Source organism: Papaver somniferum, unplaced genomic scaffold (assembly GCF_003573695.1).
Source record: "Papaver somniferum cultivar HN1 unplaced genomic scaffold, ASM357369v1 unplaced-scaffold_15, whole genome shotgun sequence".
Taxonomy (NCBI): domain Eukaryota; kingdom Viridiplantae; phylum Streptophyta; class Magnoliopsida; order Ranunculales; family Papaveraceae; genus Papaver; species Papaver somniferum.
In genome coordinates, this window is record NW_020624376.1 from 1,980,905 (window position 1) to 2,052,993 (window position 72,089).

The 72,089-nt window shown below is 35.9% G+C and overlaps 3 protein-coding genes, 1 long non-coding RNA gene and 1 pseudogene across 5 annotated transcripts; 1 reads left to right on the forward strand and 4 right to left on the reverse strand.

The window, feature by feature from the left end:
• Positions 1-3,728: 3,728 nt before the first annotated feature.
• Positions 3,729-11,732, forward strand: LOC113335751 (short-chain dehydrogenase TIC 32, chloroplastic-like). Its single transcript, XM_026581762.1, has 14 exons — positions 3,729-3,875; positions 4,317-4,548; positions 4,697-4,773; positions 4,934-5,087; positions 5,297-5,375; positions 5,531-5,615; positions 6,266-6,327; positions 6,444-6,868; positions 7,106-7,750; positions 8,184-8,231; positions 8,683-9,111; positions 10,412-10,717; positions 10,791-10,846; positions 10,967-11,732. Exons 1-8 carry the CDS (start codon positions 3,767-3,769, stop codon positions 6,696-6,698), a joined length of 1,053 nt encoding a protein of 350 aa, XP_026437547.1. The 5' UTR covers positions 3,729-3,766; the 3' UTR covers positions 6,699-6,868; positions 7,106-7,750; positions 8,184-8,231; positions 8,683-9,111; positions 10,412-10,717; positions 10,791-10,846; positions 10,967-11,732.
• Positions 9,164-11,401, reverse strand: LOC113335593 (annotated as a pseudogene).
• A 13,504-nt stretch (positions 11,733-25,236) lies between the features above and the next one.
• Positions 25,237-27,192, reverse strand: LOC113335590 (auxin-responsive protein SAUR40-like). The gene is made up of 3 exons (XM_026581616.1): positions 26,981-27,192; positions 25,618-26,206; positions 25,237-25,517 (listed from the first exon to the last, which is right to left on the reverse strand). The coding sequence occupies exons 2-3, from the start codon at positions 26,114-26,116 to the stop codon at positions 25,489-25,491; spliced, it is 528 nt and encodes a 175-aa protein (XP_026437401.1). The 5' UTR covers positions 26,117-26,206; positions 26,981-27,192; the 3' UTR covers positions 25,237-25,488.
• A 15,310-nt stretch (positions 27,193-42,502) lies between these two features.
• Positions 42,503-42,994, reverse strand: LOC113335594. Its single transcript, XM_026581618.1, has one exon. It carries the CDS (start codon positions 42,992-42,994, stop codon positions 42,503-42,505), a length of 492 nt encoding a protein of 163 aa, XP_026437403.1.
• Positions 42,995-64,159: 21,165 nt separating this feature from the next.
• On the reverse strand, positions 64,160-66,534 carry LOC113335808. 2 transcript variants are annotated; one of them, XR_003353512.1, is made up of 6 exons: positions 66,237-66,534; positions 65,797-65,872; positions 65,478-65,707; positions 65,104-65,180; positions 64,688-64,799; positions 64,160-64,558 (listed from the first exon to the last, which is right to left on the reverse strand). It is a non-coding gene; the product is annotated as an uncharacterized LOC113335808 (long non-coding RNA). The 2 variants fall into 2 exon arrangements; XR_003353511.1 differs by having other exon boundaries at positions 65,104-65,707.
• Positions 66,535-72,089: the final 5,555 nt, after the last annotated feature.

The window sequence follows — 72,089 nt, forward strand, 5'->3', positions numbered from 1 at the left end:
TTCCTCCTGGCTTTTCACTACTTTTCTGCTCTTTTTGCTCCGCAACTCATCCAATCTTTATTTATTACCTAAAAATGCAAAATTAAGTAAGAAAAATATTTATTCTTGAAAACAATGAAAATACAGAATATGGGGTAAAATGTAGAATTAATGCACAAAAGATGAGTTAAATGCCAAGAAAAATATATAGAAATATGCACTTTTTAGCACTCATCACTTATGCATTACTTTTTTCACTTTTCTGATTTATGGATTTTTATGCACGTGCATAATGTCTTCTGCATCATTTTGTTTAGTGCATAAGACATTATGCCATTATTATTTTTGCATAAAACATTATGCATTATTTTTGTTTTCGCTGCATAATGTCTTATGCATTATTTTTTTCATTTTTCTGGTTATGCATCAGTTTTGTTTAGATGCATAAGACATTATGCATTATTTCGTTTTAGCTGCATAATGTCTTATGCATTACTTTTTTTCACTTTTCTGGTTATGCATCAGTTTTTTTTAGATGCATAAGACATTATGCATTATTTTGTTTTAGCTGCATAATGTCTTATGCATTACTTTTCTCACTTTTTCTGGTTATGCATCAGTTTTTTTAGATGCATAAGACATTATGCATTATTTTGTTTTAGCTGCATATTGTCTTATGCATTACTTTTTTCACTTTTCTAATTTATGGATTTTTATGCACGTGCATAATGTCTTCTGCATCATTTTGTTTAGTGCATAAGACAATATAAGGGAAAATTTAGCTGCATAACTTTTTTTCTGTTTCTTCTACTTGATTTTTTCTTCTTCGTCTGTTTCATCCATTTTTGTTGAAATGTATTCTAGGGTTTAGTCAAAAATGATTTACTTCTTTGAATCATCGATTTTAAATGATTTATTTCTTTAAATGATGGAGAAAAAATCTTTGCAGATCCGTTACAGAGATTAATGGAGGAATAGGGAAAGAAACCGGCGGAGAAGAAAAAAAATTATGCCCAAAAACGATGAAGGGTAATAGAGTCTTTCAGTACGTTTTAAATATTTTTAAATAATTATGGGTGCAACTGTATCAGAAATTAATTGTGGGCCTGGCGGTAAGAATTTTTTTTTGGGCCTGCGCCTAAGTTCTCCTTATAAATAATACTCGATAATATAATATTCTCTTTAGAATAATAAAATTTCATGGTCCCGACTCGGGCTCTTAGTGCTAAAATAATAAATTCGATAAAATCATAAAATAATAAATTTCAAAAGTTTCCCTTAAACATTAATAGGTCCCAAATAATATATAAAATAATAATGCTACTATGAAAATTAAAAAAATATATTTCATACATGTTAAATTTTCTCCAAATATGATTCATTATTGATTTGATTTTCTTAAAAATTCAAATCAATCGTTATGCACTCAAAAGATCCGGAGTCACATTGTTATAATGCAAGAAGAAGTGTTGAAGTGTGATTCATACTAGGAGTAGTTGTATTCTTATTCCAATTAGTTAATAATATAATATCTCAACAAAGTTAATCGAAATTATGTTTACGATCTACAATTATTATTCAACATCTAAGCTAGTAATTATCCTATATAATAATAATATATTATTTAAATATAAAATAATATATTTTAGAAAGGTGTGGGAGCTCAACTGGTTGCTAGACTCCCAACCAAATCCGTGTAAACTTTGACTATGGAATAAGTACTATAGTTATTACAATATAATAATATAAAATAATAATTTATTATATTATCGATAATATAATATCTCTTTAAAATAATAATTTTTTTTGGTCCCAAGGCTATTATTTTATAGAAGTTATATTGTACGTTTTCGCACAATCTTTTCAAAACTTTCAACAAAATACAGGTCTAGACTATGTAAAAAATTTACGTACTTAGATTTTATATTTTGTCCTGAAAAAACATTTGTAATGCGTTGTGAATAATGTTAGACTCTTTACGGGTACCAAAATTTCGTGGGGATAGTATAAAATTAAGTAGAGAAATTTACTCTTATGATCTTGGAAATTATGGGTCTTATTCTTTTGGCCACAAGGTTATTTAATAAAAGTTACAAATTATTCCGGTGGTCCTGGAATATTATAACCGGTATGCATATTTCCTGCACATAAAATCAGTGTGCGTATTACCTGCACACTATAAAATATGAAGAAAATTTAAAAAATTATGTACAGAAATCAGTGTGTATATTTCCTGCACATAAAATTAGTGTGCATATTGTTTGCACACTACAAAATATGAAGAAAATTTAAAAAATTATTTAGAGAATAAAAAATTTCATGAAAGGAAAATTTGATAGTTGTATTTTCGCTCGTTTTGTAGCTCTTTCAAAAAGCTTTCCAAATATATAAAATTTGTCGAATTTTTACGTATGATTTGTGAGACATGTGATGTTTACGTTGATATGACGATTATAACCTTAAAAGATATAGTTTATCATTTGATAACATCATCAAACATCTTTATCCAAATGACCCTCCTTCTTTTTTAAGGGTCATTTCAATAGAATGGGTTAATTTTTTTAAAATTGAGTTTTAAACCAAAGACCATTTGAGTAAGAGAGAACGAGGGGAGTGTCAAACACTTAATTTCCACTTAATTAATTAAGTATTAAGAATTACTCAACCTAATCTCTGATTAACCCATTTACAACTTGCATGTGTTGTATTTCTGTGGCACCTCAAGTACCATAAAACCGCCTTAAAATTTTCATTTGCAGTGTTATGTTTCACTGTATAGATTTGTCCCCTGACTAAACAATTCTGTCTGTGTCAATTGTTGTCCTGGTACATATTAATAAATACACTCGTTTTAGTATTTTGTTTTAACTAGAGGCGTAAAACGGGCCGTCCTAATTTAGCTTAAGCCCACGATGACACATGCTTATGCTTATGCTATGTGTCGTGTTGTGATGTATCAGAGATCAAGATATATTGTGTTGTGGCGACGCATTGTGATGTATCCTGCCAGAAAAATAACCATGTTGTGTCGTGTTGCGCAGTGCAGTGTCGGCACACTATTTTATATGTTTAAATAAAAAATGCTTATGATATTTAGATATTATACATTGTATATATTTTATGGGAATAAGTCAATCCAATGAATAAAATGTCAAAAATTGGTTTGAATAAAGACTCTTTTGTGAAATATAGATAAAATATGATATATTTTACCATGTTGTGTAGTAATTTATGCATGTTATTACGTGCTTTGTTAATGTGATATGTTTTACTTCGTGATTATCCGTACCGCGTGCTGTACCACTGTGCCGATTAGTCTTTGTTTTTAATAGGAAAAAAGATACATTGAGAAACTTAAACTAGATTTACATAAGAGGAACATTTCATGAGATCTCCAAACTCGTGAGCGGAGACTCGATCCGCTGACCTCCTACTTAACAGTCAGGCTCCTGGCCAACTGGGCTAACCCCTGATGGTTTGTGCCGATTAGTCCGATCCATCCCAACACATGAAACTACCTTGCTATGCTGCGTCATATAAATGTCCTGACACGACCCAGTTTACACATGTATTCTTTACATGGGATAGTCAAATGAGAATTTTTTATAGACTTTCATAGACTTTTTATTTGAGTGACTCGTGAAGATCGGTATGGCGAAGTGTATATAACAAAAGGTGTGCCCTTAGTAAAAACCATTACAAAAACAAACTTCTTCTTTTTTTCAACCGAGTCAAGTCACTGTTAGATTTTTGTTTAGCATCTGAAAGAATTTGGAGAGAAAGATTGATGTGGTTTTTTAGCAGAAAGGGAAGTCAATCTGGGTTCTCAGCATATAATACAGCTGAAGAAGTAACACATGGAATTGATGCCTCTGGTCTTACTGCCATTGTTACTGGTAGGTACAGCTCACTGTTTATCTTCTTCTTCTTTACTTTATATTGAATGAAATTGCTTGATAGGGTTTAGATTGTTAATGATTCAATTGCTGAATTCTGTCTTAGTTTGGGTATTAGGGGTAAATGTAAGTAAAATTAATGTGTTTTTGGATGTGGGTTTACAATGGAATTTTGTTTTTCTACTTCCAGTTTTAGTGGGATTGATTCTGTAATCAACGGGATCAAATCAGCTTTAATGGGGGTGGATTTGATTTTGGGTTTAAGTTAGTTCCATGAAAATCAGGAATTTTGATGGTTATTGTGCTGAAATTGAAGGATCAATTTGGGGGATGATCTGTTTAAGAGTTTGGAATGAATCTTTGTGGCAGATAGTATTATTGCTGAACCCAAAGAATGATTTTAGTCAGCTACTTAATTAGCTCTCTTTATTTTAATGGCAGGATCATCAAATGGTATTGGCGCTGAGACTGCGCGTGTACTTGCGATGCGCGGAGTTCAAGTAGTCATTGCAGTGAGGAATACGTCTGCAGGTATGGCTGTAAAAGAAACACTAGTAAAGGAAACACCTTCTGCCAAAGTATATGTATTGGAGTTAGATCTTAGTTCCATGGCATCAGTGAGAAAATTTGTTTCCGAATTCAAGGCCTTGAGTCTTCCACTGAACATACTTATGTGAGAATCTGATATGTTCTGTTCTCACTATTCTTCAACAGCTTCGGTTTTACGTTTGCTAAATCCGAAGGTTATGCGGGCGTGTGTTGATTACCTGTTATAGCTGTCTTAATAAGTGATAGTGTGATCTTTATCGTCTTTCTTGCAGTAATAATGCAGGCGCTATATGTCCCTACAAGCTTTCCCCTGACAACATAGAGCTTCAGTTTGCAACAAATTGTTTAGGTATGCTGTGAATTTCGGGTGTAAATATAGAGATCATTATACTGAAAAGAAATTGTTCACAGAGATTGATACGAGGAAGGCCATATTATGCACTGTTTTTTCTCCGGATCCCTTTGATGCAGAAAACATATAGTAGTATTTATATCTTATTTTCTTGCAGGTCATTTTCTTTTGACTGATCTTTTGTTGGAGACTATGAAATGGACTGCATCTCGAGGTAACATAGAAGGAAAAATTATCAATGTTTCTTCTGAAGGTTACAAGTTGGCATACAGAGAAGGGATCCGCTTCGATAAACTTAACGATGAATCATGGTACATAACTTAACGATGTATTTTAGATCTTGTTGCTGTCTCGCTAACATCAAAAGTAGGTAGATTTTTATTTTTATTTTTGGAATTAATGAAGTTTTAAAAAAAGCTAGTTAATTAGTCTGTTGTTTATTTATTCTGCCTTCTGAGGTTTGTAATCTATACTTGGGAATAGAATTAAAAGTGCAAAGCGTCGGACCTTTGACTTGTAGGTACAATAGGTTTGGGGCATATGGGCAATCAAAACTTGCAAATATATTGCATGCTAATGAGCTCAGTAGACGCCTAAAGGTGCATTTTTCTCAAAGATGCTAACCTTTCTAGATTCTTATCTTATTACGAAATACGAATACTGTTCTTCTTATAAGCATATTCTGATCATAAACATGTGTGGAAGTTGTAAGTAGAAGCTACAATCATTTGGAAGTTTCTTTGTTGAATAACAGGAAGATGGGATGGAAATAACTGCAAATTCACTTCATCCAGGAGCAATTGTGACAAATCTTTGGCATAATAGCAGCACCGTTTCTGGTAAATCACTCTTTAAGTTTTCTTGGGTTAAGAGTCTTTTGACTGGTATGCCTCTATGTTGTGAAAGGCGAGCAAGGGCTTTCCTAGGCGGCCAAGCCGCTCGAGTCGACCAGAGGGCGCCTCGCCAATAAGGCACCCACGGTGCAAAAGGCGTGAGCAACTACCCTTTGTAAAAAAAGATCTGGTTGCCTTGGGCATGCCTAGGCGCAAAAGGTGTGAGGCGAAGGGTTTGGCGCCTCGCCTCGCGCCTCACACAACATTGGTATGGTTTGTGAGAAAAGTATTCTGTATTTGGGAACAATGGAAATTGCCTTCAGCTTATGAATACACTTGAGAAAAAAAGTTCATAGCACTCTTAATAGTAATAATGTTATAATTATAAACTTGATCAAGTACTAATTAAAAACACTTGCCACCAGATCAAGTATGCTGTCTGACCATGCTCATTATGTTGTATGCTGAGTTCGAAATAGGGAGTTTCTGAGTTGCTCTACCCATAAAGAGTTACAATGTGTTCAATTATTACTAAGAGATTATACCCTCTGTATTTTTCTTCTCTGTGATGTTGAGTTCAAACCTTCTACACTGTGTGTCTCTGTTGTCTAGTTTGAGGTTTCACACAAGTGATATTAATTGATAGGCTTTTGTAGGTTGGTTAACTAAAGCTTTCGGGTCTACTGTAGAAAAACTTTTGGTGAAAAATGTTAAGCAGGTTGGTATTGTGCATCTATCATGTTAAGCAGTTCTTTTCTTCATACAAAAACTTGTCTAGTGATCTTACTTACCTTGTAGTTTTTCTTGGTGCTACCATGAATCATGGTTGTGTAGGGAGCATCAACGACATGCTATGCTGCATTACATCCAAACGTCAAAGGTGTAAGTGGAAAGTATTTTGTGGACAACAACATTTCAGTACCAAACGCACAAGCTACAGATACTGAATTAGCCAAGAAACTATGGGATTTCAGCATGACATTGATCCACCAGGGGCGGAAGCACAGGTTGACAAAACCTGGCCGTAGTCCCCCCCTTCTTCTTGTAAAACCTTACCAAGTTAAGATTTTACCCTTATCCAAAATATAAAAGTTCGGTTTAGTCCACCAAGCGCGCATCGATTTAGTCCACCAAGCGCTCCTCGATTTAGTCCACCAAGCATAGCAGTTTAGTCCACAAGAAGAACAGAGAAAAGAAAAGATGGAGGGTTAGCTACTTAATTGAAATTCACTGCGATTATTGTTCACAAGATCAACTAGGTATGGATTTTTCTTCTATACTTCTTATTATCATCCACAAGAGCAATACCTAATTAGTTATTATTTTGTTTCATGATTAGGTTTTACAGAATTTGAAAGAACTTAATGATGTGAACTTTCTTCTATGATTTTGGTTCTTCTCTGGGTTTGATTTATCTTTTTTTATCAATGAATCTAGGGGGTTTTGTTAGCATTGTTGCTATATAGTTGAGATTATCATGATGCAGATGCTTACAGGTATGTCTACTAGTCGTCAAGGGCCTCAGCGAGGAAGAACTACTTTGGAAACATATTTCAGACCTGCAAATCCCGAAGTTTTCCAGGTGATAGAACATATTTCTGAGGCAACAAGCCTGATGACTTGGCTACAATAGATGTTGATTGGTTCCACCTTGCAATCATAGGGGTTTAAAGATTGGCTTGTTGATTTGAGGTTGAATTTAACTGAACTCAGATTTGTGTGCATCTGTATTGTTGTACTAGGAGCTGAAATGATTTTCGGAAGTAGTTTGAGTTTCATGGGTATTTGATAATTTTATGAATGGTTGAAGCTTGTGGTGAACTGGTGAGAGTTTTATGGTTATTCCATGAGGATGAGATATTGTTCCCACTAAATGTATAGCAAATGAGACTATATGAAAGCAGTTTGAATGGTTATTTTAATCTAACTTGTTCCATTGGTATTTATATGGTTATAATCTTTTTCCCAAGTTTTTGAAATTTAGGAAGGTATGGAACACTGTCGAGAAGTACAAGAAAGGAGAAGTACACTTTGCTCATTTATGGTAATATGCTCACGAGGAGATTGTTGCAACTACTCGGGTGCCATGGAGATCTATCTACCAACCGCGATTTCCTCATTTTACCATCACTGTTGTAAGAGTAAGATTCATGATCTTTCTACATTGCAATAGTACTCTATCTTAGAGAACTTTTAAATTTTTTATCTCTTTCTGGCGGTAAAACAGAACATTTGAGTTTTTTTTGGTGTGATCGCTGCACATAGCTATGTCAAATGACTAACTTGCTCTAAAACACAACATTCTAGTTTTTTTTTTTGTTTTTTTTTTAATTTTTGGGTGCCATGGACATCTTAGGCACAGGTATACCAATTGACTTTCATGATTCGTCTAACTTCAATAAATATGCCAAAAGAATTACATTTTCCTTCCCTTGATCACGTTCTTGGTTAGATAGGTTACAATCTAGTTCGAGCAAAAGATCATGATAAGCACACTATCTGTAATTTAGTATGTAAGATTCATGTACTGTTTCTTTATTCTAATGAAACCTAAGTGAGTGATATGTTCTGCAGGAACTTGAGGATGGAACGGTTTTTGTCCGGCTGGCACACCTTTACAAGGTAAAATAAAGCTGCCTCTTTTTTCTTGCTGTTTTATTAATTCTGGGAATAGACGTGCGGCAATTTATTTTTTTAGCCCCTCTTCATTTTGAATTTCCTGGTACCGCCGCTAGATCCACAATTGTTTGAATTGCTTGTGTAATACCTGTGATTGTTAGCGAAGTTGCAAGTAGCAATCAGTTCGATTCCTCGTTGTTTTATTTACATTCAAGTAGAGCAGATAAGTGTTCTTTTGCCTATTGGTTTGGATTCATGTCTTACAGAAGGATTGTGAGATGTAAATGTAAATCAAGAGAGCACAACTGTGTTAAATTTTGGTGAACTTGTTTTACATGGATTCCATGAATAGCATGCATCGTACATCATCAACGTCTGTTTCACAAGTCGTCCAAGCCAAATTGCACAGCAGATTTAAATTTTTATATTGTTTGGGTCAATTCGTAAATTTCAGGTTAAGCAATCTATTCGATGAAAGATGATCTCAGAAGTGTGGACATATTGTTTCATGTGTTTACCTGGCTGCGACAGGATGAATACAGTTATCTAACTGAATCAAATGTGTACAGAGTCCAGGGACGGAGCTAGAAATTACATTCAAGGGGGGCAAACTTATATAAATTTAATTCAAGGGGGGCAAATAACAAATTTTTCTGATAAATACTAAGGAATTTTAAGGACTTTTAAGAGAATATCATTTTTTTTAGGGGGGGCGGGAGCCACCCTTGGTTAAGCTGTAGCTCCGTCCCTGACAGAGTCCAGTAACAGTTCGTGTAATTGCTCTGATTTGGAAATGTTGTGTGGATCCTGATAAATGGAATTGGATTGGTACGTCCCAAACTGATAGGAGTAGCAGCCGTGTTGGCTTGTTCAACTTTCCAAGGTACTACTTCCTGACTTGCTCTTGCAATTTTCTTTTTCCTTCCTCTGAAATTTTTCCAGTCTTTCTCCATATATAGGGTTAGAATTTGCATTACTATCTTTCGAAATTGATGAAGAGATGAACTTTCCAATGTCTTCTACTGAGAATATTACTGCGTTTATCACAAAACTATTATATATTTTCTTTCTACTTTGTTATGTTTGAGAACCCTATAAGCAATGAGCCTCAAATTAATCTAGAATTGGTGATAAAGGCAGTTATTATGTTTAACCATAATAAGATCATAATGCATTAAGTTAAAAGAAATGCCAGTTCCAAGAAGTTTATTAAGCAAATTAAGAGCCATTTACAAACAAAGAAAAGCAGAAACATTCTTTAAGTCTTTGGGTTATCTAGTAAAGTGTGCTGGGAAGACGTGGGTGAAGGTAAACTTCAAGTGGGGTTACTTTGGGCATGGTTAAACCCGGACCTTCAGCCATGTCTATTACTAGTCCAGTTGATGTGTCGAAATTGAATGCATGAAGTAGGCAAGCTAGTGACATATGAAGTGTCTGAATGGCTAAATTGATCCCTGGGCACATCCTTCGTCCTGATCCAAACGGTGTGTACACAAAATGTTGACCTTTAAAGTCCAAATTTGCCGCTTCACCACCAGTACCACCATTGAGCTGTGAAAGAAACCTCTCTGGCTTAAACTCTAGTGGGTTTGACCACACTTGAGGATCACGATGCAGTTTCCACAGGTTAACCAACAAGCGTGTGCCTGCTTTCACTTTATACCCACCTATATTGCAGTCTTCGATAGCCTCGTGGGGTATGGAGATTGGGGCTGCAGAGTACAGCCGGAGTGTTTCCTTGATCATTGCTTGGACGTAGACCAGGTCATTGATGTCATGTTCCTGTATGTTTCGATCCTTGCCGACTACAGTGTCAAGCTCTTCTTGGGCCTTCTGTAAGACATTAGGATTGGTGAGCAGTTGTGAGAGAGCCCATGTCATTGACACTGATGTTGTGTCTGAGACAGCTAAGGTAAGTGCCTGCAAGATCAGCAAACCATGTAAAAATAAAAAGGTGTTAAAATAGTGTTTCATTGCTTTGTTGATATGGTGAATTCCTGTTGGACCTTGCTAAACATCCATCAATTTATTTTTCGGATAGGCTAACTTGTGTTACTCCAGTTTCCAGGTAGCAGAGAATGATTACCTTTTGGTATTTTTTATGTGGATACTGCACGCTGTTGTTATAGCGGAGCAGCACCGTGCCTTTAGTAATAAAAATTGACTTTTCATTTAATATTCAGGATAAAGAGATGCAAAGGAGTTAATGTACCAGACAGGTGGCTTTGATGGCAGTATCTCGACTGTAATCAAAGAAGAGATCATCCTTCTCTTCATCAAGAACTGATACCAACACGTCCATGAAGTCGTTCTCATCATTACTGTTGTCTGCTGGTCCATGTGATTGTGTCCGCGATCTCTTTTTTTCTCGATGCTCTTCAAGCCATTTTTCAGCAATCAAGTCCATCTCTTTAGCTATCCTCTTCATGTGTTTCTTTTGCCCATCTATATCCAGCCTCCCAAGGAACGGAAGAGCATCAGATGCAACGGTAACTCCTGCTAGTCTGAAATATTCTGAGATGGTTTTGTGAAGCTTTTCACTCTCCTCTTTCTCTATTTCAGTGTCATCCTCAGTGTAGAGAGCCTTTCCTACAACCAACTTTAACACTGTATTCAAGGTTAGATCTCCAAACACTCGAGTCATATCGACTTTAACCGGTACAGAAGTTGCAGCTTTATGCTTGATTTGGTTTTGGTTTTGGCTTTTCATCCAACCTTGGTATAATGTTTTTATGCAGTGTTTGATCTCTGAATTGGTGACATGCTTGAGCAACTCGAGACGCTTATGGGAGAGTAGAAATCTTACGTATCTCACGCCAGTAAGGACCATAAAAGGCGAAACCAACCATGGCAAAGTCGTAACCGAGGTACTTGCCAGAAGCAGTAGATGGGCGACTAGCAAGGAACTTGTCGTTGACAGTGAAGCATTCTTTAGACAGCTCCCAACTACTCACAACTAGTGTTGGGTACATCCCGAACCGGACCATGAAAATACTTCCATACTTGTCAGCCATGTCGCCAAGGATTTTGGACAGAGGTGTAGATCCTGCCAATTGAGGAAGATGACCTATAATGGGCCATGCACCTCTGGAGGTGGTATCTGTGACAGTTTCGTATCGTTGGGATCGTTGTCTCTGGGTTTCATATTTCTTGGCCTCATAACTGAGATCCATAGATAGTAGAAGAAGGATAAGCAAGCAAACAAGCCTGCAATACTTGCAAACGGGAAGTACTGGTAAATGAAATCTACCATTTTTTAGCATACGGAGACGATGATAACAAGAAGGTGAGTGGGTGACTATCTTCAAGGGGAACTGATAAAGGATGGTATGAACAATACTCGAGCATTATCTCTTTTGAAACTGATATATGACTAATGTAAGTCAAATTAGGTGTCCAAGTATGATAATATTTTCTTTCAAAAACCAAGAAACGGTCACATGTGGATATCTTTGGTTCACAAGCTTTTTGTTTTGATCCATATGGAGAATTTTTGGTTGGACATTTGCTACATGGCCGGCCAGTTCTTTTCAACAGGAAATTGACCATAAATGTGCTGGCAGGACACACTTCACACCTCCAGGTGACCACATACCTGGTCTCTGTGGCAATTCTTGTGGCAACAAGCTGTTTGTTTTGCAGTACTTTCATGTTCACAGTGGTCCTGGATAAATATATTTGCTTCGACCTGGATGTGAAACTGGTGGTCAAGGCAGTTACTGGTATCCACCAGAAAGTAGCTTGGGAGAATCACTCACTTGCATTTGATATTAATACTAGGTCAAGTAATCAATCTTCATGGACTTGCAAGTTCATTGGAAGAAAATGTAGTAAGCCAGCGGACAAGTTAGCTAGGCATGCTAGGATTTATAAGCTTTCAAAAGTTTTATTGTTGGTGCAGTATTGGAGGATGCAAAAAACCATGTTATTTCTGATTCCTAAGCAACCAAATGTCTCTTTGCATCAGAAAAAGAAAATGGTACTGGATAAATGAAGAAGCAAAAGATTGGCAACAAAACAGATATAAGTACCTTAACCCGAATCGAAGGATTAGTTCTTAACCTCATTGATTGATTGAAACTTTCATTGAAGTTTTTTATAAACACTTAACACAATTATGAACACCAATACACTTTGTTCATGCATAACTGAACAAATTAAACTATGTTGAATTCCGATTATGGCGATTCGATAAGTTTAGCACTTAACACCTTGTGTTCGTTACCTCGTTTGATGATTGATTCTTCAAACTCCGTTGCATCATAAGCAATTTTTAGGATTCCATCGTTACAAAATCCGTATTCGTCAGCAGATTTATGAAGCAGCTTTAAGAATTCCTCATCATGTAATGTTCTTGTTTGTATCATGAAACGTTTGCTAGTTTCATTAGTCGTACCTACACATACCGGAATGTATCCTTTAGGTACCAACGGTGTAGGTTCTCCCAAACGCTTGTAACTACTTCTGCTTCGTCCTATCAACACTTTGCTTAGTTTACTGGTTTTGTTTCCCATTACTAGAACTCCTGCAACATTCAACTCTGAGAGTTGATTTTCCAGGATAAGTTTACGTAAACGAGGGAGAGATATAGAACCGTGCAACAGGTACGAAGGCAGTGCAGTACAAAGGATACGACGAATATACTATGTACGGGTCATAGGTTATGCCAATGTATGCGACTTATTCAACAGTCTTGGGTGTTTATGATTGTGACATATATTTGTATTCTAAGGTGTGGATGGGGGATGGCATGCCGTGAAGACAAAGTTGATTGTGACAAACATTCCATTCATTCCATATTGTCGTCGATAAGGTTATTTTCAGAGTAGACTCTACGTGAATTTGTGGTTTACGGACGATGCAAAAGCACTTCTAGTGTCAACTTTGGATTGGCATTCAGGATAGTAACATACGCCAAAAATTATTTCAAAGCATATAAACTAATGTTGCATACAATAAAAAATCGATCTCGCTCGTTATTTTGAATAAATGTTGCTTACGATAAAAAAAATTTAGGTATTTGGTATAAACACTTCACAATAGTAATATTGCACTAGTATTTTGCGGTATGTAACCCAAAAGATGTCTCATTGCTAACAGCATCTCCAATGCAAGAGATCTAGGTCATCATAATTGGAGATTTTATTAGCACCTTTTTCTTTGTGGGTCATTATTAAATGATAAAGAAAGATAAAAATAAAAAGTTTAATTAAAGTTCATTTCTAACCCCCAAAGTCTTATGTAACAAACTTTATTTAAATTTGAGGAGGGATCTCCTAATATTTTTATTCTCACACTATCTCATATTTTGGATGTGATTTTTGCGATTAAAAATCAAACTGATTTGAAGCTAATATTTTGGGGAAATGTTTCTCTTACCAAGTTATACATGCTTACCAAAAAATTATATTATAGCGGCTCCAAACTTTTGATTCTTAGGGCTCACAAGATGACAAAATAGACGGTCATGAAATAGTAATCAACAAAACCCGTTAACCTATTAATTTTGTTAATGGTTGGGGTGTACACAATGCCCGGAAGCCTGCGGCCTGCCATGTACCGTCTGGGTCCGAAGGAGCCCATCGGCGCCCGACATCCTGTCATGGGCTTGCCTGGCCTGCCCGATAGTCTGTTTAGTTACCCGGCCTGCCTGATTGTCGATAGCCTGAAATAAAATTTGATACTAGTGTGATGGATTTCTCAAGACTTAAACTTCAAATTTGGACAATTTGCTGGGGTTAGAGAAAATTTTGAATTACATTTCACAATAATGAATATGAATTGCGTGAACTATCATTTGAACGAGTAACGAATTATCTCTTGGGCCCGTGGCCTACCCAGCCCGACCTGGCCTGGCCTGCCTGTTAAACTTAATGGGTAGTAAGGACTACAAGCCCGTCCGGCACGGCCTGTGCTATAATCGCTCTTGGGCTAGCCTGCCCGGCCCGATGTACACCCCTTGATGGTAATATCCTCCATTAGTTAGTGTTAATAATTAGATTAACTAAATTAAGTATGATTAGTTATTAAGTTTGACTAATTTATAGTTAGGGTTTGAAAATTAAAATTAAAATCATTTTTTTTTAATTTAACATACGGTTGGGACTCCGAACCGTAAAAAAAATCAAGTTAAGATACAGTTGAGAGTTTATATTTTCCCAACCGTAACTGCCATATACGGTTGGAACTCCCAACCGTAGAAAAACCCAGGTTCAAATACGGTTGGGAGCTCATATTTTCCCAACCGTATAATTGAGTTACGGTTGGGAAAACCAATATTTCCTAACCATATGTGATTCTGAAACTGTTTCAAAATCTCTAATTTGATCAAATCCAACCTATTTATGCGATCAAAAGCAACAAAAAAGGTTGGTTTTTCGATTATTACCTAACTGAAGTAATTACTTGCGGAGAATCGATGATTAACCGTCGTTGAAAAAAAATATTGATTAGGCTTAGGTTTAGTTTTTGGTTTTAGGTTAATTATTTAAGGTTAATAAGGTAGTAATAAATATAATTAAAGAATATTTTTGTATTTTTGTTATGGGTGAAATGTCCCCTTATCCACATTTGGGGCACTTGAATCTATGAGAACCCTCAAAAAAAAAAACTTGGAGCCCTTATAATAAGTTTCTTACCAAAAATGAGTACATTTCGAAATGTATAACACCGTCATCTACTGTTTTGAAAATAAACTGTTGACAATCAACGGATTTTCAGCCATTGAAATTAAGATCGCCAGATTGTGAGGTTTTATATTTTAGAATGTACCCATTTTTTGCAAGCATGATAACTTGGTAAGAGAAACATATGCCCAAAATATTATCTAAATCCGTTACGGCTTGAATGTTTCTTGTTGACTTCTCTAACGTTTTCAATTTGGTGTGACGGTCTCATTTCATTAAGGAAGTTCAGCTTCATTGTCCAGGTATTTCACGTTGGGTGGAATTTTGTTATAATAATCCTGCTAGACTTTATTATGACCAATATATATTGTCCTCGGCTCTTGGTGTTCAGCAAGGGGACCCATTTGGTCCTTTGTTGTTTGCTTTGACACTCCATCCACTTGTGAAAACCATTACTTCTCGGTGCAAACTTGATTTACATGCCTGGTACCTCGATGATGGGACTATTATTGGGGACACTCTTGAGGTGTCCAAAGCACTCAACATCATAGAAGCAGAGGGCCCTGATAGAGGTTTACATATTAACATTAAGAAAACAGAGGTTTTTTGGCCTACTGCGGATCCTAGAAGTTTTGAAGAAGATGTTTTCCCTCCAGATATTGGCAGGCCAACCAATGGTGTTAAACTTTTTTTTTTTTGGGGGGGGGGGGGGGGGGGCAGTGAGTCTGGATTTGAATTTCATTAGTGACATGGCCTTGAGTAGAGTTCGCAAGACTATTCAGCTTATGTCCGCTATAAAAAAACTTAAGGACCCTCAGAGTGAGATGTTACTGCTTCGCAACTGTACCGGTCTATCCAGATTGTACTTTGCTATGCGTACCACCAACCCTACAGCTCTTCAGCAAGCCACAAAACTTTTTGATGATCATTTATTTCAGTATCTGAGACTTTTGATCGCAGGTGATGGGGTCGGTTTTGGTCCTTTACAACAGCGTTTAGCTACTTTACCCATCAAAGATGGTGGTCTTGGCATTTATACTATGGCAGACACTCGCAACTATTGATACCTTGCCTCCCAGAGTCAGACGGTTTCGGTACAAAAGTTGATTCTTGGTAGTTTATTCCCATCAGACAGTTTCTGCTCATCAGTCGGCTCTTCAGAACTTCATCCAGGTTTGTGGTCTTTCTTCTAATTTTTGCGTTGATGATACTTCCCCCCCTTCTATGCACTCCCTGGAAGTTACTTATTTTGACGCAGTTAAAAGGCAAATCCCCGCCCAATTTTCTATGTATGTAAGAGATTCCGTTCTGTGGCAATGCAATCGGTTTAAACATGCTCAAGACTATCTTTTGGCCATACCTATTAGCGGTCTGAATCAATGCCTCGGACCAACACAATTTAGAGCTGTTGTTTGTTACCGCCTTGGTATCCCCTTGTTCGTCGAAGGTGGCTTATGTTCAAGCTGCAATAAACCAATGGATATTTTTGGTGATCACGCTCTTCATTGTGCCAAGAATGTTAGGGTCAAGTTTCGGCATGATCATGTACGTGACATTGTTGTTGATATATGTTACAAAGCTGGTGTGCCTGCTCGCAAAGAAGTTTCCCTTGGTTTTTTGTCAGATGACAACAAGGATTTGCGCCCTGCTGATATCCTTGTTCATAGTTGGGAGAATGGCCAAGATGTTTGTATGGATGTTACAGGCGTTCCCCCTTCACAGGTGAAGGTGTTTGTGCTTTTATTCCGGGTCAAGCTATTGTGAAGGATGTTTTGCGCAAACGTACCAAATGTTTAGATCAATGCGCTTCGCATGGTTATGGGCTGGGTGTTCTAGTATTTTCCACGTTGGGAGAGCTTGGGGAGGATTTTTTGCGTTTTTTTAAGAGGTTGAAGAATTATCTTGTTATCAATGACATTAGTAGGAGAGTAGGTAAATTTATTTTTCATAGACTACGGGTTGCTATTCAAAGGGGTGTCGGCGCCCAACTAGTTGCTAGGCTACCACTTAAAGCTTTGTACGAATAATTTTAGTTTTGTTATTTTTATACTGATTTGTTTGGTTTTTAATCGCAAAAATCACGTCCAACATGTGAGATAGTGTGAGAATAAAAGTGTAAAGGGATCCTTCCTTTTTAAATCTAGAGACAAATGTTGATGTGGATACAAGAGATCCAAGGTCATGAAGAAAATATAATCTAGACCTTCTTTTTAAACCGCCACTTAGCCATGTCATCATTTTTTTTATAATATATACCCTTGTATTGGAGATGAAAACTTATTGGAAAAAGTCTTAAATCCTAGGTTTCATGCTATTTTAGGACCTTCACCCCTTGTATTAGAGACGCTCTAATAAGTTGACAAGTAAGATGATTCACCAGAGTCAGGAGAGCAAGAAATAAACCACATTTCCAATGACTGCATACATATCTTGAGTTTTTTTTATCTTATAAAGTGCAGATTTATTAGCTAGTTATATTCAATTATTGCCCAATCCCTTATGATTAATTGAGTTTGGGAATTAAAGATTTGGAGTTAACAAATGTTGCAACTAATCTAAGACATGTCTGGGATCTCGTTTCTGGGAATGTGACCATTAGATTGAATGGGTGAAGTGCAATTTAATCAAGGGTCAGGTTTTTGGTATTTAAATGTTTTGTAAGACTCCTCTTAGTGTTGGAGGAGAATTTTAGAGCACAAAGATCTTGCTAGACAACATATTGGAGTGGCGGTTGGTTATGGTTCTTATCTTAATTTTTTGAATGATCTGTAGCATCCTAAAGGGAAAGTCGGGGAATGGATTGAACCTCAGGTGTGGGAAGTGTTGGGCATCTCAAATTCTAGTATAGTAGCTTACTTTATCAGAGATGGTGGGATTTTCCATACTGTATGGAGGAGAAAGCAGCGGAGCAGTAACTCAATTATCTAGTGTTGAAATTAATGTTGCTGGGAGCATCTCTTCATCTGGAAACCAGGAGTATCAGGTCAGTTCTCCATAAAAGAAACTCAATTTATTTCTACACATAATCATAAGCCTAGATGAGACTGCTAGTTTGCTTTGATTCAAGCATCATATTCCCAGACACACTTTTATAGCTTGGTTAGCTTTTCAAAGAAGGATAAAAACCAGAAGTAAACTTCTTGAATGGAGAGTAACTCAGGATGCTAGATGTATCCTTTGTGATAGTGGGTATGAGGATGAAGAACATATTTTTCATGAATTGTCAATTTACTACTATCATTTGGAAAGTCTCTCATTTAAAATGGGCTATGTGAAAGATATGGAAAGCAGTCGGGAGGGGGAAGTTGATTGGTGTACTAATGCTTTCTAGAGGTGACTCTTGTGCCACTGTTATAAAAAAATTGGTGCATAACGGTTTTACTTATTTTTTGTGGAGGGAAAGGAATGGAAGAATTTTCAGTGCTTAGTATTCCTCAGCAGATGTTGTTAGTTTTATCATTGTTCAAGATGTTTGGTTTAAAATATTTGCTTATATCCATAAGGGAGTTGAAAACATAAATGCAAGGTTGTTTATGCAGAGGTGGAAGTTGGATTGCTTTTTTATTTTAACGAAGGTGATACTTGTTCATGGCAAGGGCCTAGTGATCAGGATATAATGATTGTATTAGAGCATTGCTCGGTCGAACTCGCATGTGTTGCTATCTCAAGCATTTTTGTCAATGTTAGTGATCAAAACTATAAGTCTTGATTTCTAGTCTACTATAGCTAAGTCTCGTACTAGGATAGAAAGTGTAGTTGAGCTCAAGAACTCCATGGAAATCATCATACAAGATGAAGGACTACTCAAGGAACTGGTGGAACTTCATCGACTAAAAGGTATGTAGAGACTTGAACATATCTATCACTCAAAAGTCTATCTACTCTATCTCCTATCTTGAGACAAAAGTCATTTTGCTATATAGACTTTGATTATATACATTTGCTATTTCGAGCCGAGTTTATCTCGCCTATCTATTTCTCGAAATATGTGTTGGTAAGCTTTCGCTTTGGCCAAGTTCATCTTTACATAGTGACGAAAATCATGATATGTTTCAATCACTTTGAAAATTGCTTTGACGAAAAATGGTTTGTGAATAACAACTATATAACGTCCTATAAGAATATTTCAATGATTGAAATGAGAGTTTAGATTATATAACCAATGTTGGATATAAGCATTGTGTGGAAACACATATATGTATAAGTCATTTTTCCTTGAACCGAAGTTTGCGAACTTTGTTGATCAAGAGAACCGGAACAAGATCCGTGAACTGAGTACGCGAACTGGCGGAAGTTCTCGACCCTATAATATCTGCTGGAGTTTGAGAACTCCATCCGGGAACTTAAGTCCGCGAACTAAGTCTGCGAACTTAAGTTGGTTATATCTAAAGACGATTTTTTGTGAACTTATTTATATTAACTAAGGAATGCTAAATGCAAACCGTGGCTAAAAAATTCATGAACCCATTCAAGTGGATCAAATCTTTTTTGCTTCGATTGTGTCTTGTGTAGTTACATAATATTTCCTTGCAATTGAATAACTCTCTAACTAGTTCATTTGAGTCATTTGAACTAGTTATGGTGAAGAAGAATATGGTTGATATGAAAGTGATCATATGGCTAACCATTTGGTTAACTATTTTTGAACCAACAAATGTACATGTTTGGGTACAGTTACACAAACCTAAAATCGTGCATTTCGTTTGTGTGTAACAAGCTAAGTTTTCGATCCAACAGTTGAAAGATATTAGCTTGAATCTAAATCAGGTTTTCATCTAACAGTGAATATTGAATTATTTGTTACCAAGCTAACATTGATTGCAAACCTTGATTTGAAATACTATATAAGGGAGAACTCTAGCAACTGGGAAACCTAATCGCCACACCTCCTGTGTGATACTAGTTGTATTAGCTAGAGTCGATTCTCCTTTAACCTTAGGTTTCTTCTTGTAAACTAGGTTAACGACTTAAAGACTTCATTGGGATTGTGAATCCAGACCGATACTACTTTCTCGTAGTTGTGTAATCTAATCTTGCATCTTCTATCGTTTTGAGTACAATCATAACGATTGGCTTGAGATTTATATCTCCGATAGGCAAGATATAAAAGTAATCAAAAACATCTTCGTCTTATCGTTTGTGATTCCACAATATCTTCTTTCGCCGCTTTGATTAAGATTATTGTGAGGTGATTGATAATACTAGGCTGTTCTTCGGGAATATAAGTCCGGTTTATCAATTGGTTCCTGTTCACCTTGATTTATCAAAAGGCGGAACAAAAAACTTGTAGGTATTTATGTGGGAGACAGATTTATCTATTCCTGTAGACTTTTCTGTGTGATACAGATTTGTTTATTAAAGTCTTCGACTTTGGGTCGTAGCAACTCTTAGTTGTGGGTGAGATCAGCTAAGGGAATCAAGTGCGTAGTATCCTGCTGGGATCAGAGACGTACGAGCATAACTGTACCTTGGATCAGTGTGATATTGATTGGGTTCAACTACAGTCCAGATCGAAGTTAGTTTGTAGTAGGCTAGTGTCTGTATCGGCTTAATACAGTGTGTGTTCAATCTGGACTAGGTCCCGGGATTTTTCTGCATTTGTGGTTTCCTCATTAACAAAATTTTGGTGTCTGTGTTATTTCTTGTGACGCCCCAACCTAATGACCTGCTTAGCTATAAAGATTACCACCTAATTGAAACTTCAAATCTAGATTAATGATCTTAAGAATCTCAATTACATAAGCTAATCCCAAAGGAAAACCCATACACTCTAATGTTATATAAATGAAGATCTCTCGAGTGATATGAATATAATAATGTGTTGTTTTACATATTAACAAAAAATATACATATACAAAAGCTACGCAACATCTCTAATACGATAAAAGCTTTAAGCTACGAAACGGTTATCTTCGAGCGCACCTTTTCTTCTGATTACTGAAAACTGAAGTGGGAATGAGTGAGCACATCATCCCAAAGGGGTGCCCAATGGAAACAAATAACTTTCAAGTAATCACTAATATGCTTCACAGTGCTAAAGAAGTAGTAATTTAAAACATGTCATCGTGCATAACATGTGTAAGAGTAATTTCCCCAAATACCTCGATATACTATTTCCTCATCTGGGTCATTAACGACATAAATTAGGTTATAAAATAAAAAGTAATAGTATTTCTATTTACGCGCTAGATAGCTATTATATGCACTTCCCGTGCTATGTATTTCCTCATCTGGGCTATAAGACTTAGCAAGGAGCTGTGGGGAGACCACAATCACTCCTCGCGGGGATTTCACTCAAACACACATCAAATTATTCACTCAGCAATAAGCAAGCATCGTAATATATCATTCATGAAAGAATGTTATTGTAATTCCACTTCCTCAGGTATTGCATACCATAATAACAATATCCGTGAAAGACCACCACCGGATGAATCTACAAAAGTGAAACTAGAACAACTAAAATATGTCCTTCAGACCTCGCCAAACTTATTGGAGAAAGAAAAAAGCAGAATAACTCCAGACTCGAATGATAGCGCCATCCACACAGAGTGCCCATACAAACCATGATTCAAGAACTACCATCATAAGTCCCGAAGGTTTTGCAATCAAGCATAATATGCAAACGAATGGATTCTCACAAGAAATTATAAAAGGTAATATTCCCCTATATAACGATATTGCCTCATCTGGGCTATAATAAGCATAAAAGTAGATATAACATTTGGAGAATCCACACAATGCATATTACACTACATACCCAATCATTTACTCACAAATATGCTCATAAGAAATAATGGCACATCATGCTCGCACTAAAAAGAATGCTCAATGATTACAAAAAAGTTACAGAGTTCCCACCTGATTTGATAGAAAGCCACGCCTACCTCGAGATCCTCAATCCACTAGTTCAACCGTTAATTCAATCGTTGTTAATAAAGAGTAACTGCAATTGCAGTGGCAAGCCCCAACTCAACCATTAACAAATCCCATTACCCCATCCATTTCATTCTCCATTCATAATTCAACCATCTTGCAAACAACACCAACATCCAGGTCTTCAACTACCTATTATCATTGCAACAACAATTTCACAATCTCCGTTGCAGCTTAGTTCTTAGCTAATTCACTACTACACTATAAACACCATTCTCACCATTACAAGACTTCCTACCTCAGCTGTATTATATAAACAATGACAGTAACATTATAATTCAATCACAACTGCAACACCAGCCAGCCCTGCACCTGTAAATATTCAATTCAGCTTCAGTTCAACATACGAAACCACCACCACCAAATATCTTCCCCACATACCATGTTTATCCTTCTTAGCTGCACAATCAAACCCTAACAGCTGCAGAACCATTACCCTGATTAACTCATTGATTATCTAAACTCCTTCCCAAACAAGTTCATGCATAACCTAATTCATTCACCATCTACAACAACCAAACATAGTTGTAATCCCCTTATTATCTCACTCCATCAACTTATACCTGAGAGTTAACATCAATGCTAGTTTAAAACTCCATTCCCTGTATCATTTAATCACAAACCATCTTCCTAAAATCAACACAACCTAAACCTCAACCACATCTCCATTTCATATCCATTTCAGGTCTTAGATTCATTAACAATTAGGAAAACTCGACAATTAGAAAACATGCAACTCTATGAGTTCACTTAAGAAGAACAATTACCTCATAACAACTTCTCTTAACCAATGGACTCTTCTTCTTGCTTTAGCTTGATTCAATACTCATCTTGCACATCAACAAACTACCAGTTCAGTTCATTCAACACCAACACACTCCCATCATCACTAACAGTTCTCAATCAACTTCTAATTAAATTCCCCAATCTTCTATTTTATAACTCAAACTCAAAGCATGAATTAAAGTCTTCCAATCTAGCAAACCCCTCCTGTAATTCCTTCTTACTCACCCTTAGTTGAATCTCGAACTCAAATACAGAAACCCTAATTTTCATTCTCAAATTAACTTTTTTATAGGTTTTGTATCAGCCTCTTGAGTCACCACCACCACCACCAAATATATCTAACTCTATTCTTCTTCTATCTCGATCTGAGACTCATAATCGTCTTCATCCTCATCGATTATCAGAAAAACCCTAACTCTTCAGTTTACATCAAAACCTCATCAGATTAACAATTAAACGAAAACCCTTAATTAAATCAACTAAACCATCTCTAGTTATCTCAAATGAAACCTTCACCAACTCACAGAAACCCAAACTCCACTTCTCCATGATTCGTCTCAAAACCCCAACAATACTAAATCTTCTCATTCTTAAATCACATCTTAAACACCTCCTTCACCTTAAAATATATTCATCAATAAAGAACTCTCAAACGTGCTCTCAAAATCATCTCTCGAATTTCACAGAAGAAGAACAGAGAAGAAGAACGGAGAAAAGGAAAGAAGAAGAAGAAAGAGAAAGGAGAATTGAAAAATGATTTTCTTTTGAGAATGGTTTTGAGATAAGAGAATACTATTTCCCCCACACGCTTGGGAAGTCCAGGTAGGTTAATTGGCAAAAAGGCTCTTTTACCCTTTAGGCAATTCAGATTATATATTCTTCGTCAGATATCCGAATAACACGTTCGAGTAGTCCATTGCGCATAACTTTTTGATACCTATCCAATGATACTAGTTTCGTATTTAGATCGTTGTTAGATTAATTTCTAATAATTAAAATTATATTAATTAATCGAGTCATTAACAGTTAAAACGTCTCTTGATCATCTCTAGATCGACTCTTGACTGGTCTAATAGCGTTGACGAGCTTGAGGGTCTTTGCATTTCTATTCTGCATTATATTTTGTTATATAATTGAAATATCACAGGTTGTGCGTTAGAATCAATCAATTGGAAATCCGACCTTTGGTTATTGATTGAAATTGATTGATACTTGAACATTGGTCTTTGGTACCGTTCAAGTGATTTCTCTTGTATTCAATTACACTCGCAGATTACTATTTGCTTGAGTAAGAATTGAATCGAGAAAGAGAGATATAACTCTTTGATATACTTTATTAAGATTGAGTCTAGTTGATTCTCTTGAAAGTATATTGGAGTTTGTCCACACAGATTGCTAAGCGAAATATTGGGTGTGGTTGTTGTACCCCCACTTTTTCAGATAGATTCTGATGGATCTTATAGGGATGATCTGGTGGATTTGGTGCTCTACTGAGAAAATCTAATAGTGATGTGGTTGTTGCTTCTAGTGTAGGAGGTCCACCTATATCAATTCTTCCTCATGAATTTCATGGATTGGAGTTGGGTCTTAAGATGGCTAAAAGAGAGGAATAGGTAGAGTTCATATTTCCATTGACTCCATGCATGGTTGTTTATAAGTTACTTGTGTACCCTGAGTTGAAGCCTTCATGGAGCGTTTAGCAAATTCAGAGAACGATAAAAGTAGGATGAAAGTGTTGAGAAGAGATTTTCAAGGTTGGAAAGTGTCTCAGTGTTGTAAAGAGACTAATAAAGTTGTAGACTATCTAACTAGCTTGCATTTCCTACAGCCTTTGGGAGGAGATAAGAGATGGAGATTTTTCTCCCGATTTCAAGTCTCAGCAAGTTTTTGTAAGAAAAAAAAAGCCAGAATTAGTTAGGATGTGTTTAGTATAAATTTTAAAAACAGTTTTCTGTTTTAAAAAACATAATAAAACAAAAAACGATAAAAAACGCGTTTGGTAGGGCATTTTCAGAAAACGTTTTCCATTTGTTTTCTGTTCATAAAAAGAAAAAAATAAAAACGACAAATAATAACTAGAGCATAAATTCTTTTGGATATCTTTTAAACGCACACAATAACTATTATCTTTTAAATTTTTTAAATGGTCGTATTTTATTTCCAGACATACCTTAATCTCTCCCTTATACATAAAATTATTTTGGATATCTTTGTTGTTTATCGCTCTTTCTCTTCGCGATCTACTTATAATTAATGTTCTTAATTGTAATTGATGTTCTTATTTTGTATTTTGATGTTTTTGTTATTCTTGTAAGCGAACATGTAATCACGATTTTGATTAAATGAAATGAAATATGTTAATTGGATCATAAATTTGTTAATGTACTCGGCTATATTGCTGCCACGAGGGGGGAGCCATCCCATTGCAAGGGTGTGCACTTGCACCCACTGCCCAGCTCGCTCCAAATCCCATCTTAATCCTTTTAAGAATTTTTTTTATATAGTTAAGCCAGTTTATCCATTTTTGCACCCCTAAATTTTTTGGTTGCACCCATAGTAAATTTTTGCACCCTCTTCCCATGATTCCTTGTTCCGCCCCTGGCTGCCACCTATCACTTGTTTCAAGATACATACAATAAAATTTGATATGAAACAGGAGATAAACTTCTGTTAATAAAAAAAATATTAAGAGACGAAGAACATAAACAAATGTTTTCAATCAAATTTCACATACTGGTGAAAAATCGTCTCGAAATAACATTTTTTAATCCTAACTAAAAATTGCTCTCACCGGATATAATGCAAAAACAATACTTAGAAAAAAAATTGTTGCTTACAATAATAATAATTAAGGATTCCTTTACTTCCCACCAGAAAAAGCTAACTGTCTGTACAAACCCACCCCTTATTGTTTATTCTTCTACGCTATCAACATCCTCATCTGCACGAGAATAACAATAATATGTTAAATTGGTGGCAAGGTGTAACAAAAAAATAAATAATTCCTTAACGTTAACAAATCGATTAAGACAATGACTTACTAGCATTTTCACCATCTGTTGTCGTTGTGGGAGGAGTTTGGTTGGTTTCCATGCATTTGAGGAGGTATTTGAAGGTTTCTATCTCACAAGGGATTGTGAGACCACCTTTGTGTTCAAACCCAAACTCTTCCTCCACCTTTTCCAACAAAACTTTGAACAAAGGGTGAGCAAGATAAGTGGTGGGAATAATAAACCTCCGGAGCTCAGGACCGACATACACTGCGAGGTATCCTTTTGGTACATCTGCTGGTGGGTCGGGACTATGGCAGGTTTCTTCGTCAGAATCACACAAAATGTAAGCGTTATGAAGTCGCTTGTTAACAACAGGAGCTATTCCTCCGATACCTCTACCATGTTCGTTGTCTCGAGGGGGACTGTTTCCTCTCGGACTTAGAGCAATAGATTGCCATTTTTGTAGCATTTCCTTTAACCTTACTATGTGTCGAATTCCTGTTACCCTTCCTGTTGTACTGCTGCTGCCCTCATCGTCACCCATCATGAACTAATAACAGCCTTTGATTAATCCACTACGTTGATGATGATGAGCTTATGCGCGTGTTTTACCCACTTTCAAATCAGCTAGAGAACGCTTTTATTCATTTTGCAAAAAATAATAAATCAATAGAGTACACAAAACATTTTCAAAATATAGCAAGATTGAACTACAAAATTAACATGCATGTCTTACCAAATAAAGGCAAACTCAATCAACTTTGGATATATTCACAATTCCAATAATATGCTTAGATTCTCAGCTTTAAATTGACAAGCCAATAGTAAGAAGAAAAAACTTGCTTTCAAAAGGCTATACACCAAACAAATTCAACCAAAGAATAATATGATATTCAAAAAAAAATAAAAAAAAATATATGTTTAAAACATTTGTTTATCACGTGCATGACTGTAGCCAGAAGAATGTTAGGTAGATGAATGAAAATGAAAAACAATTTCATGATAAACACACATTCACAAATATTTACTATGTAAATATTTCCAGATCCGTTCAAAAAATGAGAACACGCACACAGGAACAGAAACAAAGAACCATAAAGTGCGCCTGTATTCCCTGATATCACTAACGTGTGCTATTAATTACTTTCCTAATTTTACGTTTATCTTCAACATTAAAATTTTCGTTAATCCCCATTGAAGAACACAAAAAAGAACTCAAAACAAAACTCAAAAACTTGAATCAAATTACTTATAAAACAAATTCTAGCTTTAATCATCCAAACATGTTTAGATTTGAATGAATATGTGCATGTTATTCGTGTCGTATGATATATGTTACACTAGATTATTACAAAGTAGTCTGAATGAATATCCGAACAACAACAAATAGATCTAAAGACCGGGGGAGTACCTGAGAAAGAAAATGGAGGAGTAACCTTCATCAATCAACAGCAATGACAAGAAAATAATCCACCACCATTAGAGCTCCGGAAGCATATTTTCTTTTTCTTGAAAAAAAGAAAAGAAAACTCTCTAGATGAAAATGAGAATTTAGTTTTAGCTCTCTCTCAAAAAAGATTTTCCTTGTTCTCTAACAAACTTGATTACTATTCTTATATCAAACTTTTCTATAAACCACAGAGATTTTCTCTCTTTCTCTCTAATCTCTAATCTTAACTGAATTATTCCAGAGGATGAAACTATATCTTTTCAGCTCTCTAATCGGCAATTAAAACGGAGTGAATGTGAGGACTATTTTCTCGGTTTCTAGATAATTATGGAAGAATATGAATCGGGTTTTTCGGTTTGTTTAAGGATTGAGATTGAGTTTTCGGATCTAATTAAGGTGGTTTTTTGTTTATTTATAGTGATGAAATGAATATGGATTGGTTTTGGTCAATATTTATGAGGATTTTCTGTTATCAACTTATTATGTTGATTCTATACTCCTCGGACTCTGATTGTTTATTAAACTTCACACTCCACTCGGATGTTTTTATGATGATGATCATCATCATATGACCTAAACACACTATATCTTAAGAGAAGAAAGTACAATGATATTGTATGTATTCTGTGGGACCCACTTGCTGTTTAGCTTTGTCAAACTTGCGGCACCTTTCAAGGTGACTCTAGGCATCTTGGGAGATTTTCAGCTTTAGATTAGATTGAAAATGATCGAGCAGTGCACGAGTTAAGTTTTCTCCCGTGATACTCACCTTTGTGAATTGTGAATGATCGAAATGTTCAAATGTTTTTGATCTAGCAGCATCACAAGATATATGCAGAGTATTTTTCTTTTTTTCTCGTGAAATTCACCTTTGTGAACTGTGAATGGTAGATGGCTAGACACATTACAATATAAGTAAGATCAGGGAGTAACAAACCAGTTGTTAAGCAGGGGCCGGCATTAATTTTTTTTCCATTATTATGCATTGGAAGATTTGTTTTGACTTAAAAGATGGGTGAATATGCTAATTAAAAGTAGCACGATGAGATCATCCGTAAAATTGAAACGATGGAGAAAAGACAGCCTAAAACTAAAGTACCTAACATTCAATTCAAAATGATTACGTTACCTGCTGCCAAGTCCTAAAAGTACTATGGTACCTTCCGTTTACGACTACAACGGTATTTTATGCGTATCTATCTAGAAAACGTTACCTGACCCGTGAAACTGAGAACGAGTCCCGCTGCAAGCTGCTGCAACATTTTTCAAGCCGAGCTAGCTGGTTAGACTAAATTCAATGTACAACAACAGACACCAGATGATAGGATAATGTGATTTTTTTTTTTTAATTTCTTCCTTTTGATTTCTTTTGGTTTTGCTAACTGCGGAGTACAAGTACTTTTGGTGAAATAAAGGAGATCAACAGATACAAAAATAATCAAAATTTTTAGCTTTAACTTTTGTCTATAGATATTATCAACTCTACTAAACTTTTTAAAAGTATTAATTGTATTTGTTACTTCTTTTTCCTGAAAGAAATTATTAAAAATAACTAAGCATGGAGTCTTACATATTTGAGAAAGTGCAAGCACTGTGGTGAGGTATGAATGTTGGGAACTCTTTGCCTTGTTACTTCACGCGAGGCCAATTTCTTTTTGATCGGTAAAGAATTTGGTGCTAGCGAGTTTTGAACTCAGATCAATGATATCACCACGAGTCAGTTTTTAAGATGGATCGAAAGCATCTATTATGATCATCTTTAGAAAAATATTTGGTATCCGACTCGATAATGATTATCTGCGCAGGTTACATAGATACTTTGAAGTGAAAAATACTAGAACCCCCTACTATATGGGTTCAACATATACAAGCCCCATTAAATGGATCCTCCACTATCAACTCCACACTTTCCATTTTTGATATTTTTAGGCCCGTAACTTTTTTTTTTTTGGGCATAATTTTGAATTTTCCCGGATTGCTGACGTCATCAGGATTTTTAATAAAAGTGAAAATACCATAATTACCCTCCAGTATTTAAAGCTGTTTTATACGGTAACAGAAACAAAAAATCAAATCAAATTAGTTTTCATCTCTCTATTCTCTCTGCTCTCGTTGATTTTTTCTTCAGAAACAGAATTAGGTTTTTTCTTCACACGAAATTGTTGCATTGAAGAACAAGAGTTCGTTAGTCTGTTGTTGTGTTGAAGAGGAGACGAAGAACAAGGATTCATTGTTGCTTTTTCTCAATTTATTGATGTTATTCAGTGGATTTCAGATCTGACGAGTTTGAGACGATGCATTGAAGAACAACAAATAGGTTTGTATCAATTTTGTCTTTTGTTTATATCGAATAGGTTTGATTCATTACTTTTTCTGATTGATTGTTTGATTTCTATCTTCTACTGATTTTTGAATTTTTGTTTTGTTTCGATTTTATTGAGTCTGAGAAGAAGAAGAAGACAGTTTAGAATAGAGAAATCAACGTAGGTACGAATTTTGATTTCGATCTAGTTTTCAATTCAATTGATTTTGATTGTTACAAGGGAATTGCGATCTAGTTTTTTCACTTTTTTTATTTGGTTTTGATACTGAGTATGTTTTTGTTGATGCTTACACAAGTTTGGTTGATACCGAGAAGAGGAATAGTAAGAGTATTGTTTCAGAAGTAAGAAAACAATCAATCTAGGTAAGAATTTTATTTTGTTTTTGCTTTCAGATCTGTTTTCAAATTTTTTTTTGAATTATTTATGCTTCTTGCATGTCCGATCTGTTAATTTTTGTTGATACTGAGAGGAGTATGAAGAAACAATTTTGTTTCAGTAGAACAACTTCAATTTGATTTGTTAGACATGCTGTTTTTTTTGTTACAGTATTGTAACTTTAGGTTACACATATATATCATGTTGTATTTTTAAGCATGTGTAAGTAAGGTGCAGATGTTTTTTAGTTGCAACATGTGTAATTTTAGTTTACACATATATATATCATGTTTGTATTTTAAGCATGTGTGAGGAAGAAGCAGATGTTTTTTAGTTGTAGCATGTGTAATTTTAGTTTACACATATATATCATGTTGTATTTTAAGCATGTGTAAGTTGAAGTTACATATATATATGTCCTGTAACAGGTTTATGTGTAAATAGTTGTATCATCTGTATCTTTTACTCATATTTAGTTTGCCGCATAAAATATACTTCTCACGAGGGGGCAACGCCCCCGAGTGAATTGCGTTCGTATTAAAATTTTGATATTGTTATTGTGTGTTTGATATTTTTCAGGTTGTCATGGATCCTGTTAGTTGCGCTGCTGTTAGTTGCATTTTTGTTGTTCGCTACTCTTCAGATTTTATTACCCTGCGTGTTAATATTGATATCAAACTTGAAGAATTTAAGGAACAAGTTTGCATGGAATGGAAGCAGTTTACTCCACTTGGTATTACTTTCTTCTTCCGAGAAAGTGGGAAAGATTTTCCGCTTGACTGTGATTTTTCGTTGCAAGCTCTTATATCCATCACAAATAGTAAATAAATTACCAATGTTGATATTTTCTTGCAAAATGTTCCTCGTGTGGCATCTTCCTCCAGCTCTAGGGTAGATTCTTCTATTTCTGATGGGTCTAGTAGTATGTCTTCGTCCAGAAACAATCTTACTGTTGCAATGTATTTGGAAGATAAAATCAAGCCTGCGAAACCTTTGTTATCGGATGGTTGGCCCAAGGTTCTTGGTGAAATTGGTCATGTGTTTGTTGAAGGAGTTACTCAAGTCAGGGTTGCTTTCACCAAGTATCGTCTTCGCACTGGTTTCCAAATGATTGTAACTCACAATAAGCGTTCTAGGTTCACGGCTAAGTGTGCAGATGAAAAATGCGGCTGGAAATTCCATGCAGCTTCTATCGATGAAAGGAACGAAATGTTTCAGGTAGGTTTCCGTGTTCTGTCATCTAATGCTTAGTATATGTTATGTTTTTTTACAGTATGTGTAACTTTGGTTTACACATGATGTTTTTTGCACCATATTGTGTTTTGGTTGAATTGTTTATATTTTGTATGAACCTCTTCAGGTCGGGTCTTATAACCCTGAGCACATTTGTGGTGCTGGTGGGTACAACTTGAACCAAACTTACTCCACCAGCTTCTCGTCTAGTTTGATTGAGGAAGAAGTTCGCAAAAATCCTCACAAGAATCCCAAGCAAATTGCTGCTGATTTACAGACCAACTATGGGATTAACATGGAGTACTATCAGGCATATAATGCTAGGGAAAATGTTTATGAGACGATTTATGGCGACGATGTCATGTCCTACTCGCACTTGGTATGGTATATTGATGCTATAAGGGAAACCAACCCTGGTAGTGTGATAAAGTTTGAACGTGAAAATAAACATTTCCAACGGATTTTCATCGCATTTGCTGCATGCATCTAGGGGTACCGGTTTTGTCGTCCAATGGTATACTTGGATACTACTTTCCTTACTGGTACATTCAAAGGTTGCTTGATGGCAGCTACTGGGATCAATGGTGGTAAAGGTATGTTTTTTTATGTTTTTTTTTTGAACAACTTCAGTTGGCAAATAACTGAGAGTTACACATGTGTAACTCTCAGTTACACATTACTTTACTTAGTGTGTAACTAAGAAAATAACATCTCTAACCTTAAGTTACGCATTTGTTTTAGCATGTGTAACTTGTATTTACACATTGTTTTCTGTTTGTGTGAAACTTATTATTCTTTCGATTCTGCACAATTTTTTTTGTAGGACTTTTCACCCTTGCTTTTGCACTAGTCGATTCTGAGACAATCAACAACTGGGAGTGGTTTTTAAGGAATTTGACTGAAGTTGTTGGTGATGCGAGGCCAATCACCTTCCTTTCGGATCGCCATGAAGGACTCTTGCAGGGTGTTCCACTTGTTTATCTAGATGGGTTCCACAACTTATGCTACTATCATTTGACGAAAAATATACCCATCACTGCAACAGAGGCTAGGTACTCACTTGTGATGAACCATTTCCGAGAGGTGACATATGCACTCTCACCTGAAAACCATGCGAAAGCCATACAGAAGATTAGAGACTTGAACTAAGATTGGGTGGTTGATTACATCGAGACAATCCCACCTGAAGCATATGTGAATGCCTATTTCAAAGGTTGTAGGTATGGACGAACATCTAGTACTCTAGCAGCATCAGTCAATAGTTGGGTTCTGGTTCACAAGAAGATGCATGCATCTGCTCTTCTTGATCAGGTTAATTGAGTGTGTGTGTGTGTGTTTTGTTGTTTTGTTGTATTTTTATTTCATGTTTTGTAACTTTATGTATTCATGAGTTTTTTTCTGCTTTTCAGATTAGGAGGAAAATAATGTGTTTGATGGCGGAGCGTCGTGAAATTGGTGTTAATACGATGACTCCATTAACCCCTGTGTATGAAGAAAAGCTTGTGGCTCTTCAAGATGAAGGTTTTGCTTGGGAAGTATTGGTTGCTAGTCCTACCGTGTTTAAAGTTTTTAGCGAAAGGTCTCACATGGTGGACCTCGAACACCATACTTGCACCTGTCAAAGGTTGGTTTCTTATGCTTTTTCTTCTCTCTGTATGTTCATTTTTTTTAGAATGTGTATCTTCCAGTTACATTAGATATATGCATGTCTAAATAGTAGTTACACATATATTTTGCAAGTGTAACTTAAAGATACACATCCTGTATATGCACCTGTAACTAGCTAATTTTGAGTGTTTTATGATTTGTATGTGCAACTAACTGATTTTTTTTGTTTTCTTCCAGGTGGCGCGTATATGGTTTTCCTTGTGCTCATGCTCTTGCATCCATACACAAGATTAAGCGTGAGGATATTGATTTCATTTCACCGTATTTTACAAGCAATTATTTTAGGAAGACCTATATACATGTCATCCAGTCGATTCCCAACTACAACAGGCTTGTTGAATATCATCCAGACGACACCGTCAACCCGCCTACCATGAAGAATCAACCAGATAGACCACCAGGGAAAGGGATTATAAGTAAAGGTGAGAAGAATGTGAAGAGGAAAGTTCGTTGCAGCAATTGCAAGGAAACAGGTCACAACAAGGCAGGTTGCAGGAATCCTCGGAAGTTCACACCCCACTAGCTTTAGCCTACCAAAGTTCATTTATGCAAGTAATGATTTGATGTGTGGATTCTTATTTGTCTTGGATTATATGTTTTTTAGTTTTCTTCATTTCGGTTCTCATGGACCAAACGTTTTTATTTTTCTGCAACATTGATTATGTGCAAGAATCTTTTATTCAGATTTTATATTTTGTCAGTTCACAGTTGAAATGCATTTTACTCTATTTTTGATTTATTTATGTACGTCTGATCAGTGGTCAAATGATTGTGTAACTTTAGTTTACACTCAAATATGGATGTGTAACCAGAAGTTACACTGCTGTGAATGCATGTGTAACATTAGCTTACACATGATAAATGCTGGTGTAACTTTATTTTATTTTGATTTATTGGGTAAGTCCGATCAATGGCTTGTGTAACTTCAGTTTACACTCAAATATATGGATGTGTAACCAGAAGTTACACTGCTGTGAATGCATGTGTAATATTAGGTTACACATGATAAATGCATATGTAAACTCTGGCTACACCTTCTGCATCAAGTTAAGATGTGTAGTTATTTAACCTGTTGCATACTTTTTGAAACCTGTACACACAGCAATAGAAGTTCTAACAAGATAAAAGTTTTTAATTCAAAGAATTTCAATCCAAAAATATTTTCAAAACCAAGAACTGGTAAAATCTACTAAATGATGAAATTTAAAAGTTTCTAACAACATATTTTCCAAGTCTAACATCTGCTTGTGGCTAACAACATATTTACGAGTATAGAATTTTTTATAATCCTAATGACTGCTTTACACATCTCTGGATGGATCCTAAAGAATCTTGTATAGCATGCTTTCTCTCATGCGGTTCAGCTTGTCAGTCCACCATAGCATCATACTTGAGCTTAATTTTTTGTCAAGTGGTTTATTCTTCATCTTGATCTTCATTTAAGTGCATACACATGGAAGACAGTCAGGAATTGAACCTTGTGGGCCGAAGGGAGATTCTTGGAATTTTCATTCATCCCAAGAGCATAAGGACACAAGAGTCTCAGTTCTGTAGTAATTGAAAATGCATATTTCTTGGCTTGAAGAAGGTGTTCACCCCTGAGTTCCTTAACGCTTGAAGAGTTCATGTAGGACCAAGGATTAGAGCTCTTCAATTCATACTCCAACAGTGTGTAGTGTGTGTTGTTGTTGCAAATTGGGGCGAAAAGTCTGACTGCGTCGTTCTTGTACTTGACATACTCCTTCGCAAGCTTTGGAATCCAAAATCTCTTGAATTCTCCGTAATCGTCCAAGTAAGAGGCCTGCAAAAACCACTTGGAATGTCAAACTCACATTTTTAATCAAAAGTTACAAATGAACAAGTGATTATGTAAACAGAAGTTACACATAGGTCCTTGGGTTTTACACTGGAAAAATAAGGATGTGTAACTTCATATTACACATTATAAATGGTTGTGTAACTTCAGATTACACATTATGACTGCATTTGTAACCCTAGATTACACATTATAACTGTTTTCCGACATAAAAAAACTCTAGAGTATGTTATCATAATCTACACAAACACTACACATTATAAATGCAATTAGATTTTAAATATATCGAAGTACTTACGTATGCTTTTGGCGACAGGAATATCGCTTTGTCATACTTGCTGTTAGTGTTCATCTTTGTCCTCAATCTGCTAATGTAGAAGTCGATGAATTCTGACTCCAAGTAGGATTCTTTCTTGGTAAGTGTAGCATTAGTTCTCCAGATATATCAAACAGGTGGCTACCATCTTCGTTGCGTTCAATCCAAGTAATGTCTCTGCATTTTACAAAGAAGTAAATATTAATCAACATAACGAATCAAGTAGTAAAACAAACAATCAATAACAGAATCAAGCCTACTTGGAGTCAAGCTACTTACGTTTTCGGATGAGTATTGAAATATTCAAACACTTTCTCCTTGTTCTCGCCTTCCAGCCTTTCGATAACTTCTGAACCTTTCACATCCTTTCTCATTGTTCCGTCATCTTCTTCAGCAACCTCAGCCATTCTTTCTTCTTCTACTTCTGGTACTGGGTCCATTATTTCTTTTTCCACTTCTGGAACTGCGGCCATTCTTTCTTCATTAACAGTCTTCTTAATCTTCTTTGGCTTCTTTTCATACTGCTTCAGATCTTGTGTTGGAATTTTTCTATTCCTCAGCACACGTTGTTGCATGAATGCTGGTTGGTTTTCTCTTATTATATTCGCAGCTTCCTTCAGTAACTCTCCTACAGGTCTTGGAGTTTTATCTATTCCAAGGCTAAAAAAGTTATCTTGTGTTGTAGCTGCGCAAACAAATATAGGCAGAATTTAAAAAATTAGCACATGTATGTAACTTAAGAAGATAAACTCAAGCCAAAATAATAATGTATTGTATGTAACCTCAAGATACACATGCCTTTTACAATGTGTAACTTGAAGTCACACTTCCATTACAAACAAAACATAAAGGAAAAATAAAACGAAATAGCAGTTACAGAAGGAAGAGTGATTACCACTTGAGCTAGGTTCTGCATCTTCCATCACTGCAGGTCCATGTTCACTTTTGTTAATGTCGCCGACAATCTCATCTAGCATTTCACTCACTTGAACATCCGTCATATCAGTAGGGTTAGCTTCTAGTTGCACCAAGCTGTAGGTCTGAGCATTGTCAGGATGTGTTTGCTGTGTTGTAGCAGTTATCACCATGGAGTCCTCAAACTGTGTCGAAGCAAAACTGTCCTCAAAAGTTTCAGGTGTTGGCTGAGTTGGAGCAGTCGGAACCAAACCGTCACCAATAGTTGCAGGTGTCTCTTCAATGACATCTGCATCATCTCTTGCGGATTTCTCATGTTGCTCAACCACACTACCACCTTCTGCATCTTTCTTTTGCGCCTCATCAGCAGCATGCGTCTCTTCATCAGCTTTCTTATGCGCCTCATCAACAACATCTGCAGTAGTGCGCTTTTTCTTACCAGTGGGCTTCTTTTTTGGAGGAGCCTTGCGCCCCTCTGCAGCAGTTTGAGCTTGCAGAATTGTTGGCGTATTTCCAGCTGCAAGGCTCATACATGGAACTGCACAAGGATTGAAATGAGAATTAAGATGATGATGATGATGTTAAATTTTTTTAATAAAATTTCAAGAAGAATATATATCATGTGTAATCGACTGGCTTGTATAACTAACATGTGTAACTTCATGTTACACATGAATATGGCATGGATACCTAGTGTAACCAGTATAGCATGTGTAACTAGGGATTACACATCCATATGATTAGTTTACATTTATTAAGTCTAATCAAGTTAAATAAGCATATTAAAAATGAACAACTAATATATGAAATTAAAAAGGTTCAAAGACCTTAGTGTCAACTAATTGGGTACCTTTATCAAGTTAAAGAAGCATATTAAAAATGAACAACTACTTACATTCTTCATGGAAGGAAGTTTTTGCGTCATCTTTCTCTTTCTCTTGCTTAGTCTCTTTCTCGGTCTCTTCTTCTTCATGCTCAGTACTTCCATCTCCTTGTTGCTCAGTCTCAACTAACTGTAACTCTTCTTCTTCATGCTCAGTACCTCGATGCTCAGTACCTCCATGTACATCATCTTCATGCTGCATAAACTCTTCCTGGGTCACTTTGTAAGGATCAATACCCATTGCTTGCATAATTTGACAACTAAAATTGTGAATCTTGAATTCTGCTGTTCCTGAAAGGTCCCCTTCTGATATCCCTTCTCTGGCAATTGCATACACTGCTTTTAACATTGCTTGCTTTGCTTGCAGTTGCTCTTTCAGATGGCCATTCTCAATGGTTTGCGCTTTCAACCAACTTTGCAGGTCGTCCTTGCTGGGTACCACGGTTGATATACCTAGGTGCTTCTCAAGCTGTGAAAACTCAGCCAAAAATCTAGGAGTTGGCTGCAATTAACAGATGGAGAGGTTAAAAAGAGATAGAAAAAACAGTTGAACATTCTAAATATACAAATTTTCAGTTGTATGTGTAACTTAAAGTTACATAAGCACATTTTATATGTGTACCTATGGTTACATAAGCACATTTTATAGCTACACATATAAAATGTGTAACCTATAGTTACACATATAAAATGCATTCACTTGTGTTATCTTTTGCATGTGTAACTATAAGTTACACAAGCACATTTAAATGTGTAACTTATAGCTACACATGACAATTTTGATTACATCAAAGTTTTATCTAAATTACATTACCATAAATTTACAAAACCTAAACTAACTGAAATATAACTCTTATCGAAAACTGTGTCATGTTTGTTCTCCAAATGTAATCAGAAATCTGGTATATATCCCACCTCCCAGTCCTCGGGATATCTTCTTCATGGTTCTCAACTTTTGGGATTAATCCTGTTGGCGTGTGTTCAACAAACAATAACTGCAACATATAAATTTTAATTAGTCGATTGAACAAAAATATCCATCACGTAACACTAAAACTGCTGGAATAAGAAACTACACACAAGCTTTTTACCAGTAGGTATTGCACACAAGCCTTCACATTTGACAAACAACCAAGATTAGTATGAATTTCTTCAATCAAGTGCTCGTGTATTAAATCAGGCCACGACACCTTGAGCACCATATCATAAGTTTCAACGATACTAAGATATTTCGCGTTCACTCCATTGGCATTTTTGTCGCCAAAAAACAATACACAACAAAGATAAAGACCTATCAAGCAAACTAGATCCTTCTCATCAACTTTCTTTCTTTTCCCACTTTTGCTCCTTTTTGCCATAAGTTGTTTTATCTTCTCTAAATTTTTTGTCTTAGTCACTGTTGTCTGATGCTTTGTAGATTTGATATCAGTGAAGAATTTGTTGTATAAAACATTGTCGGTCAAATCACTAAGACAATAGTACTTTAACAGCTTCTGACCCTTTCTGCTTCCAATCCTCTGCATGCAAAATATACCAGCCAGCTTTGCCGGTGTAGACTCTATAATCTTATCATCACCAAACTTGAATGAACACGGTGTCTCACAATCCATGTCAAAGCAGTTCAAAAGCTTCAATACGCCGTGTTTGTTGGTACTTATCTGTCTTGTTGTACTCGGTACAGCTGTATCATAGTCATCGTAATACATCATTACGAGTTCATCGTAAGCAGCTCTCCTAAGATATCTCTGAGCCCTATCAGTCAGTCCTATAGGTTTTATCACCTTTACTAAATCCTTTACTGCATTCAACGACTGCCTTAGGTTTCCTGTACACATCACACAAAAAAATAGCATGAGTCAATATGTTGTGTACTTATCAAATACACTCATTTTTAACTGCAAAATGAAAATCATGTTACAAACTATGTGTATTTTCCAAGTACACAAACTGAATCATTCTATTCTGTGTTGTGTAACCTTAACTTACACAAGCATATGAAGGTTTACAGGCGTCATTTTTTGATGTGTAACTATTATTTACAAACACAATACAGTCGTAGGTTATATTTTGCATGTGTAACTTTCTAGTTACATAGGCAATTGGCAAATCAGTGATGTTATTATGCATGTGTAACTTCTAGTTACACAGTCACTTGGCAAGTTAGTGGTTAGATTTTCAATGTGTAACTTATAGTTACACATGGATATGCATTACAAACATGAGATTCTAAATGTGTAACTTATAGTTACACAGCCACTTTGCAAGTCATTGGTGACATCTTAAATGTGTAACTTACAGTTATATAGGCTCATTTGTATGTGTAACTCCAATTTACACACTCAATATACAAACCACAATACAGTCAGTGGTTAGATTTTGAATGTGTAACTCAAAGTTACACATGCTCTATTTCTAAAGTTACATATGCTATATCATTTTGAATGTTTTTACTTACATTTTATCATCACAAAACATACACCGCAACAGTAAATGGCATCTTAAAGGGAAAGAATCATAATACCCGTTACTGCAGCATCTTCTTCAGGTTGATTCCTTCTTTCTCTCGGCATTTTGAATGTAAATTAGTTTGATTATCTCCTGAATATGAATCTACAGTGCAAATTGTAAGAATACAAATCAATTTGATTTCAAACATGAAACCTAAATTGCGAAACACTAATTTTCAAAAATAATCACAAAATCAAGAGATAAACGAAATCAAAACATCAATCAACTTACAGTTGATGTAATAACTAAATCAGATTCAAAACCTCAATTCACCTTACTGTTTCTAGGGTTTTGAAAACAGATTCAAAACCTCAGTTCGTCTTCTTCTTCTTCTTTCTTCGTCTTCAAAAAACAACGAATACACTGAGATTTAACACATCAAATACAGTTCGAAAACAGATAAAATTTAATGAGATTAAACATATCAAAAACAGATCAAATACAGATCGCAAAACAAATCAAATTTACTGAGATTAAACAGATCGAAAAACAGATCGAAAACAGTTCCAAAAACAGATCGAAAAACATGTTAAACACGAAGAAGAAAAAAGATGAAATATGAAAAAGAAGATTTGACCGAAATCTACCTGTTTTAGTTTTTCGTTTCTTCGATCTGCAAAAAAAATTCTCTGAAACAAATTTCTCTGCACCTCTTTGAAGGTTTTCGACCGGCAGTTTTCTCAGGTGAGATTCAGTTTCTCTCTCTTGAAATGAAGTGAATGTGTCGGTTTGATAGAAAACCTAGGTTACATACTTATGTAGTGAAGGTTATTCTGGTCATTTCAACCGAATTAAAATTCATTTTTAATTCAGGGCCTATTAATAAAACTCTTTTAAGTAGGGGCCTCATATTATGGGTTATCCATGGGTTGGGCCTTAGCCTAATTTTCCCTGCTTTGAATCCATGAGGTCTTTTCTTTTTTGCCTACCTCGTTTATCAGTTCTTATCATGACAAAGGTAGAAACATGGCTTGTTTTTCCATGGTTCCTTGCCGTAGGGGTTGTTATTTTCGTAGTATGTTGGGTCGGAATTCTCTCTGAATCTCCCATTGTCCTTGCTCTAACTTGCTGAAACAAAACGAAATATAAATATTTAGGAAAGAAATCCTAGTTGTCAATATCGTTTGTTCTTTTTGGTCATGCATTCTAATAAAGTGTGGGGGAATCCAACGTTTGAAGGGGTTAAATGACAATCATAAGTGGCATCATCTTTTATTCGAAAAAGTTTGCTTCTGTGGTGTTTATTTATGATCGTCATGGTCTACCGCCACTCATTTCTGTTTTGCTAAAAAGCATGCATGGTTCGTTTTCAAGCTTGTCTAAATCATGTTGTCCACAACCCTATAATTTAGGAAATACAAACAAATAAGAACAAATGTTTTACATGAAAATTCCTCCCTGGGAAGGGTAGAACTCAAGAACTCCATTTCTCAAGATTGTTACCGGGATTACCACCTTTCAACTGTATAAAGTACTGGCAAGATTGACGTTTCTACCTCTTCATTTTGTAGGTTGGTGAGAGGTGTTTATGGGTGTGGAGGATACATTGTTTGTCCAGTTGCCTGAGTCCACCCAAACCCAGTCGGGTCAATTGCTCCATATCCAATTAAAATCTTGAGGAATGTAGAGATATATTATTGTACAAATGTGAAACAAAAGATCTGGAGTTTTTTTACGAAAAGAAGTGATCATCATGATCAAGACCATATAATAAATCTGAGAACAGCTGGTCATGTGGTAAGACTATTATTGGAACAAATGGTCTTTCACTTTTAAGATAAGACTCTCAAGTCTCAAGTTTTATATATCCTCCAATGGAATACTTTTTTCTTTTTTGGAAGCATTCGTGTATACATTTTAATCCTCGTTCACAACTTTTTCAGGCAGTATATAACTTTCGGTCTAATCTTATAGTAATAGAATCTCAAGTTTCTTATAACTGCCCCAACTGTAAGCCTTCTTATATCTTCTCTAGTATGATTTTAACCTACTTTTTGATATTGATATTCCACCACCATGTGTTCAAGTTTTTATCTTCAATGGAACTTTTTCAGCAAGCTAGACCTTGCGTTTATGATCATTGTTTTCTTCAATAGAGCTTTTTCAGCATGATCACGAATCATGATTTTCTTTGATTACAATGTATGCATGCACGGTTTGTTATAGTAGGAAATACTTGATCACTCCTGCAATATAGCGTCTAAGGCTTACAGCCATGTTGTGAAAATTACATTATATTGCACTGGAATATCCTTTAGTTCGACAAGTTAAACATTTGCAACGAAAATATTTCCGTCATCTTTGATAACCAAAATGATACATGTTTGATCAATGAAGTGCAAGTGCCTAATTTATTCTGAATATATTCTTTAGCCGATAATAGGTTGCATAATCTTAGGTTTCCAGGGACAGACCTATATTTACCACTGAAAAACCAATCTACATAATCAATCCATCATGACTATCATAATTTTATCTTTAAGCTTTTGGTAATGATTTTATGATGGCATTTTGAGATAACCGCATATAATTTCTTTAAAGTAACCTGAAAAAATAAGAAAATATAGGAACAACCCACTTAGGTTTTTGTGGACCAAAGTCATTTTTGCTTTTATTTTATCAATAGTCGCGTTTCCCTAAGAATAGATATTCTGTTTGCCACGTCGAGTTAAAATTTATGCATTCTCATGACTTTAAGGATGAATTGTGCATGTATTAAGCATATACATGTGCATCTAAAAATTATGACTTATTTGCGAATCACATGTATTCTGAGCGAGTGTACATGTGCCTGTAAATTATATGATGAACCCGGGGTACATACGCTCTTTTGAAAACAAACCTGATGGTTCAAAATTTATTCACTGGGCTTTTGAAATCGGTGCACCAAGAAAATTTAAGCTGCTGGAGGTATCAAAAATTTATGGATCATGATTGTTGCTCCTTTCTAAATCGATTTGGAGATTCACACAAAAAAAAATCCATCCAAGTTATCATCTCTTGCAAATTCAACATTCCTATCCACTATTTTCTTGCTCCACAAGTAAAGCCAACTTTTTGTTTAAGTTGTTGTGTGCCTGTTGCAATAGTCGCAGAAGGGGCGCTGACGCTTGTTTTGGTTAGAGGGAAGACGAGAACTGGAGTGGAACTGTCGAGATGAAGCAAGAGCAGCAGCGTCAACAGTTGGCAGAGGAGTATGAGTAATATGATGTTGTTCCTCCTCTTGCTGGACTAGATTGAAGATGCGAAGAGCACTGGGAAAAGGGTCCATGGTGAGTATCTGACTACGAAGGTTGGAGAACCTGTCGTGCAATCCCTGCAGAAATTCCATGGCACGTTCTCGTTCGAGTCGCTCAATCATGTGCTTGCCAGCACCACATATACATGCCTCCGTAGAAGCAACCAGGGAGTCATATTGATCCCAAAGAGTTTTTATCTTTGTATACTAAAAAGATACAGGCATTGACTCCTGTTTGATTGAAGCAATTGAAGATTTTAAACGAAACAAAATAGGAGCATTGGAGACACAAAACCTGATTTGAAGATCTTTCCAGATAGCATGAGAGTTGGCAGCATACAAGCAGCTAGCCCTGATATCTGGTTGGCAAGAGTTCAGGAGCCAACTGCCCACGAGATCATCGCATCTCTTCCAGCATTGGAACTGTAACGGATCTGTTGGAGGAGGAAGCGAGCCATCAACAAAGCCAAGCTTCCCTTTGGCATTCAGAGATTTGGTAATGCCCCTAACCCAGGAACCGTAATTGTCCCCTTGTAAAGGAGGAGAAGAAAGAATGGTTGCAGGGTTATCACTAGGATGGATGATATAAGGATCTAAAGTTCTAGGATGAGTGGAAGAATTGAGCAAAGTTTCATTGTTCTGTGATGGAATATTATCATGCACAGGAGAGTTGGGAGAAGATTGGTTGGAGCCAGACATGATGAAAAGAAAGAAACTAGAGAGACGGCAGTAGAGATGAAGCGGAAGAATGTGTTTCCTAGGATCTACAAGGATACCATCTTAAAATCTATTTTGAGAATATATTATTTTCATTGATTAGCCAATCCTTTACATACGATATATATAGATACATACCTAAAACATAATATCTACAAGATATGTTTCCTAGTCTAAAACAAACTGTGACTGAAATATAGGAAAGTTACAACAAAAACACAAGATTCGGAAGGTTGCTGTGAAGACTCGGCTGCTGTGAAGACTTGTTCCGGGGTTGGAAAGATTTGTTCCAGAGGTTGTGGTGCCACTGCCATGGCACACAATATGTATATGTCCAATATCGTACTTTTCCCTATATTAAATCTAGTTCTAATCACTTTTGTAATGTCTGTCCATTGGCTAAACAAAGTCGTTTGTCTTTTAATAAAAATTCAGTGTCTTCAAAACGATGTTTTGAACTTATTCATTGTGATATCTGGGGTCCTTTTATGACACCTTACCTCACTGGTGCAAAGTATTTTTTAACCATAGTCGATGACTTTTCCCGCTGTACGTGGGTTTATCTCATGCACCTCAAGAGTGAAACTTTTAAATTTCTCACATATTTTTTTAATTTTGTTATTACTCAATATTCTCACAAAATAGATACAATATCCACTGGTAATTCCATTCCATTTCTTTCCATATTGCAAAGAGTACAATCCGATAATGGCTCTGAGTTCTTATCTCAAGACATGCAATCCTGGTTTAAATCCCATGGCATTCATCATCAACGCAGTTGTGTTTCCACCCCTCAACAAAACGGTGTTGTGGAACGCAAACATCGTCATCTTCTCAGCGTAGCTCGTGCTCTTCGTTTTCAATCGCATTTACCACTCACTTATTGGGGAGAATGTTTACTCACGGCGTGTTATCTTATGAATAAAATGCCAACCCCCATTTTGAAGTATAAAACTCCTCATGAAGTTCTTCTCGGTGTTGTCCCTAATTATCGTCATCTACATGTTTTTGGTTGTCTATGTTATGCTCGAAACACAAAGATTCATTCTAAATTTGACTCACGGGCTAAGCCTGGTGTTTTCTTGGGGTATCCTCATAACCACAAGGGTTACATCATTTTGGATATCTCCACAAAAACAACTTATGTATCTAGAGATGTTGTCTTTCATGAGCATTTGTTTCCCTTCAAAGATGCTAAATTCACTTCTGATACTGTACTTTCCCTTTCTACAGATACTGATTTTTTCTATGAAGACTCAATATCTGTTCCTCCTTCCCATTCTGTCATTGATACTCACTCTTCTAATTTATCTTCTTTGCCAGTTGCTGACTCGACTTCTTCTCCGCCTACTCTGAATGATCATACTTCTCATGCAACTGACCCTCCTCTTGTGTCTCCCTCTCCGGACATCTCCTTTAATGAAATAACTCCTCCTAGTGATACTAATTTACGCAGGTCACATAGAACACATACTCGTCCATCTCATCTGAAGGATTATATTTGCTCTGTTTCTAAAGGTATGTCTAATTCTCTGTATCCTCTTACCAATTACATTTCTTTTGATAAATTTACTTCGCAGCATCGTGCTTTTCTCTCTTCGGTTATTTCTAATGATGAACCACGCTCTTTTACGGAAGCTATTAAACATCCAGAATGGCGTGATGCCATCGTAAAAGAGCATACTGCTTTACTTGATAACGATACTTTTACTATGACCACTCTTCCACCTGGAAAATCTGCTATTGGTTGTAAATGGGTATTCAAGATTAAATACAATCCGAATGGTGATATTGATCGTCGTAAGGCGCGTCTTGTTGCCAAAGGATACACAAAACAGGAAGGTATTGACTATCATGACACTTTTGCCCCTGTTGCTAAATTAGTTACTGTCCGTGTTTTATTATCTGTAGCTGCAATTTTTAATTGGCCTCTTCATCAACTCGATGTCAATAATGCCTTTTTACAAGGGGATCTTCATGAAGAAATATATATGAAACTTCCTCCTGGTTTTCAAACAAAGGGTGACACTCGTGTTTATAAACTCAATAAATCTCTATATGGTCTTAAGCAAGCGTCTCGTCAATGGTATGCTAAATTTTCTACTGCTTTACTGGAGGAAGGTTTTATCCAGTCTCGTGCTGATTATTCACTTTTTCTTTTTCATTCTAACGCCATCTCTATTTATCTTTTGGTTTATGTCGATGATATCATTATTACAGGAAATAACAATCTTGCTATCCAGCAACTCAACCATAAACTTGAAGCCAAATTTTCACTCAAAAATCTAGGTCATTTGCAATATTTTCTGGGCATTGAAGTTTCTCGTTCTCCACATGGTATTTTTCTGGGACAACGTAAGTATATTCTAGATATTGTTCAGGATTCTGGTCTATTAGGTGCTAAACCTGCTCTGTCTCCTATGGAGCAACACCTTAAATTATTACCAAATCAGGTGATCCTATCTCTGATCCAAGTATTTATCGACGCTTAATTGGTCGTCTACTATATCTTCAGGTCACTCGTCCTGATGTCACTTATTCTGTGAATTATTTAAGTCAATTCTTGCAACATCCTTGTTCTGGTCATCTGGATGCTGCTTATCGAGTTGTTCGTTATCTAAAGGGTACGGTTGCTCACGGCATTTTTCTTTCTGCCACTAGCTCACTTTCCCTTGTTGGTTATACTGACTCGGATTGGGCGGGTTGTCCGACTACTCGTCGTTCTACGGCAGGTTATTTCACCATGTTAGGTACTAGCCCTCTTTCTTGGAAGTCCAAGAAACAACCCACTATTTCCCTTTCTTCTGCTGAGGCAGAATATAGATCTCTAGCCAGGGTAACTTCTGAGTTACAATGGTTACATTATTTATTCACTGATCTTCATATTAATATTCCGACGCCAATTCCAGTCTATTGTGACAATCAGGCTGCTATTCACATCTCTGAAAATCCGGTATTTCATGAACGGACTAAACATATTGAAATCGATTGTTATTTTGTTCGCGAAAAAATAGTTTCTGGTCTTATCAAACCAACTCACATTCCTTCTGCAGCTCAATTAGCTGATCTCTTTACTAAACCACTTGGTGTGGATCATTTTAGACGTCTTGTCAGCAAGTTGGGCGTCCGACCTCACGATCCTCCCGCTCCAACTTGAGGGGGGTATTGGACGTATACATATTGTGTGCCATGGAAGTGGCACCACAACCTCTGGAACAAATCTTTCCAACCCCGGAACAAGTCTTCACAGCAGCCGAGTCTTCACAGCAACCTTCCGAATCTTGTGTTTTTGTTGTAACTTTCCTATATTTCAGTCACAGTTTGTTTTAGACTAGGAAACATATCTTGTAGATATTCTGTTTTAGGTATGTATCTATATATATCGTATGTAAAGGATTGGCTAATCAATGAAAAGAATATATTCTCAAAATAGATTTTAAGAGTGTAAGTATCTCTAGAAATGCTGTTATCTGCTATAAAAAATTTGACTTCGAACTTGTCCTAGATAATTTTTATTGTATACTGGAGATCGACACTTTTGATCCGCCGTTTTCTTGTTTTTGGATGTTCAAACAGATGACTATAGTCATTTACCTTGCATTTTTTAAACTTGCACATTTGTGGTTTTTCTCCCTATCTAGAACCAACAACAAACTTGATTATACCGAAATCCTTAACCGATTTTCTATCCTGAGCCTCCTTGCTCATGTAGACGTTATGAGTTCTCTCGCGTATTATTCCCAACAATATCTGGAGGTGATAACAAAAAAAATTCAAAACTAAATTATACCTATGTTTCCCGAGCCATGTTTGCTTACAGTATGTCATATGTTTATTGTACCGATATATGTGTGTGCTAGTTGTAAAATTTGGGAACGATGCTTTCAGAAAGTAACAGAAATAGAAGTTAGGCTTGGACGCGTACTATATTTTCTACCATTTTTATTCTCAAAAATATGCCAGAGCTCAGAAGTTTCGCTGTAATGTTTTATCGTAATCTCAAGGACGCGTATGAAATTCATTCACGATTTGCAAATGAGTTGCGTGTTACCAAAATATATAATCCATCACATCACTTATTAGCATCGATTTGAGACTCAACCGTCTTTGTGAATCTATGGATGCACAGTAACATATATTCTTCAGGTACCACGCCCACATAGAAATCTGGTCTGAACGCTAACCATCGAATCCAACACAATGCTTGGGTAACTAATAGATGTGCAGTCCCCATATTTCGTTATCTTTATCAGTAAGGTCACATTTGAATGGAGAAATCAATCAAAGACACAAAACTTGAAAGGGACATGGATTCCAAACTTCCTAAACACATAAATATACTGATATTACTATCAAAGTTTCATTATAACATGCATTCTTGGTAAGAGACCATTTGGCTCAGATTAGCAATGCAGCATACATCAAGGATGCAGCTGATGACATTAGAATGGTTACCAAGCCCGAGATTTGTGAGACCAGTTCTGAGACCATCGTTTCCCTGGAAGCACCAGCAATTCCATAGCCTAAGAAAAATAAAATGCAATTCACAATATCACCAGTTGCACATACTATACTGGCACGACCAAAGCCTTCAACAGACATAAGATATAGTTTGGGTATAGGTAGCTTTCGCTATTGATGCCTTCAAAAGTTCAAGACTCTCTTTGTTTTCTTATACATTTGACACACAAAAAGAAATAATAAGATTAGATCCAAATAGACAAACAAAGTTCAATACTTCAGTAGGTTTAAGAAATGTAAAACTGCACTACTGTTGCCAGGCTAGAAAAGTTCAATTAGAAATATAAAACTGCACTACTGTAGCCATTGTAAACTTTGCCTTTTTAATCCGGAGTTGCAAGAAGCAGGATTTCTAACGTAACTCAAATTACAAATAATAAATCCAACCCAAAAATCAATAAACATTGATGTGCCTATCGAAACATAATTGACTAATAGTAAAATAGATAGTTAAGTAAGATTTATGTAAAAGATAGTACTCAATTTATCAAAATACGCAAAACTGGCATCATATTGAACCCACTCTACTGGCAAACACAAAAAATTAATAAGTATCGACAACTAACATAGTACACACAGTATATAGAAACCTACGGAAAAACCTCACCTCTAAATCCTTATCATTACAACCTGATCCCATGGCAAAAGCTCATTTTTCCATTCTTCATGCATTAAATTTTCACCCCTTTTCTTGCCTACATTTTGGTGATGGCGAAGTAATATCTTGATGCGACCGATCAAAAAAAAAAAGAAGTAATATCTTGATGCCATAAGTTTTACGTCATTTAAAGGTTGCACCTGTTACATGTGAACACAAATAGTATCATGTTTCCCATTATAGTGTTGGATTAACTTCAACATAGAAGTCACTAACAAGCTGGTTAGGAGAAGATTAGGAAATTGATGTAATCCTAAGGGAATTAGAAGTCATCTAATTCTAAGAAAAGGAAAGACATGTAATAAGGTAATAGGACTAGGAAAAGGAATTCATAGTTCCATATATATATGATCACCAAAGTTGTGGTTGATCATATGAGCAAGATTAGAGCTTGTGTTTAGTATTGAGAGATTTTCTAAACATCAATAAAGAGAGTAGTCTTTATACAAGCTAAGTTTCATCTTGCAGTTGCCATTAATTGGTATCAGAGCTTGTTTCTGAGCCATGGAAAACGAAACCACCATTGTGGGTGCAAAACAGTTCACGCCACCATCAATACAAGTTTCAATCCTCAACGCCACAAACTACACAGTATGGGCCATGAGAATGAAGGTACTGATGAAAATCTATAAAGTTTGGGAAACAATTGATCCTGGTACATTGGACCCAGACAAAAATAATGTTATCATTGGATTACTCTTTCAAGCAATACCAGAATGTCTTGTTCTACAAGTTGGTGAACGGGAAACTTCAAAGAAAATTTGGGATGCAATAAAGGCACGTAATCTCGGAGATGATCGAGTTAAAGAAGCCCGTCTGCAAACCTTAGTGTCTGAATTTAAAAGAATGAAGATGAAAGACACTGATACTATTGATAGCTTTGCAGGAAAACTATCAGAGATAGCCTCAAAAGCTGCATCACTTGGACAAACTATTTAAGAGAACAAGCTTGTCAAGAAGTTTCTCAACAGTCTGCCAAGAGCCAAGTACATCCATATTATAGCTTCTCTGGAACAAGTCTTGGATCTAAAGCATACAAGTTACGAAGACATAATTGGAAGACTAAAAGCATATGAAGAGAGAATCCTTGATGAAGAAAACAATGGACAAACTCAAGGAAAACTCTTGTACACAAACTCTTACCAACAAAACTCTGCGACAAGAGGAAGAGGTCGTGGAAGAGGTGGTAGAGTAAACAGAGACCGAGGAAGGGGAGGAAGGTTTAACTCACAAGATAGAAAAACAAGTCAGAATGATCAAAACCAAGGGAAAGAAAAGAAGGATAGATCAAGCATTATTTGTTACAGATGTGATAAACCAGGACACTTCTCTTCTGTATGCCCTGAAAGAATACAAAAGATGGAAGAAACAAACAAGAATGAAACAAGAGAAGCAGATACAACTCTTTTCATGCACGAAGTTGTATTCTTAAACAAAGGGAAACTAATACCAAAGAACTACGAATCAAAGGATGGTGAATAAAGAATCTGGTATTTAGATAATGGAGCCATCAATCACATGACTGGTAAGAGACACTACTTTTCTGAACTCAATGAGAAAATCAAAGGACAAGTGAAGTTTGGGGATGGATCTTCTGTAGAAATTGAAGGGAAAGGATCAATTCTATTTCAGAGCAAGACCGGAGAACAGAAGCTTGTCACAAACATCTACTTCATCCCAAACTTACAAAGAAACATTCTAAGTTTAGGACAAGCTACAGAAGTTGGATGTGATGTTAGAATGCGACAAGATTATCTAACAGTTCGTGACCCAAGTGGAAGACTTTTAGTTAGAGTCTCACGCTAACAGAATAGACTCTACAAGATAAGTCTCATGATTGGAAGGTCATTGTGTCTGAATATGAGACTGGAAGATCAGACATGGAAGTGGCACGCAAGGTTAGGACACATAAGCTTTAGAACTTTAAAGGCAATGTCTCAGAACAAGATGGTTCGAGGACTACCACAGATAAATGATGAAGCAAAAATATGTGAATCATGTTTAGTTGGGAAACAAACGTGTCAAGGTTTTCCAAAAGCAACAACATTCAGATCCTCAAAGCCATTAGAGCTTCTTCATGCTGATTTATGTGGTCCTATTACACCATATACACCACAAAAAAACGGAGTGGTGGAGAGGAGAAACAGGACTCTAATGGAGATGACAAGAAGTTCTTTAAAGGCTATGCAGGTACCTAATTATATATGGGGAGAAGCTGTACGACACTCCACATACCTAATAAACAGGATACCTACGAAAGCTCTGAAATACATGACTCCATATGAAAGCTTGCGAAAGAGAAAACCAAACATAGATCATTTAAGAGTGTTTGGTTGCAAAACATACGCAAAAGTTGATTCTGCAACTCTTAAGAAACTGGATGATCGATGTCAGACTCTTGTGAATCTAGGAATTGATCCTGGATCCAAAGCTTACAGATTATTCAATCCAACAACGAAAAGAGTGATAGTGAGTCGAGATGTGGTATTCGATGAAAAAGCAAACTGGAACTGGAAAGAAACTAGTGATGGACCAAGTATGGATCCAGGAATGTTCCACATGAGATGGCGTCAAGTAATTGATGAAGGCGAAGGAACCATAATCATCAATACCAATGGGAAAAATGATGTAATCAAGAAGAAGAAGAGAATAATGAAAACACTGAGAAGAAGAAGAAGAAGAAGAAGAAGAAGAAGAAGAAGAAGAAGAAGAGGAAGAAGAAGAGGAGATCGATGAAATAACTCAACCCATTCCACTGAGAAATAAACAAGACAGATACAAAAGCCACAGTATCTGGAGGATTATGTTCTTCAAGCTGCAGAAGAATGTGAGATAATGTTACTTTCTGTTAATGATGAACCAAGGAATTTTCAGGAAGCAAAGGTCTCGACTAAATGGACACAAGCATGTAGAGAAGAAATTATTTCAATCAACAGAAACAAGACTTGGTTTCTAGTTGATAAGCCAGGTGGGGTAAAAGTGATTGGTCTTAAGTGGATCTTCAAAATAAAACGGAATGATGATGTACTGTCAACAAATATAAGGCAAGACTTGTAGCTAAGGGATACGTTCAAGAATCAGGCATAGACTTTGATGAAGTTTCACCAGTTGCTAGACTAGAGACAATTCGTCTCTTAATAGCAGAAACTGCATCAAACTCTTGGGAAATACATCATTTAGACGTAAAGACGGCATTCTTGCATGGCGAACTAAGTGAAGATGTGTATGTTGAAGGAGTAGATGGGATTCAGATTAAACAAGAAGCTTATGCAAGGAGAATTCTGAAAGAAGCAGGACTTGAAACTTGTAATCCAACTAAGATACCAATGGAGTTTGGACTTAAAGATTCAAAGGCACAAGAAGAAGCTGAGATTGATCCAACGAGTTATAGAAGAAATGTTGTATGCCTTAGATACTTATTACACACAAGACCAGACTTGGTTTTCTCTGTGGGAGTAGCAAGCCGTTATATGCAGAGTCCACGCAAGTCTCATGGTGATGTAATAAAGCAGATATTGAGATATCTAAGAGGAACAATCAGCTGTGGATTGAAGTATGGTCGAGGAGGATCAAAAGGAATTTTTGGGTATAGTGACAGCAGTCATAATATTGACCAAGATGATGGAAAAAGTACAACTGGTCATATATTTTATCTAGGAGAAGCACCTATTACATGGTGTTCACAGAAGCAAGACATTGTAGCCCTCTCATCCTGTGAAGCTGAGTTTATGGCTGCAACAGAGGCAGTTAAACAATCAATATGGATTCAAGAACTGTTGGGTGAAATCAAAGGAAGAGAACTTGAAAAAATTCTCATCAAGATTGATAATAAGTCTGCAATTGCACTCACTAAAAATCCAGTGCTTCATGGGAAGACGAAACACATTCACAAAAGGTATCATTCCATACGAGAATGCATCGAGAAGGAGGTCATTAACATAGAACACATACCTGGAACTGAGCAGAAGGCAGGTATATTGACAAAGGCATTAGCTCGGATCAAGTTTGAAGAAATGAGGAAATTAATAAGAGTACAATATTTCTCACAAGCACAATTGAAGCTTAAGGGGGAGAATGTTGGATTAACTTCAACATAGAAGTCACTAACATGCTGGTTAGGACAAGATTAGGAAATTGATGTAATCCTAAGGGAATTAGAAGTCATCTAGTTCTAAGAAAAGGAAAGACATGTAATAAGGTAATAGGACTAGGAAAAGGAATTCATAGTTCTATATATATATGATCACCAAAGTTGTGGTTGATCATATGAGCAAGATTAGAGCTTGTGTTTAGTTTTGAGAGATTTTCTAAACATCAATAAAGAGAGTAGTCTTTATACAAGCTAAGTTTCATCTTGCAGTTGCCATTATATAGTATGTGGATGGGTTTCACTCGTTTCATGTATTTAACTTTTTTTAGGTAAAGACTTACCTATCATGGCTGATAGTAGACCTAAAACACATTAAAGTGGCAAACATAGCACCATGCATCCTTGCATGTTGCACACCACTACAAAGATCCTAATGGAAGAGAAAACGGACATTGGGAATTAATTTAAACATTAGAAGGACACATATACACAGAAGCTTTTATTGAAAGAGACATAAATCATAAAAGAAAACTATTACGAAATCAAAAACATTAGAGAGTGAGAGAGATAAAATTACATTTTTGTGGAGGCTTTGGGATAAAAGGAGTGATGGTTAGGGGAAAGAAGATGAGAATTCAAATGAAGAATATAAAACTTATTAGATTTCAGGGGTTCTTGTTGTTTTCATGATAGTATACAAAAAGATCGGTAGATAAAAGTCGATGCCATGATAAAAAGGAAATGGTGCGGAGAACTGAAAGAGATAAGAAAAAGAAAAAGATATATCTAATTATGTGATTTCGGTAATCAGATGCGGTAAAAGATTTTTGAAACATACAACAACATCTTACAAATATCTTGACTAAATAACCTGCCTACACAGCGAAAAAAGATCAAGATTTTTGATAGTTTTGTTAATACAAAATAAATAAATAAATAAATATAGGTTTTGGTAATACAAACATTACCCGAGTTATTTCCCGAGAAGATATGTAGCGTCGATTGGTCTGTGAGAAACTTTACACACCGACTCATTATCACGGATGAAACAAAAAACTAATAAAATTGTGCAGACAATAGAACCCTAAAAAAAATCCAACATGTTCTTGAAGGAGAGTCCCGCCGAAACATTGTGATTGATTTGGGTTGGTACGTTTTATAGGGAGATCCAAAGCCCAGAAAAATATCTTCTATAATAGGATAGGAAATTATACCGAGATATTTACAATTAATATTTTACCAAAATAAGCTTCAAAAATAAAACTTGTTTACTTTTTTGACCTACGGATTTTATTTAAGAAAACATTTTGAACTTTATCAATTTTATTAGTTTTACGGATTCTATCTACTTTGTCTACTTATTTAATTTTTATGCTTAAATATATTTTTTTTTTGATAGTTTTACAATTACTTATATTAGAGTTTTGTATTTCGAGAATGTTTTCTTTTTTTTTTCTAGGAAAGGACTATTATAGAAATTAGTTCCTGGAAATAATTAATTTGGATAGAGCTTGTATAGCTATTTTTGCACACAAAATATCTGAACATTTTCTATTTTAAATCTATTTTATTTTTAATTATGGAAAAACCAAAACGAATAAAACTAAAAGTGAAATCATAATGATTCTTCTGTTTTGGTTTTTTATGCTCGTTTTGTATAAGCTTCTTCTAGATCATAATCCTTGCTCTCAATTATTTCTTCAAAATACTAACAAAATTTTTAACTGTTGTGCAGGACCACTACTAAAGACACGCACAAAAGATATTCATCGTCGGATCAAAAGGTTATTACCCATGACCGAGTTAATCCGTTGTTTTTTTTTTCGATTTATCTATTATGGAGTTTAATTAATAGTTTGGAGTTGTAATCGGGAATATTCTTTTTTTCTTTAAGACTGTAAACGGACTATGGACATTGGACATTTGACGTTATTTATTTATCATGTGATAATCATGTGATTTATCGTGGGATCGATGCATAACTCGTTGATTATCATTATGCAATCGTGGATTTTGTTATTTGATTTTCTGATTATCATGATGAAATAATGGATTTTGTTAATATATTTTTGGCATGTTATTAGGTTTTTAAGATCTAGATATTTTAGGTTAGAAGAATATTTAAAATTTAGTTATTTTATTATTAGAATAAAATAATATTCTCCCTGAATTTTATTGGCATAAATTTAATAATCTTACAAAATAAAAAATAAAAAAAACTAGTGGGGCCAAAATCAATCAGAAACGAGAATCAACGTGGATCTCCGTTGAATGAGAACGCTTTAAAAAACTCTGTTATTATATAGATAATGTTTATTTTTGGAAAGTCGCTGGCAGAAATCTTTAAACCTCAGAAGACCATCTTGCAGAGAAGTTGGTGTTAGGAAATAAGTGGATTTGTTGTTTTGGCCTTTTCCACGTTGAGTGGGTTTTCTAATCTAGGTTTGATATGGTTTACGAAAAAATTTAGTTTCCTAGTTGGAGACTAATACTTGGTGACCAAGTTTGTGTTCTCTCTATATATAACTAGAATAGTAGGTTTGTAGACATCCAACCTAAAAGATTGGTAAATCCTTGTGCTTAGGATTTTGGTCTCTTTGTTAGGGAGGGTCATGTGCTACCATGAAGGTCAATATCGTTGTGAGAGAAAAACTTGTAGAGAGATGATTTTGGTGTTCTAGTGTGTTAGGGTTTGGGGATTTTCCCTAAACCTAGTTTCTAGTGTTCCCATGTTTCTCCCCTGTTACTAGTATCTATGAAGACGGTGTAGAAGAGAAGACATGAGGTTGGTTTGAGGAATGGTTTAGAGAGTTGGTTTCTATGGTTTCTTCGATGGTGTTATCGGGTATGTCTTGTTAACTCTTTGGATCTTGTCTTAGGTTGCGAAAAGAGCATGTAATGGTCTTTGATTTAATGGAAGTTTTTCGGGTGGTGTTGGTCGTGGATGTAGCCTGTAAAGGTGAACCACATATATTTTGTGTTGTGATTTTGTGCTTCTTTATCTTCTATATTTCTTATTATTTATCCCATGTTTGATTCAAATCACCAATTGTCTTTTGTGATCCTATGTTCCGCTGCGGTTGGGGTGCCAATTTTCCCTAACAGTTGGTTCAATAGCAAAAGTTATACGCAGCCAATTTTTCAGTCCAAGCGCAGTTCCTACAAGAACAGAAAAACAAAAAAAATGTGAATTAGTTAATAATAAGTTTTTTTTTCCTTTCTTTGCTCGATAAAGAAGTGATTTTATTAATAGAAATATGTAAGTACAAAATATAGACCCCAAAACGGCAGATGCCGTACACTTGAGTGACAAAGGAAAAATGCTTCTCACTTGAGAGTGTCAAAAGCCCAAATAAGCTAATGTAAAAGATAAAAATTACATTGCAAAGAAATGCAACTCACAAAAAGTTATGAGAGCCCACATAAAAGGCCCAATAAAATTAGCCCAAATAGAGCCCCAATGGAATTAACATGGGAAAGAGGAAGGATCACCATGACCAAGAATAGATTAATCCCAAGAATAATAGTTTGTCTTTCATCTTCGGGGTTTCTAGAATTCATTAAAGTATTTAGAACCCCTCTAACAATAATGCTAAAAGCTGAATCAGTCTCATTATTTGCACTAAAACCCCCTTTATTATGAACACCATCCCCGTTCTCCTTTTTTTTTCTCCTTTGATGATATGATTCAATAGGTTTAAAAAGAAACAAAATGATAAGAGTCGCACTCTACTTTGGTGATTATTAGAACTTTTTCAAACATAAAATCTTGATTAACATTCTCTTATTAAAACTTACTTACTACTAATTCTCTCTTACAACATTTATGGGGGATTTTTGTCGGAAAAAGACTTAAAAAGTCGTCCAATTCTACATATATGGTCAACGTACTATTTTTTTTTTTTGATCGATCAAAAAGAATAGATTCAAAGGCGCACAAGTCGTGTGCGGGCAATTACAACCGAAAGAGAGCAAAAATTACAAAGAAAAAACAACAAAACAAAAGTTAAAGCCATAAATATTCTAAGTACGCAAAGAGAATCAACCGTAGAAGACACAACTTGAGGTACTTGAACATCAAAACACAACTTGCAAACCAAAATGAAAACAATTATCTACTATCAACTAGTAGACTCGTCAACATCCCCTATAACTAACTCATCATGATTTTTTGCGAGATCACCAAACATTTCTTCACGATTGTTCTTTAAAGGAGGGAACTCTAAACCCCATAAAGAACCATACTCCAAAAGTTTGTTTGGTGAAACCTTGTCAGGAACTTTAGATTTTGAAATGTTTTTGGTTTTTGTACTAAGAGTACCACTTGGGAACATACTTGTTATTTTGGATTTGGAACCCAATTTCTTATTAGCTCTTAAAGTTGCCTCGGACGAAGACGACTTTGTGATGCTCATCTCTGAATCTCCTAAAGTTGACTGAGAAGTGGCAACCTCCTCCTCTTCTTCTTCGATTCCATGAAACCTATTATGAGTTTCAAATCCAGGGGGAATCGAGGGATCAGCACATGATGTGCTTGCACCTTCCACAACTAGTTCAACATTCATAACTTCTATGCCATCTTGAATTTCCTGAACCGAAAGAGTTTCTTTGTTTTTCTTAGATCTCATTTTCTTCTTCTTCATAACCTTAGCTGGAGCAACAATATCCTCAATGTTTGTTGACACTTTCTTTAACATTGCTCTACATTCTGCAACCAAATGTCCCACAATTTTGCAATGTGAATAAAATTTAGGGGCTTTTGTAATCTCTGCATATTTCCAAAAGCCTTCTTCATTACCATCATCTCCTTCACTAACCCAAACACGACCCGGGATCTTCTTAGCGAAATCAATTTTTACTAGAACACTAGCAAAAAAACCATAATTCATATCAAGAGTGGTGTTGTCTACCTGGATAGATTTCCCAAAAGCTTTGGACAATGCCAATAAGGTATCATATGTCCAATATTCCAAGCTTAGCCCCGGAAACTTAATCCAAACCTTTGTTAACGAGGTTTTCTCTGATTTTCTGGATTGAATTTCGCCTCCCAGTCCCTCACTTTCAAAACTTGATTATCAACTTTCCATGATTCTCCTGCCCAAATCCTAGTTTTATCCTTTTCATTATCTAGCTTGATAACAAAAAAAACTTCTCCAATTGGGATGAGCTTTACTAGACCTTCAACTTTCCATTGCTTCAACAATTGAACTTTAGCTTCTTCTAGCTTGACTTTACTTAAATAAAGCCTACCAATGAGACTAAAATCCCATTGGGATAAGCCTTTTGAATACATACCGTTAGTCAACTGGACTAATGTTTATGGTCAACATCACTCGACACTATTTAGTCACGGGTCAACATTACAATTTTCGAGTGTCCAGCAGGAGTGCAGCCGAGTATTGGGGTCAGTCAACTGGAATAGTCAACGGTCAATGGTACGTTCGTGGGACTCTATGAGTCCTCGTTTGACCAAAACAGTTGCTAAAAGTCTATTTTTGAGGGTAAAAAGGGTATAAAACAGTTGCTAAAAACCCAAAATGTTATATTTAGAATTTTCGATCAGAAACTGTAAATGCGAAAATTCCACCCTTTTTTAAATCATGTTCCGGTAAACAGCTCCATTTATGTTATTCCCACTATTAAACCCACATGAATCTTGGAATAACTAGATGTGAGGTAACTGTATATAAGTCTCACTAGCGCATGGAAAAATATTCCCAGAATGCAAAAGTGAATTTTGATGTGTGTTTTTATTTATATAAGTAAACAAAAGTTCAAGATAAAGAAAACACGGAAACAGTCCATTGACCATCCCGATTTCATTGAAAAATTGTAAGGACCCTCAAGCACGTCAACGCTATTAGACTAGTTTAGAGTTGATCAAGAGACATTTTAGCCGCTAATGACTCGATTTAATTAAATATGAATATTAATTAGTATAAATTATTCCGTATATAATTTAGAGACGATAATAGTACCATTGAATAGGTATCGAAAAGTTATGCGAAATGGACTAGTCGAACGCATCAATCAGACACCGGTTGAGAAAGATATCACACCTGGAAATCTAGATGTTGAAGTTGGCTTGACCGTTGACCTTGAACCTGACCTTGACTAGTGGTGACAGCACTATAATTGGACCGGACCTCTGATTAGTAATTTGGTCACATCTTAAAATTTATACAAAGTTAGTGATAGTTAAATCTTAATTTAAAGTTTGGAATTTATCTCCTTCACTTGAACAAGTTGGAGGTGGTGTTGTTTTGGCATGTAAGGTGGTGGTGGTAGCTTGGAAAGTAAACAGAGAGATGAAGATGGATTTCCTAACTTGGTTTAGTTTTATAAAGGTAAAACTTTGTAACTAAACTAGATTTGTGTCCGTGCTACGCACCGGGCATATTCTTTCTTTTAATTTGGTATGCGTGGGGCTTTACCCAGTCCCGTTGCGACGTGTTTTTGATTTGGTGTCCGTAGGGCTTTTTCTCCGTCCCGCGACGATGTACTTTTGATTGGGTGTGTGTGGGGCTTTGCCCCGCCCCGTGGCAATGCATGATTTGGTGTGCGCGAGACTTCGCCCCATCCCGTGGAGATTGTATTTTTGATATGGTGTGGCGGGGGAAATACATTAAATAGTTTGAAAATATGTGCACATTTTATTTATTTTTTTTCCTTTTAACTTGGTGTGCACGGGTCTTCGCCCCACCTCGTGGAAATGCATTTTTAGATTTGGTGAGCGCGGGGTTTCTCCCCGCCCCATGAAAATGTATTTTCGATTTGATGTTGCGGGGAAAATACATTAAATAGGTGGAGGATATGTGCAAATTTTATTTATTTTTTATTTTATTTTCGCAGAAAATATGAGGATTCTTTCCCTATATATATTAATTTAGAAAAAAATAGTCCTAATATAGTAATTATTCGATTTCCAAATTGAATTTGGAATTTCATAAAATTCCAAACAAGATAAGTTAGGTTATTCCTTTAAGTTCATAATTTTTTTGAGTCATGTTGTGACGAGGTCACCCTCATGACAACATTCGTAAGGGTGCAGTTTATAACCCTTGGATATTACACCGTAGATGTACACACATCTCGAGACAATATATATATATATATATATATATATATATATATACATTTATTTAAAAAAAATCAAACTAAATTAAAAAAAAATATATATTATTGTTTTGCATATTTATTTTAACCTAAATCTTTATTTTAATTCTTGATCTCAACCTAAACGTCAGTTGTCTTTTTCTTTGTAACATAGAATTATTGATTTTGTTTGGAAAAACTAATCATGATTTATAAACGAATAAAGAGAAATCATTTTCCAATTCTCATGAGATATTAAACAACTATACTGATATAACATATACAGATGGACAATTTGCTGAGATTAACGACCTTGGGCATGGCATCACGAGGTTTCTCCGAGAACGGGTAGCTAAGAGAATTAAAATGATTAAGTTTTGAAGGTCCAGGTGTAATGGGGTTCTAACTCCAATAGGATTGGTTGCATTAAAATCAGACCTTAAGTTAAAGATTAAGTTGTGATTTGTTAATGCGCTCGTGTTAGTTCTGATCATATATAGAGTTACTAACTATATGATGACGCATCACATCAAGAAAATTGACAATGCTATCAGAGTTTTCTGTTAATAATGGCTAGTTGGCTACCACTCATCATCAAATGTAATCATTTCTAGGTTTAAGAAAATAGAGACTTGCTCTGATGGGTGAGATTGAGATCGGATTGAATTGAATTTTTAGAAGGACTCGGAAGAAAAAAAAATGAATATAAAAATACTCACCAAAAAAATTATCCAATAAAATAAATTAATAAAATAAAATAAAAATACTTTAATTACTAAATAATGTCTCGAGATGTGATTACATCTAAGATGTAATATCTAAGAGCAACTGCAGTCGTACGACTATACCCAAAGATCAAAGACCAAAAAACGGGACCAAATTTGAGTTTACTCTGTACTGTGACGCCACGGGATGAAGACCAAATTTGATCGAGCGGATAATTTAGTTACGTTTGAATACGGACGGATAATTCAGTTACGTTTGATTTGTGGGCGGAGATTTAAATTACGTTTGAGACAGGCGTAGGTTAAATTACCGCCTGACGACGGGCGTAAATATAAATTACGTTTCACGTGGGTCGGGGTTTTAAATCACGCCCGTTTGTCAGGCGGATGATCATCTCACCGTGCCAACGCACGTAAAATAAAATTACGCCTGGCGATAACACGTTTCTTTAGCACGTATACATACACAAGGGCGGAAGTATTCTAGTACGCCTGAATGGGGCGGAAGGACCATTGTACGTCTGCTAATGAGGCGTAAAAAAAATTTACGCCTGTGTGGGAGTGCTCTGTGATATGAGTTTGCAATTTCATTCTAGTAACTAGTGACCAAAACTGATTCATGAATGTTCTTATCTCACAAGCTTAGAAACAAATGTCAGGGTTCTATTTCGTAGGTCCGGAGATTCAATTCATAACTAACATCAGCACATTAGCCATGTTAATATTGCGGTGGTGCAACTCCTAGTCCTGAAACTGAGATGCTATAGGTTTGCCATTCATTGGCAGAGAACTTAAAAAGAATAAAAAAAGAAAAGAAACATCAGCTTACTTGATTAAATCTGCAAATCTACTGCAAAAATTTCACATACCCCTTGGTTACATCTTTCTCTTTTTCTTATTATTAAATCTCCCGGTAAAATAGTCACTGATTGTTCAGCAAAAATGCATATGTTACTGAGTATAGGGTAGGGCAAAGAGACTTACCAAAATCTTATCAGTATATACAACCAAAAGTAAATTTAAGATGATGTTGCTGACGATTCGCTAAAGGGACATCAAGCTAAAGCTAACACTGTTCTTCCACTAATGCCCCTGAATTTGAATATCTGACGCATCTTACACATTAATCATCAGAAGCAATGGATGATCCTTCATTGGGTTCTTCAGGATTTGAATTTCCAAGCATCTTCTGCAGTGACTCCACATCCCCAGCCTCAGACCCTCTGTGATGGGAGGGGCGTAAATTTGGTATCCGCCCCAGAGAGGCGTAAACCTGGTGTCCGCCCAAAAGAGGCGTGATTAATATCTCCGCCTGGCGACAAGCGGACTTTGGCGATCCGCCTCATCGGGCGTAGTTTTGGAATCCGCCTGTCTCATACGTACATTTGATGTCCGCCCATCAACAGGCGTAAATTTCCTCTCCGCCCGTTAACAAGCGTACTTTAAATTTACGCCCAGCAACAAGCGTACTTTAAATTTACGCCCGACTATATTAGAATTTGGGATTTGGTCGCGACCATATTTGGTCTGGAATTTGATCTTTGGTTGGGATTTGATATTTAGTCCGTCCCACTGTGTTACGATCTCATCCCAAATTTTTGGTTATACTCGCCCACTGTGGATGCTCTAAGGGCTATAAAATGCACCCTTACACAAGCTGTCACGAGGATGATCTCGTTACAGCACGACTCATGTTTAAATTAATCATATGTTGTCAAATGTCTCCACCTAAATATTGTCACTTTATAAATTCCAAATTGAGTTTGATTTCTCTTTTAATTTTTTCCTATTCTTTTTAAACCAATCATACGTTGCCAAGTGTCCTAACCAAAAATATCGTTTCACAAAATTCAAAAAAGACTTATTTCGGCCAATAGGAAACGAGGGTTTCTTTACTATTCAACGTCGTAGTTTTATTTGTCTAGGCCTTTAAGTCTTTAGATATCTAAGTAGAACTAGTGAGAGAGATGAAGTTGGTTGTTCTTGATGAAGATGATTTGAAAGATGAGAGTATAAGAAGAAGAGAGTAGAGAGTGATGAGTGTAATATTAGTGATTAATTTCATGTTTAATGATCCATAAAGAGAAGAAGAAATTAGTGAAGTATCTAGCTATAAATCACGAGTGTTTGAGAGGTTGATTGATTATGGAATAAGTAAGAAAAGAATTAATGGAGTTCTTGATGTTAGTGACTATATTTGATAGAATGGAAGGCATATAACTCAAGGTAACACTTACACATGATTTTTATATGTTAAATGATGAATTGGGTGTTTGTTTAATCTTTAGAAAAGATTGGAAACCATCATCATGATAGTCTTGATAATAACCATGATTTTATGTTTTTATTCTCTTGACATTAATTATGGTTTCTAGACAACTTAGGAGTTGATTTAGATCCATGTACCTTCTTATGAAATATAGTATATTGAATTATGAAACTATAGGAACCGTGTTTGATCAATTTGGAGTCCATATGAGTAAGATATAGCCATTTTGGTGGCTGTTATGAAATCTAGGCAAATCTTGTTATTGCTGTGAGAGAGTGTTTTCATGGATAAAATTAGGTATGATATAGACGTATTTGGATCCGTCTTAAAACACCAAAGTTGTATACGGAGATGTCACCTTTCCAAAGAACCAAGAACTGATTCATTTGAATCAAAATTGAGTGAATTATATCCCTCGAAATACGACTCCATGAGCTGAAAACAAGTGAATTGTTTCTCAAACTTTGGTGAAGACGATGAAGTGAGTTGTTGAGTTGACTCTGTGAGTCAAACCGAGTTGACAGTGTTGACTCAGCGAGTCAAACGAGTTAGACTAGCTGACTCGTTATTCAGACAGAGTTAGATGAACCGGGTTAGCGGGACGGTTTGACGGGATGTGCCAGGACAACTCACGGGCTAGGAAATAGGGTCAGATTCATTCTTTTGATGTTTTGGACCCCTTGTGGTCCAATTTAACGTTTGGTTCCTTCTGCAAAGTTGTAGGATTTTGCGTGTGCTTTCTGATGATACCCAATTTGACCCTATTTGGATAAGTAGATATTGTTTTATATCGAAATTACTTATTACCAGGTTATAAGACTATGAATAGAACTAAAACCATTGGTTATTTCACTTATTCTATAACTAGAGACTTGTATGATATTATATTTTGAACTTTCTGTGAGCCTATAGGCTAAATTCTTAGAGTGCTTGTGTGATTAACAGTTAATCTATATTAACAACGATCGACTCAAATGATGAAGTAGTGGATTGTAGATTTCAAGGTACATTTGACTTGTCATCAAATCAGGTGGGAACTTTGTAACCTTCTTGTAATCATTAAGCTTTCCTTTATCTGCGAGCATGATAAGACTTTACTATCTACGTTTATGATTGCAAGAACTTTGATGTATTGCTTCTGTGTTATTTTGTATGTAACGTATGTTATATCTGCATTTGCGATGTTTGCTATGAATGTGTTTGTGTGTGATATGCATTGTGAGATTTCCCTGCAAGGAGTGTCTGTGTTTCCCCACGGCTCTTATAGTCCAGAAGGGGCTATAAATGACGAATGAAGTCTGTTATAAAACATGATTTATCATGGTTTTCATCTGTTATTCGAACCGTTATTTATTTAGTGTGACTCTTTATAAATGACAAATAGAAAATGTTATTTAGTATGACGAATAAAATATGTGACTTTATGTCATGAATAGAAACTGTTATTTAATACCACGGTTACTATATGTTACATACAATAAATAAAAAATGTTATTTAGTATGACGAATAAAATATGTGACTTTATGTCATGAATAGAAACTGTTATTTAATACCACGGTTACTATGTGTTACATACAATAGCGGTTGATGTTTGTCATAACGGAGGCGCTAAATACCACGGTTATCATGTGTTGAATACAATAAAGGTTAATATCTGTAGCGAGGCATTACTATGAATAAATATACAAACGCCATTGATTCAGATTTTGTGAATCTGAATAATTCAGAATCAGATTTGGCCTGTGTAAGGTGGCGAAATAAAATTTTGATTTGAAAGAACAGTTAGAAATTAACTTTTGAATATCCAAAATAATATTCATAAAAATAGAATCTCTGCCTACAATTTTAAAATTAAATTCTAGCAACCCAAAATCACATATGGAACATTAAAACTAAATTCAATCGACTGACAATAAAAATGAGATCATAATTAATAAGGAAACCGAAGATTCGGCAGCTACCGTGCTCCCTGCTTCCTCGGGTGGAACTCCAGGTTGAGGAGTAACTTGGAATGCTGCTAAGATATAACATTTATATACAATCTTCATATAGTTTAACATTTAACCCACAAAGACTGCGCCTTCCTTGTACATTGCTAACTGATTGGTTCTGCCATTGGGTCATCGTTGAGAATCTTCATTACACAGCCTAGATGCATAAACTCACTTCAAAGCTCTTCCCCATCCACTGACATAAAAATACAAAAGGGATTGCATTAGTTGGATTCCAAGTAATATGAGAGAAATAGAACTGAAGTAGACAAGTAACACTTCAATTTTTTAATTCTTATTATATGATACAAGTATAGGTACATACATGAGAACCACTATGGACAGAGAACATCAGTCGAAGTGCATGGCAGTCCCATAAAATCTTGCTAGAAGATGTCACCAAGTGTTTCTCTTTGACAGACTTTACAATTGAATTTCTGGAATAAATCAAAAGATATGGACATTAAGACTTCAGTAAACACAATACTAAGATGAAACATAGTACCAATATTTCAATATGTAGTGTTGGATACATTAGACTAGATAACAAGCAGTACGAAACGCAACGCCAAAATAAACATATATAGTTGGTAGTTAACTAGTTGAAGTCTACTATATATTAATGAGCCAATAAATATTCTAATGAAGTAGGATTCACATATATAGTTCCATAAATTATTGAGCCAATAAATATTCTAACAATCTAACTAGATGGCGAGCTTAGCATTTTACGAAACTTACCCTTCTGCCATATCCAGTTCAATAGGCGCGCACCACTTCCGAAAAACCTTCAAATGCTCATTTGGGATCGACGAAACCTACAATAATATAAATAATCACTTAGGAAGGGTGAGTTTCAAAACAATAAAAAGAATAATATTCAAAGGACAACATTCTACTTCAGCTCCTAGGAAAATAGTTCCAAAGGTACCAGCAAAAAAATTCTGGAAATTAACTGTACAATTTTTTTTGTATTGAAACTTCAAGCAGTATCCGCGATAAATCAATAATCTACGCCTCTCAATAACACCATCAGATTAAAATTTTTCCCAGCTACGAAATAAAAAGTGGGCATTGAACCATAAATCTAACAGTTAGACATTAGTAGGAAGTACGTTCAGAGTTGTAGTATTGGTTCTCGTTCTCAATATCAATATCTTTCTCCTCTGGTTCCTCCTCAGAGTACTCAAACCCAGTCCATTTCGTCATCTTCACATGCCAACAAGAAATAAATCTTAAATGTTAAAGGAATCTTTAGTATTGGTTCTGGTTCTCAATACCAGCCTGGAACATCCTTCATGATTCTGTCTTTTCCTTTAGATACTTTTTCCGTTCGCTGGCGAATCTGAAATAAAGTTAGGTCAGGTTTAGTCCTGATTTCACATAGAAGTGTGTGATTGGACGGGTAAAGGGGATTGACAATGTAGATTTCACCTTTCATCCTCTCCCGCTTAAAGCACAGGGAGAATTGCTCTCCGGGAAGCATATTTCTCTTATTTGATCGAGTGCCCTGCATATCAGAATTAACATGTATGTGTCAGCACCGCTCCTCAGACAATACCAAGATTGTCCTTAAACAGACAGATTCAGTTCTAGTAGTGTTAAAACAAGAGTTATTAATTGTTCAAGTCCTTAAGAAGCAGCAAACATGAAACTCCCTGGCAAAGCATTTGACATTGAATAGTAGGTATCCATCAAAACTGGCACTAACAAGGTTATTTGGACAGATATTTTTTTCCCCTAGGAAAACAGGTTTTACTCAAAGTGCAAGTAGCCGTCAACAGACAATGTACACCCACATATACGCCATAGACAAGAAAATCAAAAGTGTCCAAACAGAGAAACCAGTACATTCAGAAGTTTAGGGTTTATACCAGATTTTCACACAGTGGATGTCGTCGATGATGAATCCATATCTTGAATCTTCAGATCGATAGGTTCTCATTCCCATTGAAACCCTAGGGTTTCAGGAGCTAAGTAACTTAATCTAGGGTTACAAAAAAGGGTTTGCTTCTGATTTCCGCTGGTACGTGGGTTTTGATTTTGAGATGGTGCTAAGATTTAGATTTGATTTGTGAGAGTGAATTTTGATTTCAGAAGAGGCAGGCGGACGAAAGATGAGAAAGAACAGAGGGTTTAGGTCTTTAAGATTAGATTGATGGAAAAAGACTCGATTGTAAGACTAGATTTGCTGACTGGATGCTAGTAAAGCCCAATTTATCGATTCCCACTGGTGAACCGGGTTACCACATTTTACAACCTAGCATTCTGATGGCTAGCCTTTTTTGGGCGCTCAAAGAAAGATTGGTGGTGGGCGTATATAAAGGAAAATATTTGTCGAACATATTCCGTGATTTAATGGGTCATTACAAAATCACACACTTACTAAAGTACCACGTTTAAGAATGACGTTTTTCCTGCGTTAAATGATGTGTTCAAATATTTTCTTATTATATCACGGATTTTGCTTGTAAAATTATAATAACGTGATTAATCTGTCATTTTAAAATGTCATTTACAACCCATTCTGGACTAGTGTTAGCTAAGTTAAGTAAGGCGGTAAATCATCCGTCGACAATATTATTTAGTAGGGCGGTAATTCATCCGTATGTTATATTATTATATCTATTTCTTGTAATAGGGCGGTAGTTCATCCGTTATAATAGTATTGTTTATTAATATATTAGGGCGGTAACTCATCCATTAGCAATCTTATCTTAGTAGGGCGGTAATTCATCCGTTATGATATTATATATACTATTTTATTTGAGGGAAATCACTCGTGTGCATATTATGCTTGTTTGACTAACTATTTGATCTTGATGGTAACATTCTGAACCATGGTTTGTATGGGCACTCTGTGTGGATGATGTTATTATTATTTATTAGGGTTGCTTTCGCGTCGTCTTTTCCAATGAGTTTGGCGAGGTTAGAGTGACACTTGATTCATGATGCATAAATCGCTGATTGATTAGTTTCTTCTTGTTTCTTTCAACTTATATTCCTTTAGAACTGTGAGGCATGTAGTGATTACTTGAGAGTTACATGTTTCCAGTGAGCACGCTTTTGGAATGATGTGCTCACTCGTTTCCACTTCAGTTTTCAGCTATCAGAAGAAAGGGTGCTGTGAAGATATCTGTTTTTGTAGTTTAAAGCGTTATCGAACTAAGTTATGTTCATGTATCTTTTCTATATATGTTTTCTTTATTTATTGTAAAACAACACACGATATACTTATATCATTTGAGAGTTCTTCATCTATTGATATCAGAGTGCTTGGGTTTAACAGTTTGGGTTTGATTTTAGTTCATTTTATGTAATTATGATTCTTAAAATCGTTGATCTGGAATTGATGCTTCAATTAGGTTGTAAACATATTAGCTAAGCAGGTTTAGTAAATGGGGCGTCACAAAAACAATGCCGGAAGCCACAGTAAAAATATCCCCCAATTAATTTATGCAGGGACGGAGGGAGGTGGGTGCAAATAGGGTCACTTGGATCCATCCAAATTTGAATGTCAATAGGAATGTATATGGGTTTTACACAATTGGAAAGTATTGATGGGTGCAAAATGTGCATGGATTTTATGTAATTTGAAAGTTATGGGGGAAAATATTAATACTAGCAAAATACATATTTCTATAGCGAATGTGTAAACTGATCATTTAAATCTTCTCTATTGTTTTCAACCCAACAAACTCTCTATGTGTAAAATTTCCTCGCCAAGATTGATGTATTCAAAATGAGATTTAGGGAAATTATTATTTTTATTTTTTTTGTGAATACTGAAACAAAATTTGTTCTACCCCATAGCATATAAATCCTGGCTCCCTCCCTGAATTTATGTATATCCCAATTACATATACTTTCTCAATATATTTTTGAATATATTTTTTAGACCATCAGAAGATCGAACCACTTTAGTACTTTGTTAAGGTAAATAGTTTAAAACTTATCTTGTGGATGTCTAAGATAAGAGCCAATCATTAGGCCGGTTCCTATGGGGGGTGGCTAACTCACCTATTTGCCATGCCAGGTGGCCTGGCAAACTGGCCGCGCTACTATGGGGAAAATGATAAGCGATCGAGTCTCCACCTAGCGGTCGAGACTACACCACTAGAGGTACCTCCAGGTCTAGATTACACCGCTAGCGGTTTAATCTCGACCGTCCACGGTCGGTGCTCTAGCGCCTATAAATACCCCTATTGCCTTCAGTTTTCATTCACAAAAAAAATTATTTCTTCCCTTCTCTAGAGAGCAGACCAGAGAGATTTTTTAAAAATGAGTAGTTCCAAAAACGATAGACAAGGGAAAAGAAACAGGAAAGAAAAAGGAAAATTTGTTGCAGATAGCGATATCGTATGGGTTCAGGATAAAGAGCACGAGTCCGCTAATGTTAATCAACTAGTTGGATCTGGTATAACATTTAGGCATTTATGTAACCATCCCGAGCGAGTTTTGTTACCTAAATTAAGAGGTGGGTGGTCTGAGCTAAGTGAAATTTATGAGTTCAATGAACCAGTAGCACAAGCCATGCTTCAGTTAAGCCTTAAGCGACTTTTTTTTTACAGTCCAGTTAGTGGTCAGGGTATTTGGTACTACGGAGAAAGACATCTGCTTCAGCTACAAGGAAGAAAGGTAAAAGCAATATCCTTTTCCAACTTCAATTATTTCACATGATGATTGGATAAAGTTAAATAAATAATGGACAACCTTGGGAAGAAGCCGATGATTTGATTCAAGTACCAGAAAATGACTATGATTACTACAGGTGGTTCCAAAAGGTATGCGTGCTAAATATTGTTGTTCATCTACAAATACGTAGTGTTGACTTTCCAGCAATTGACAATTTGCCACTTACAGATCTTCCATTCAAACCCCCACCACCGACGGGCATAAACATGGATTGCAAATGATGTTTGTCAATGAGAAGTGGACGCAGTCTAGTTTAGCTAAAGAAGTTGTGGGGAAAACGATGGTTAAGATTGTTGCTAGCAGTGAATTTTGGGCGCATTGTGATTTCTCTTGTAAGGTGTTGAAAACTTTAGTAGATGTTGTAAGAATGGTGGATATCGAGCTGAAGCCAACCATGGGTGTTATATATAAAGCAATGCGATTGGAAAGGGAAAAACTCTAGGTGAAATTTAGAGAAGATAAGGGGACTTTGAACAAGATCATTGTTATCGTTAATGAAAGATGGGAGGACCAGTCAGATCACCCTTTCCATGCAACAGCTTGGTACTTGAACCCGTCTATATTTTACAAAATTCCGCAAGAAGAAATGGATAGTAGCTCAAAGTATTCAAAGCTAAAAAGGGACTTTTTATTGCAATGGAAAATCTCATAACTGACGAAAACGAACATGTTAAGGCTATAGGTCAGTTGAGATTGTACAATGATGCAACTGTAGCATTAGGATCATGAGCTGCAGTCAGAACCAGGGATACTACAACACCTTGTAAGCTTTTTCTTATTTAAAACATAGATAACAAAAAAATGAAATTATTGTATTATAGTTCAGGGGTAATTGTTTTGTTTGGTATATATTACAGATGATTGGTGGATCACTTATGGCGGAATGGATGTTTCAGAACTCCAAAAAATTGTGATAAGGGTCTTGAGATAAACTTGTAGTGCTTCGTCGTGTGAGCGAAATTGGAGCACGTTCGGCAATATAAGTACTTAATACTTTATTAGACGGATTTCCAGTCTCCTCTTGGTTTCATTCCTCAAGGTCTTGTACTTACTCCTGGTGGTGGACACGTCAATTTGGATGCAGTTAGGAAATCCATAATTTATACCCTAACAAGTTCAGCATTTCACTGATTTCAAGCACCTCCAATGACTCTTGTACCATTTCAAGGTTATGAATCACCTGATGCTACTCAACCACCATCTCAGAGTCCAAATAATGAGTTTTCATAAGATCCAACAGGCTTAGGGGATTATGTATCTGGTGGTAAATGTAGTTGCAGGAAATCCTAACCCCTTATAATAATTTGTAGATCTAAACATAAAAATGATGATAAGAATGCTAAAATTGTAAGAGGACACAAGATTTACGTGGTTCGATCAATTTGATCTACATCCACAGGGTTAGGGTTTACTATGATCATTTGTAATTACATCTTGATTACATGAAGACTCCATTAATGAGTATTTGGAGCTCTAGGTTCTTGAAGGAGGAAGAAGAAGGAGATAATAATAATACAACCAATTCTAATTTCTCTCTCTACAGAATGTATCCTCTCCTAAAGTGTGTCTCTCTTTCTGATTATCTCCCCTTTCTCTCTCTTGCATTTCTCTTTATATAGGTGTTTACATAATGGATGACAGATCATATATGGTGAGATACAACTAACATTTCCCCTAATTTCGGATCTGGCTTGCGGTATTCTCGCAAGCTTACAAATGTAAAATTCGCAACATTCCTATTTTTCACAAGATCATCACACTTTTCCCATGTTTAAGTTGATGTCATCTGTTATGTCGTTTTTGAAATCATCCTGCGATGTTTTCGCGATGTGTTGTTAATAATTTCGCAAGAATATTCTTCTGTGCGAGATTCTGATCCTACAATAATTGTTAGTTTGAGAGTTTTGTTTAGTCGTTAATATGAATCGTGGTTTGTTTAAATCGTTAATATAATTGCACTTTTATTTGATAAATAATAATCTTCATTTCAAGTTGTCTACATAAATTAAAATTGAAAACTTAGAATTGATAAGATATATTAAATTGGGGCAACACTTTTAAGATTTCATAACAACTTGCATATCGGAACTTCTCTCCGTTGTCACGGAGCCACTTTGCATGACATCTTTGATTAATCTCCACCATGGTTTCACCACTTCTCATGTTTCGAGCCTCTTCCCTTATCATACCAATATACTTGTTAACATTCTTGGAAATTATGGAGAATCGAGCACCCAACACCATCGAATTGCGATTGTTGAGGTTCGTTGTTTCTTCTTCAAATTTCATTAAAACACGTTCCCAAAATAGAATAAGTCGTAATGCGCCATCATGGATTGGATGATTAGTCTAGAAAACATAATTCCTGCAGATGCATTCATCTTCTAACGTGCTAAATTGCGTTGTTGTGCAACTCTCCAACTATTTGCTCTTCTTAATTCATTTTGCACACTAGCTCGAAGTGCAACTCTTTGATTTTCGGCCGCATGTTGCTCTTTTATGAATTGATCCATAGACATGTTTTGAGCCATTGGAAAATCTAAGAAAATAGGAAGAAGGTGTGAGTTAATGGTAGAGGAATGTGGTATTTATAGGGGGGAGATTTATGGCCGTTGGATCCGATTCTACTCAGTGGTGTAAACTAGACCGGCCGGTCTTATAAGAGACGCTAGCGGTGTAGTAAACACCTAACGGTGTAGACTTGACCGAGCGGTGGAGACTCGACCGCTCGGTAGAAACTTGACCTGGCCTGGATAAGTGGCAAATTTTCCACTTAGCCAGGCCGGTTTGTCAGTTTTCCAGCTCCATAGTAGGTGCAAAAATGGCAAACTTTTTGGTTTGCCACAACCATAGGAACTGGCCTTAACATTGAAAATTGTAAAAATCAATAAAATATCTGAGATAGTGTTTGTCTGCATTGGAGAATGCATTTGTAAAGAGAGAAATTTACAAATCCATGAATATTTGAATTCGCCAAAACAAATAAACAATACCTCTTATATACTTTATTAGTTTTTACAATTTATTAATGC

Bases quoted from the DNA above. Each gene is read 5' to 3' on its own strand.
- LOC113335751 (XM_026581762.1), top strand. From the start codon at position 3,767: ATGTGGTTTTTTAGCAGAAAGGGAAGTCAATCTGGGTTCTCAGCATAT. The intron at 4,549-4,696 runs GTGAGAATCTGA...TCTTTCTTGCAG, and splicing joins CTTCCACTGAACATACTTAT to TAATAATGCAGGCGCTATAT. The intron at 5,376-5,530 runs GTGCATTTTTCT...GTTGAATAACAG, and splicing joins AGCTCAGTAGACGCCTAAAG to GAAGATGGGATGGAAATAAC.
- LOC113335590 (XM_026581616.1), bottom strand. From the start codon at position 26,116: ATGATGGGTGACGATGAGGGCAGCAGCAGTACAACAGGAAGGGTAACA. The intron at 25,518-25,617 runs GTAAGTCATTGT...ATTCTCGTGCAG, and splicing joins AACAGATGGTGAAAATGCTA to ATGAGGATGTTGATAGCGTA.
- LOC113335594 (XM_026581618.1), bottom strand. From the start codon at position 42,994: ATGTCTGGCTCCAACCAATCTTCTCCCAACTCTCCTGTGCATGATAAT.